Raw genomic sequence first — 72,089 nt, 5'->3', positions numbered from 1 at the left:
CGTGGATGAGATTACTTGTGATGTTGTCACAATGGATGCATGTCATATGATCCTAGGCAGACCGTGGAAATATGATGTGGACATTACCTACAAAGGCAGGGACAATGTGTATATATTCATGAGGGGAGAGCAGAAGGTGGTATTAGGTCCTCTAAAGGAAGATTTTTCTGCAGCACAACAGAAGACACACGGTAAGCCTATACTCCTAGTTGATGGGGGAACATTTATAACAGAAATCAACGGGGCCAGTGAAGTTTTTGCTATAGTAGCGGGTGGTGAAATTGGAGCTGATCCTACCAACATTCCAAAGGTATTGCAACCTTTACTAACAGACTTCCAAGCCATTATACCCACAGACTTACCAGAGGGGTTGCCACCTATGCACGACATTCAACATCACATTGATTTAATCCCCGGGGCTAGCCTACCAAATCAACCACACTATCGGATGAGTCCGAAAGAAGGCCTTGTCCTATAGGAGCAGGTGGAAGAACTGATAAAAAAGGGGTTAGTTCAGGAGAGTATGAGTCCTTGTGCGGTACCCGCCTTGTTAGTACCAAAGAAAGATGGCAGTTGGCGTATGTGCATCGATAGCCGAGCTATTAACAAAATCACCATTAAATATCGATTTCCCATTCCTCGATTAGAGGACATGCTAGACATGCTGGCTGGTTCCAAAATCTTCTCAAAAATTGATTTACGGAGTGGGTATCATCAGATTTGAATCAGACCTGGGGATGAATGGAAAACAGCCTTCAAAACAAAGGACGGATTATATGAGTGGTTGGTAATGCCGTTTGGGCTATCCAATGCTCCAAGTACTTTCATGCAGGTAATGAATCAGGTACTCAAGCCATTTACTGGTCACTTCGTTGTAGTATACTTCGATGACATATTGATTTACAGTCGGTGTGAATCTGATCACCTGGATCACTTGCGAAAGGTACTTACGGTTTTGCAGCAGAATAAATTATATGTTAATTTACCGAAGTGCAGATTCATGACTAGCAGTTTATTATTTCTAGGATTTATTGTAAGTGCTGATGGGATTAAAGTCGATGAAGAAAAAATCCGAGCCATTCGGGATTGGCCTACCCTGAAAAATGTCAGCGACGTCCGTAGCTTTCACGGGTTAGCCACATTTTACCGACGATTCGTCAGAGATTTTAGCAGAATTGTCGCACCGATCACTGAATGTATGAAAAAAGGAAAATTCCATTGGGGAACCGAGGCAGAGCACAACTTTACACTAATTAAAGAGAAATTATCTTCTGCCCCAATCTTAGCACTACCAGATTTTGATAAACTATTTGAGGTAGATTGCGATGCTTCGATCATTGGCGTGGGTGCTGTTCTATCTCAAGAAGGAAGACCCATTGCATTCTATAATGAGAAACTTAGTGAGGCTCGCCAAAAGTGGTCCACCTACGAACTTGAGTTTTATGCTGTATTCCGAGCCTTGAAAGTTTGGGAACATTACTTAGTGCAACGAGAGTTTATTCTATTTAGTGATCACCAAGCACTAAAATTCCTTAACAGTCAAAGCAACGTGAACCGAATGCATGCTCGTTGGGTTGCCTTCATCCAGTGATTCACCTTCACATTGAAACACAAGTCAGGGCAGCTGAACAAAGTGGCTGATGCATTAAGCCGGAAAGTGTCCCTGCTCATCACTATGCGGGCTGAAGTCAAAGGTTTCTACTGCCTTAAAGAATTATATGTAGAAGATAAGGATTTCAGAAATATCTGGAGCAGGTGTCAGGAGGGGCGATCTCAGGAGGGAATACATATTCACGAGGGCTACTTATTTTGGGGCAACCAATTATGTGTTCCCAGAAGCTCATTGAGGGAACAAATAATCCATAAGCTACACGGGAGTGGCTTGGGAGGCCACCTAGGACGAGATAAAACTGTGGCTCTTGCAGAGGAACGATACTACTGGCCCCAACTGAAGCGCGACGTTGGCAACCATGTCAAGCGATGTCCAACATGCCAAGCAGCTAAGGGCCAAGCACAGAATACAAGTCTCTACCTGCCCTTACCTATACCAGCAGCTCCTTGGGAGGACCTGTCAATGGATTTCATCCTAGGACTTCCACGAACACAGCGGGGTGCCGACTCAGTCTTTGTGGTGGTGGATAGGTATTCCAAAATGGCCCACTTTATTGCTTGCAAGAAAACTTCTGATGCCGTGCATGTGGCCAACTTATTCTTCAAAGAAGTTGTTCGTCTACATGGGGTCCCTAAATCTATCACCTCAGACAGGGACACTAAATTTCTTAGCCATTTTTGGAGAACATTGTGGCGGCGGTTTGACACAACACTTAACTTCAGTAGCACCAACCACCCGCAAACCGATGGACAAACAGAGGTTGTGAACCGCACTCTAAGTAACTTGATCCGCTGCCTATCTGGAGAGAAGCCTAAACAATGGGACCTCACATTGGCTCAAGCCGAATTTGCCTACAATAGTATGCAGAACAAGTCCACTGGGAAGACACCATTTCAGGTGGTCTACTGTCAGCCCCCAAGTCATGCATTAGACTTAGTACCACTACCAAAGCTTCCAGGAATGAGTATTGCAGCAGAACATATGGCTGATCGGGTTAAAGCCATTCAAGAAGAGGTGCGTCAGAAACTGGAAGAGTCCAATGCCAAATACAAAGCAGCTGCAGACCGGAAACGACGACTTAAAGTATTCACGGAAGGAGACCTGGTAATGGTATATCTACGCAAAGGCCGGTTGCCAGTGAGAACATTTAACAAATTAAGCGACAAGAAGTATGGCCCCTATCAGATCCTACAGAAAATAAATGACAATGCATATCGAGTAGACCTTCCTGCAGATATGGCAATATCTTCTACATTCAATGTTGCTGACTTGTTCGAGTATCATCCACCTGATGAGTCACCCTTCAACTCAACTAACTCGAGGGCGAGTTCTTTTCAAGCAGAGGAGACTGATGCAGGACAATTGGTTGCTGTTACGGAACAACAAAAGGATGCATACAAAGAGGTTGCGATGGACTGAATTACATGCTGGCTGGAATTACTACCCTACACAAATTGCCAGCTGCACTTTCCTTATTTATCACAGATTCTTAGTTAGGGCCTTAGTGCCTCTTTTTTTATTTCTGTTAAATTGCCTAGGACGTGAATTGTGGACATAAGTCCTGACGTATGGGAACTTCCCTGTTATCTTTAGTTTTATTTAAATTCCATAAGTTATTATTTGATTAGGATTAGGAATGGTAAGCTTATAAATACAAGCAACCATTCACTTAGGGAGGTACTTTTGATTTTGAATAACAGAACAGTTTTCTCCCAAAACAATTATCTTTACTCGTGGATTCGAGTGTTCTTACTTTTGTTCGTGGATTCGAATACAATCAGAAAGAAAGGGACGGTGATCCTTCTCTTACAAACTTCCGCTACGTCACAATGCATACACGAAAGCATAGTAGTCATGCGTATTTTCTAGTCAAACTTAATACAAATAATTGTATGAAACTTATATTAATTTTTTTTCTTAGGGTACGGATGTCATAGAGGGTCTTGCACTGGATGTCAGAGCATCAGAAGCTAAATCACTTAGCGCAGGATCATTTGCAAAAATGAAATATTTAAATTTACTCCAAATTAACGGAGCATATCTTACCGGATCTTTCAAACTGCTTTCTAAAGAGTTGATGTGGATTTGTTGGCTTTAATGTCCTTTGAAATATATATTCTACTGTTTTTTATAATCTTTATATTTATATTTTTAAATATAAGTACAGATAGCATCATTTGAATCTTTTGATTGAAAGTAAAAGGCTTCATCTCGTAACATCCTCTCTAGAAGGTTTTATTTGGTCAATCTTCAAAAACTTAGGGATTAAAAAAAAAAAAAAAAAACTTCTTACTTGATTCAATTTGGAAACCTCAAGGAGAAAATTTAAACAAGTATAACCTCACGGGGAGAAGTTGAACTCTCCCCAAACTCAGGGGTTAATTAAAATTAACCTTTAAATTTCTATCCATGCCCAGTTGCCCACGAAAGAGAAGAGGTACATCCACGTGAAGCTCATTTTGGGTTTGGGTTAGTTGAAAATATCTAGTGGGTGGGCCTTTTTTTCTGTTTTTCTGTTTTTGTTTTTTGTTTTTATGCACATGAAAGAATACATGAAATAATAAATTTAAATCCAACCAATCCAATAGAGATATAATATTGTATACGATCAACATTGTCGCACCCGACATCGTGGCGGCCCATGAAAAAAAATAATTCTTTTCAACATTTGTGGAAAAAGAACAGATTTCTAGCATTCGGTTCTTTTAGGGGAAAATGTCTCGTTTGAGGAGTCGCCACCTAGTATTATGGTCACTAGGAACCCTAACTGGTCAACAGAGATTCTATGACTCGGGATTGGTTACGTAAAAGGGAAGATATTATCACCCCTTAAACGTTCTGCCTAAGGCAGACTGCATTGTTGGTTTTGTCTTAAATTGCTAAATATTTATTAATTTGTGCCGTGATGATTTGTTTATAATATTCCTGACTCTGGCGCCAGTGAATATTCGAGCTCGAATAATTCCAACTCTGGTGTTGGTAAAAATTTGTAGCTACGACAAAAATTAGATCAATATATTTTTTTATTCTCTACTCTAGCATCAGTGAACAAATAAATAAAAATAAATGTATTTTTATGCATGCACATATTTTTTTATTTTTCTAGCTAAATAAAATAAAATACAACGAATAAAAATAATATAAATTTAAACCAGTATTTTTATTCCTGACTCTGGCGTCAGTGAATAAACCAATAAATTTACATTATTTTTACTCATGCACACACATATTTTTTTCTATTTTTTCTATTTTTTTATTTTTTTTTATGTTTTTTATTTATTTATTTTTTTGGGGTCCAACTTGAAAATGCCAAGATTTTCCTAGTATATTATATTGCTACAAGAGAACATGATATTCACATGCATGGCTAAATCTGGAAACGTGCTTTTCTAATGGAGTCGAAAAAACACTAAAAACAACAAAAACAAATCACCGGGTATATGTAAGAAAGAAAACCTTAGCAGAAGCTTCAGGAATCTATTTCAGATCTTCACGAGTTTGACCACGGCTACTGCTTTTCCTCACACTGAATGGGACTGAGTTTCTCTGTTTTACTTGGAACAAAAGCCTCCTCGCCAGAACCTCCAAATGAGCAGCTCTCTAGCATTTTATCTTCTCCCATTGATTTGTTGTCGGGTCGACCACTGCTTATGGAGTTGGAATATCTATTTGTTAAATCGTGTAGCTGCTGCTCGTGCTCCAGCAATGATTGGTTTGCTGAACTTTTTTTTCTTCTTCGTTCTTGTGATTCTGCGAACGGTTGCCTTCCCTTGTTAATGTGTTTTCGTTCTTCTCTGTCCCCTCTGTCTTCTGCCTGTCCCTTCTCCTGTTTTTTCGTGTTCTCACCTCTCTCCTCTGGTCTGCTGCACTGCTGTTACTGAGATGCTGCGTTGATGGAGCAAATTCTCCACTGCACTGCTACTTCTGGTGCAAAAGAGATGGAAGGACGGTGGTTGACAAAGGAGACCTGTTGGGACTTAACATATACACCTCCGGTGACGCAGGAAGCCTGCTGCAAGAAGACTGGATTGTGAGCACCAACCTGACAGGAATCTATAGGTACCAAAGAACATGGTGCAGAGAACGTTGCGTTCATTACTCCAACATGTTGTCCAGACCCATCCGGAGATTCAGAGGAGCCTGAGAGCAACGAGGGCTTGATCACTCTTTGTGACTGCTCTTCCCCTGGTTTTTCGTCTTTTGGTTATAAACTCTTCCCCTCACACCAGTCTTAGGTAGATAGAGGGGAGATCTTCGGGGAAGGCCTGGTGGCCCTCTCCTTTCTTTTTGTCCCCTGGGTTCTGCCCTTTTCTCTTCCTCTCTGGTTCTTTTTTCCCGTCTCTCTTTTTTATCTTTTTTGTTCCTCCGTTCTGCGCTTCCTGTCTCTCTCCCCCTAACGTTCCTTCTTCTCTGGTTTTTATCCCCCCTTGGCATGCCATTGGTCGATTGTGCCTCTGTTTTAATGCAGGAGTAAAGGCAGCCGTTGTCATTATTTTTTCGGGTGAAGAAGATGAACAGTGTTGATGATTTTTGCGTTTTGGTCCTTGATGTTTTGAAAGTTTGCAGTCCAGTCCTTGGGTAAATTGCAATTGAACCCCTGCATCTCAGCGCTATTTACACATTGGTCCTTGGATTTTAATCTGTTGCAATCGTGCCCCAATTAAATCCAAACTTTGCTATTTCTTCAATTAAGTCCCTAATTTCATTAATTTCATTAAATCCAAAGTCCAATTAAGTCTAAAAATTTATCAATTCTCCAGTTAAACCCTTAATTGGATTAAATAAATTAATTCCAAGCTTAATTAGATTAATTCCAAAGTTTAATTAAACCCCAAAACTTCCATTCATATTGCCCTTAACCCAAACTTTGATTCATTCTTCATTTATTTCATTTTACTTGTTTTTTTTTTCATCATCATTATTTTTTTCATCAATTTTTTTATCCTTTTCAATAAATAAAATAATAATAAAGATAAAATGGTCAAAAATTGGGTTATGACAAACATGAAAGAATTTTACGAAAAGACATGAAAATATCATATATTATGAGTCTCAGCCAGTCATAATTGTATTGTTGTGTATTATCAATTATCTTTCTTGTATAGGAAATATCAGGTTGGATTTTGCTGATGACAAACTTAATCTTAGAGATTGCATCTGCGGTTTTCGACCAGATGGGTTATGCATTAATTGGCATGGTGTTGGCATTTGTAGCTTTGCTTCTTGCTGCCGTTGAACTCATTCACATGGCTCGAAAGGAAAGAACTAAACGGGAGGGCCTATTGCCACCTTTTCTTCTCCATGCAACTAGAAAGCCTGTTGGCACTATTGTTGAGTATTTTGGATTGGCTGGTGCTGTCTGGCAATGTGTTTATTCGACTGTGGAGTATACGTATACTCGTCAGAAAAAAGATAATCCAATTAAGATGTGTCTTTTACCTTTCATTTTCTTATTATGCGTGGCGATTTCCAAATTATTAGTCGACAAGAGTTCCGTTGTAAATAGTTCTTAGCAATCTTTATGATCTAGATCCTGCACTTGTTAGAACTGTCACCTTGCCCAGTACCTGTCTATGTCATCAACCTATCAAAGGCTTGATCATGTCAGCAGGTTGTTCATAACTCTCGTTCCCATAAGCATTTAATTAAAAACGGTCTAGGTTGTGAATTAAGAGTTTTATTCTTGTTCGTGGGGGATTGGGGAGGAATATAAGTAATGTTGTCGGTCGTTCCACTCCCGAAAAATATTCCGATCGATCGTGCATCCGAACCTCAATATTAGAATACAGAATTAATAAATTTTCTGTGGACTAATTGTTGGATCGGTCACTCCTTCTCATTGAATAGACTATAGTGACGGAGAACAAATGTTTGAAAACTAACCATCCTAAAACATAATTATTTCCCAAGCCTTCATCTTTTCCTTTTCAAGATGCTAGCTAGTTCAAGGGTAGTGCTGTAAGGTTTTTCCGGCAGCTCCCTTGATTTCTGCATTACATATTTGTCATCTGGGAATGCATCAAACCACCGGCCGCAAGGATTTTGCCGGGAGAAGGCGATGAACTACGACGTGAAGTTCAACCTCTATAATAATTGAATCATTTTGTCCAAGACAAAGGGTACTGGGCAAGGTAACTGCAGCAGGGTTATATAGAACTAAAGTTTTTTTGAACTAGAAGGAATTGCTAGTATTGTGTTCTAAGGACTCTTTTTAGTGGGAATGAGTCAAAGATTTTGATTCCTAGATTTTCTTATCGAAGACCCAGACTTGTAATGCAATTAAGACACTATTTTTGAGACAGTGAGCATGAGTTGATGTCGACAATCTAACTATTATTGATATGCGGTTCAGTAACCTCAAATAACTATGGAAGGGAAAAACTGTCATTGACTGATTTAATTGGAAATTATTTGCGAGAAAGCTAAAAAGAATTAGAGTTTTTTAATTTATAAAATTATAATTCTAAATTAAAAAAAAAAAATCAATTATTTTAAAAATTATTTTAAAAAATAAAACATCAACTATTTATATAATAGATAAATAAATCTATTAAAATAAATTGAGAATAACTAGTAAAATCAAGCAAATAATCCAAAAATAACAAGAAAATAAAATATATTTCCTAGATCTGATTTGAGTATTTTTTTATCTTGATTGACTGACTTGTCAAGTCTTTATTCAGTATAAACGAACTTTATTCTAAAAGTCTGTTTGATATTTCTTCACTTATCTATAAAATATTACTTCTACTGTATAGAATAGAAATACAAATTAAAATGATAATATTTTATTCTAAAAGTCTTCGCTAAGGATAAATGTAATTTATTCTAAGAATTTGTTTGATATTTCTTTATTTATTAATGAAATATTACTTCTACTATATAGTTATTGGGTTCCGAGTCGATTCACTGGGTCAATAGGTGAATAGTATATTCTTTGAATTTATTAGAAGAAATGTGTGTAATGTAAATTATAAAAAAATATTTATTTTTCTGATATACATAATAATAATAATAATAAATTAGATGATAGTAACAAGAAAATTAAAAATTAAAATGAAATAATAAAACATTATAAGTTCCAAAAAATCCGCAAAAAAAAATAAAAATTCATGAAAACAATCCTTCCATTTGAAATCCACAGATTGATGTGAAAGCGTAGACTTTGATCCTTCTAGTGGAAACTTTGTTTAGAACTTTTCTTTAGGATCAAAATCATTGTGTCTTAGTTCCCTCATTATTGCATCATGCTTCCCCACAGAATGCCTAAAAAAAAAAACAGAAGACAAATTATTAATCCAAACTCTATAAAATCCCACCAAAAAACCCCATATTGACATGTAAAAGAGTACCTGATACCCCGTTGAAGATTAAGCATTAAATCATAATTCTTGTGCCCTTTCGAAATCGTTTGTCCTTGTTTCTTATTAACCTCACCATCAACAGAACTACAAGGACTTCTACCTGGCTGCAGCTGCTACTGCACATTACCCTCACATCTACCTCCATTATCATCATTACCATCTCTATAAAACATAGAAGCCTCCACATTATCAACAATATCACAAGTAATATCACCAGCCTCCCCATCCAACTCCCAAATACAAATCCGAGAAAAATTCCCATCCATTGGTGACCTCTTCCTCCCTCCCCCAGCCTCAACTACTGGATCCAATGCCATCCCTTTAAAATCCTCTCCACTATCACCAGCCTCCCCATCCAACTCCCAAATTCAAATCCGAGGAAAATTCCCTTCCTCATATTGCAAATTAAACTTCCACGAACCTTTATAAACATCCCCATTGGCGTACCTTACCAAAGCCTTGACAAACCTTGACTTGGAAAGACAAAAACTCATTTGCACAACTTATCCATTATGTAATTTATATTTTCAAGTTACAATTTTTGACGAGCCTCGAGTTTAGTTGAGGTGTATCAATCTGTTGGCTATTTGACGAGCGAGCCTCGGTTACTTGAATCTGAAGGGATGTTGGACGCTAAAGATCCTTTCGCGGAGCATTTGTGATATGAAGTCTCTTGAAACTTTGAATATTTCAGGGTGTTCAGGACTTGAGAAGTTGCCAGATTGCATAGGTTATATGAAATCCTTAACTAAGGTGCTTGTGGATGGAATTGAAAATAAGGAAGTTCTCTCTTCAATTGGACAATTAAAGCATGTCAGAAAGATATTATTGCATGGAAACAGTTTCTATCAGAACTCATCGTCATCTATATTTTGGCATCCACCAATTTCTTATTTGATTTCAGCAAGTGTTTTATATTGAAAACGTTTGATGCCAAAAGCTTTCATGGATTGGAGATTAGTGAAAAGTCTTGAACTTCCTGATGATGGTTTATCTAATCGCACATTTAATTATGTTGATTTTAGAGGTTTGTCCTCTCTAAAAGAATTGGATCTATCACGAAATAAATTCTCTAGCCTGCCTTCTGGGATCGGCTTCCTTCCCAAGCTAGGGACCTTGAGTGTTGTTGGATGCGAAAATCTTGTATCAATCTCACGTCTTCCCTCAAATTTATACTGTTTGAATGCACTTTATTGCAAATCGTTGAAAAGAGTAAGAATACCAAACAAGTCAAAAGAAGAACTACTTATAGATCTAAATGATTGTCCTTTATTAGAAGAGATTCAGGACATTGAAGGTCCCAGTAATATTTTCTGGTCTATTTACGTTGATTTCCCCAGGGATTCATCTAATAATTTCCAGAAAAGCCTTATTGAGGTACTATTTCTGTCTCTCTTGCACAAAAATAAACACGCACATTGATTAATTTTTAAAATCTTAGCATTACTTGAAATCAATATATATTTATACAAGCATTGTGCGCCGATGGTTACCGGTATTGTATTTTCGACATTCCTGATGAGATGCCAAATTGGTTGAGGTACATCATCTGTTCCTATATTTCTCTCGTGATTTAATAAGAGCGTTTACACCTGAGCAATGAAGTAATAACTATTTATTTTCGAAGCTGCAAAAACATAATCTCGATTTACTGCTTTTTGGTAAGAATAAATATTTCATTTTAGTTGTTATTATTATTATTATTTTATTTTATTTAAAACAATAAAAAATATCTTTAATTATTTAATTTTGAAAAATAAATATCATCTTTAATTACTAATATTTATTTATTATATTTAGAGTATGTTTGATTTTATTGTTTATTTTTTATTTTATGATAGTATTTTATTATTATTAAATTTAAAAAATTAAATGTTATCTTTAATAATTAGATCTATCCAATCTCACTTAATTAAATCATTATTTTATTGCTAGAAACTTATGAGTCTTTTAAGCCAAAAGAATTGTAGGAAGAGCTAAAATTAGCAAGGAATATTTAGAGTCTATTTGATTTTATTGTTTATTCTTTGATTTCATGGTAAAAAATTTTAAATTTTGAAAAAACAAAAATTGAAGACTTATATGTTTTGAACTTTTTTGTTATATATATAAAAAAAAAAAAACCAACAGTCACTAACATAATTTCGTAAAATCACTTTAGTTTATTTGAAAAATCTATTGAAAACTGATTTTTTTTTTTTTTACATTTAAAAACAAAAATTGAACAATCTTTTTTATATTTTACTTCAAATATGGTATTTTAAAACAAAAATGAAAACGACGTGAAATTAACCATTTTAATTATAAAGTAAGTTTCTTAATTAAAAGTGAAAGTGAGTTAATTTGTAATAACATGAATTTTTGTTGGTTTTTCATGGAACGCAATAGGTCAGCACTGGATGCAAGAGCCTTAAAAGATAGATCATTGATCATTTACAGAGAGATGCTTGAAGTTAATTACTCTAGATAAGTATTGGGCTTTTCAGATTTCTTTCTGACAACTTATTCATGATGGAATTTATACTTTTTCATTCTTTTTAATCACTTCTCGATATTCTTAACAAAAAGATGAAAACCTTGATCTTAGTTAGAAATAAATTGGTTTTCCGGGAAGATATTATTTGAGTTGGTTCTTCACCTTTTAGTGTTATAGCTGAAGACAAATGATAAAAACTACCAATACATAAAAAAAAAAAAAAAAAGTATTTAATCGTTATGTTTTTATATATTCATCTATGATTTAAATTTTTTCCATCAATTTTATTTTTTTATTTATTTTAATCCTAAAATAACAATAAAAAAAAAAATCAAAAAAACATATCATGAAGTTCAATTCAAAATAAACAAGATGCTTTAAAAAATCTTTTAGTATCGCATCTTTTTTAAAAAAAATATATATAAAACAACAGCGTATTTGATCAACTCGAGTTTTGTGGCCTAACCACACCGTGACAATTATGTAAAAATCAAATTTTAAAAAATCAACCCATAGAAAAAAAATGCATTGAAAAAACAAATTTAAAATAAATTAAATGATTAAAAAAAAGTTCAGTAAAATATATTTTATAAAAACAATATTCAGACAATAATAATAATTACCAAGCTAATATTCATACTACTCCATATGAAGCCTTAAATGGTCAACGTTGTCAATACTAATATACGACTGGAATTGAAATTTGTTGATGGTGATTATGTATTTTTGAGAATCCCTCCTACCATATATTGGGCCTTTTAAAATTTTGAAGAGAATTGATGCAGTTGCTTATGGATTAGCTCTTCCACCCAGCTTTTTCATCTAAACATCCAGTGTTCCATGTATCTCCGTGCTCCATCGCATATATTGGAGCCATAAACAGTAGCATTTCAAGAAGATATGTCATGTGAGATTCAACTGGAGAACCTGAGAAGATGATACGTAATAAATATTGTTATTTCTTCGTTCAATCAAGCCCATTTGTTAGTTATATAATCCATTATTGTTTTATATGTTGGCCCGTTAATTAGGTAGCCCATTTGTTATATACAGAAAGATAGAGGTAAGGACATTGTTAGTCATTTTCTTCCTTAATTCTCTCTTTGTTGTAATGAGTAAATACCTTAAGAAATGTGAATATTTGAAAGATAATGAGTAAATTTCAAAGAATCATATTGAAATTATGGAAAATATGTTTTGGTGTTGATGATGGAAGAATTACAGTTTGGTCCTTGCCTTTGAGAAATTAAGATTTTGTCCCTAAATTCTAAAACAATTATAGTTTAGACTCTGGTTGTAAATAGCAATTTTTAGATATCTTTTTGATAAATATTTGAGAAATATTGATCATCTATTATCAATTTTTATTGTTATCATTTAAATTTAGAATTAATTCTATTATGTATTTAAATGTGTTTAGCTATTTTTTCTCCTTTAATGTAGCTATTTTTTCTCCGGCTAGGATTTGAAACAAATGTGGCTATGTTTTCTCCGTTTAATATAAAAAAAATAGTATTCATGGATTAATTTTCGTATAATTCAAGAAAGCAAGTCCTTAAATCAAATTTTAGAGTGACCATCTTCAATGTGTTAAAAGTAAATGTTAAAGGAGAGAGAGAAATAAAAATAAAAATAAAAATAAAAAGCAAAAGCCAAAGCAAAAGCAAAAGCAAAAGGAAACAACGCCCATCTTTCTTGTGCCCTTTCCCTTCTTTCCATGAAAAAAAGCAAACATTCCATTCCAAATGATTTTCAATCAGTATGAGTGAGAAAGAGAGAGAGGACAAGGGGGTCCTCTCTCTTTCCTTGCTTTTTTTAACGTGTGGACCTAGCAGTTGTTGCCACCAAATTCCAGCTCAATATTTACCAGCACTACACGCTTGAGAAATTTCCTTGCTTTTCTTCCTCTACGTACTGTTACCTTTTACCTTTTATAATTATGATTATTGCATTGCTAATAATCTCCAAGAAAGATGATGAACATTTTTTAGTGAATTCAAAATAACAACAAATAAGGTTTGTTGAGTCTTTTCTTGGAACCTTGTTATGGGATTAAAATAGGGAGAATAATAAAATTCTGTGTGAATTATACAAAATTTATTATTAATCATCATCAATATTTATTTTTGATCATCAATATTGAATAATGGTTTATTTTCTAGTATAAACTGTGTTTGAAATATCAGGTTGATGTTCTTAAGTGTTTTTTTGATGATTTTAAATATACTGATATTAAAATAAAAATAAAAATAAAAAAACTAATTTTTGTTTTCAAAAAGAAATTGACAATCAATTCCTTGCTTTACTCTCCAGCTAGCCTGATACATATGAGTCTCAAGACATATGGCCATTGATAGAAAGGTGTGTTGAAGCAAAATCTTTTTTTTAATTATCTGTAGCGACCTCAATAATTTTGCCAATCTGCACCTACCTTGAAATTACCAATAGGTAAATTCCAGCTCAATAATTGCCAATACGAGCTTGAGAAATTTCCTTGTTTTTTTTTCCCTGTACGTGTTTCCTTTTTTATCTTTTATAATTATAATTATTGCATTGCTAATAAATTACCAATACGTGTGGACCCAGTTGTTGCGACCACCACGAAATTACCACTCCAAATTCCTTCTTCTTTCTCTGTATTTTATTAGAAAAACTGTCATTGACTGATTTAATTGGGAATTATTTGCGAGAAAGCTTAAAGAATTAGAGTCTTTTTAATTTATAAAATTATAATTTTAAATTGTAAAAAAAATTCAATTATTTTTAAAAAATAAAATATCAACTATTTATATAATACCTAAATAAATCTATTAAAATAAATTGAGAACAACTAGTATAATCAAGCAAATAATCCAAAAATAATAAGAAAATAAATATATTTTCCTAGGTTTGATTTGAGTATATTTTTTATATTAATTGACTGACTTGCTAAGTCTTCGTTAAGCATAAATGAACTTTACTCTAAAAGTAAGAGTATGTTTGATATTTCTTTACTTATTAATGAAATGTTACTTTTAATTTATAGTAGATTGATTTATTGAGCCAATCTGAATTTAATAACTATAGTCTATAGTCATACTGCTAATACTTGCACCGAAGCTAATAATATTTTTTTTCTAAAATAAAGATGAATATTTTTTGTTGGCATTAATAATTTAAAATGAGAATTAAAAAGCAGAGGGTTTAAGCAATATTAAAAGAGAAGGTTTTGTGTAAGTATTAGATAATTGAAATCATCACTAGTTCATTTTCTTTTTTTATTACCCCTTCCGCTTGGCATGCCTGAAAAGGAGCCAGAAAAATAACCGTAGGTTTTTCCGGTTTTGGACCTCATAGGTTTGGACCGGTTCCGGTTTAGTTTGGATCCCTTTTTTTAAAACAGTTTGGTTGTTTTCTAAAGGTAAAAACCAAACCGAACAAAAAATGATCACCTCTAGCAGCAACAACACATTAACATACCAACATTATGGTAGAAGGAGGGACGACCTTAGAGCAAGTGGAGAGGTATGTTAAAGGCTTGGGTAAGTTATAGCCCAGGTCAAAACTTTATCAATATTTTATAGCTAGTTTTATGTAAAAAAAAATTATAATTCTTGATTGAGTTATCAAAATAAAAAAAAAATTTACGTGGAGCCTTCTAAATATAATATTTTAACTTGGGTTAAAATTTCATAATAATTTAAGAAATTCAGAAATTTGATGAAAAATCACAATTTGACCAGTTTTATGTTATTGGACATAATTTTCAATTCGACAATTAGATTGAACTGAAATTTTACGAGAGATCTTAAAATATTTTGAATAAAATATGGTTAAAATTTTATGATGAACGAAGCTTGGTAGTGCTAACAAAAAAAAAATTGTCAAATAAAAACAAATTGACTCATTAAGGGTAAAATGATTATTTGCTATTAAAAAATAAAACAAATAAGCTTTTCCTTCATTTTATATGTTGCCGACTGGACAGAAGCAGAATAAGAAAAGAAAGAAAAGAAAAGGCAAGAGAGAAAGAAATGAAAGTAGGGGTCATCATTTTCGGTTCGGTTCGGTTTTTATCAAAAAAAGTAACTAAATCGAATTTTTTTTTGAAAAAAAACCGAAACCGGTTCGAACCGGCCGGTTTTGGTTCGGTTTGGTTTGGTTTTTTAAGGAAAAAAACTAGTTCAAACCAGTTTGGCTCGGTTTTTTTCGGTTTGGCTCGATTTTTTCGGTTTTGACTCGATTTAACTTGGTTTATTTTGGTTTTGGCTCGGTTTTTTCCCGGTTTGACTCGGGTTTTTTCAGTTTGGTTCGGTTTCAGACGTATAAAACCGATATCGAACCGATTGGTTTTTTTAAAATTTTAATTGGTTTTTTTTCACGGTTCGGTTTTCTCGGTTTCTCGATTTTTTTGCTCACCCCTAGATAAAAGTAAGGGAAAAACATTTTAAAAAAAATAAGAAAAGTAAAAGAATAACATTGTAAACTTACAAAGTCCAACTTATAAAACACTAATTTAAGGAAGAATTAAGAGAAGGAAGGAGGAATTGAGAGAGAGAAAAAATTTAATTACTTTGTTTTTCAGTTGACATGAGATTGTTATTTTATCTCGATTGAGAGGTTGTTACAATATCGATTAAGATTCAATTATAGATAAATTATATTTCACAAAATATTAAAAGATGTAACTTCAATAATAAATTTATTTTTACTTTCACTTCAATTTTATGTATTTTTAAATTTATTTTTTAATATTTTGGGTAGTATATTTGAATTAAAACTTTATTATTAGTTCAAAATTTTATATATATGAATTAATAATTAATCTTAAATAAAATTATATATTTATTTAATAGCTCAAGAAAAATTCATTACTCCGTCCTTATATTAGAGTACACTCCCACATGCGTTGTGGCAGCGGTTTGCTCTGTTATTGTGCCCATTTCTCTTATTGTTGAAAGATCCCTTCGCCTCCTTGGAAAAAGATAATATAACTTCATTGACGGGAGATTTCACTTAGAATTTCTAGTAAATTACAAAGGAAATTTCCTATGTTTTTTCATGTACATGTATTGAAAAACTATCATTGATTGACTGACTTACATTGACTGACTTTCTAAGTATTTGCTGCTCGAAATTAGCAACCCTGTTTTTTCAATGCTGCCATTTAGCAAGTCTACACGCTTGAGAAATTTCCTCTACGTACGTGTTACCTTTTGCAAAATCATATAGCCCATTGATAGAAATCATATAGCCCAGTTGTTGCAATACACGCTTGAGAAATTCCAGCTCAATCTTTACCAATACACGCTTGAGAAATTTTCTCTACGTACGTGTTACCTTTTACCTCTTTTATAATTATTATGATTATTGCATTCCTAATAATTTGCAAGAAAGATGATGAACTCTTTTTAGTCAATTCAAAATAACAAAATAAGGTTTGTTGAGGCTTTTCTCGATCAGGGATTAATTAACGAGAATAAGAAAATCCCCTGCAAATTATACAAAATTTATTATTATTCATCTATATTTATTATTAATCATCTATATTGAATAATGGCTTATTTTATAGTATAAACAATGTTTGAAATAAAATTAATAAAAGATATTATACATAATTAATAATGGGATCGTTTATAAAAATGACTAAATTAAAGTTTTTTCAATTATCTTTAAACATATTATAATTTTAATAAATGGGCTGTACATCATGTAAATTATAAAAGAATATTTATTTTTCTGATATATATATATATATATATATATATATATAACAAATTAGATGATACTAACAAGAAAATAGGAATTAGTTTGAATAAATGATACTGGTTATATATTTAGAGAACAAGTTCGAAGAATAGAATGAAGTCAAATATTCTTAGTAAAAAAGAAAAAAAAAACACATAAAGAAATAAAATATGTTTTTAATCAATAAATATAAAAGATGGATGAAAATATTGGAGAGTAAGAAAGAGATAGATATAGAATCTGTTTGTGAAATTTCTAAGAACTTAATTACAATTATATTATAATTTCTTCCCTAAAATTATTCAAAATATAGTATTAGAATTACATAATGCTAGGTTTTAATATATAATTAATTAAAAAGTTTCCCATGAACCAAATAATAAAAATATTGTATAACTCTTTTGAATGAATTATTAACAGAGGGACTGTTTGGGGTCTCTAACTTGGCTGATTTTATTTGAATATATTATTTGATTAGTCCATTTTTAGGTTGACTCAGTATTCCTGCCTTGATTGCCAGGAAATTTCACTAGAAATTTCAAGTAATTTACACAGGAAATTTCCTGGTGATAAACCTGGGATATGATTTTCAACTTTCTTGGCATGCGCGCAGCTGCATCAAGGAAAAAACGTTTCAGATGCGAAAAATAAAGATAAAAATGGAAAATAGAAGCGGAAAAAAAATCCCAAATATCGACAAACATCCCAAATACAGATATCCTTAAATTTAACCCATTCTATTTTACATAAATAAATGATAAGATTAGGTGAAGAATTATTTAATGTTTCCATGGAACTTTGAAAGATTAATAAGGAATAACAATTTTGAGAGATTAAGATTAATTTTCAAATCAGACATAATCAATTGAGAGATTAATACAAACTAAAGATAATACAACTGCATTGACGGGAGATTTCACTTAGAATTTCTAGTAAATTACAAAGGAAATTTCCTATGTTTTTTCATGTACATGTATTGAAAAACTATCATTGATTGACTGACTTGCATTGGGGTCTCTGACTTGGCTGATTTTATTTGAATATATTATTTGATTAGTCCATTTATAGGTTGACTCAGTATTCCTGCCTTGATTGCCAGGAAATTTCACTAGAAATTTCAAGTAATTTACACAGGAAACTTCCTGGTGATAAACCTGGGCCCTCTAAATTACCCAAAAAGGACAATAATTGAGCACAAGTGTTACAGGTCAGGGTTAAACTCAGCTTGTTAGAGCCAGTTCTCAATTTTAGGCACCAGTTCTCAATCGAATTTTAGCAAAATCAAGGATCCAAGAATTGGCCTCTGTAACATGGTTTGTATTCTGAGCCAATCTGGGCTAGGATTTGAAACAAATGTAGCTCTTTTTTTCTCCTTTTATTGTAAAAAAATAATATTCATGGATTAATTTTCGTATAATTTAAGAAAGTAAGTCCTTTAATCAAATTTTAGAGTGATCATCCTCAATGTGTTAAAAGTAAATGTTAATTACCACTAAGAAGGAACGCAAAAAGACATTCCTTTTCTTGTCATAAAGTTTTGAAGAGCTATCAAAACGTGCTATCGTGTATTATTGTCATAAAAATTTTCAAACTTTCAATATAAAAAGAGAAATAAAAATAAAAAGCAAAAGGGAACAACCATTTTGATATTCAATCAGTATGAGTGAGAAAGAAAGGAAGCATCTTTCTTGTGTCCTTTCCCTTCTTTACATGGCTTACCCGATGAAAAAAGCGAACACCCCATTTTGATATTCAATCAGTATGATTGAGAAAGAACGACAGGGCAAGGTTTGTTGAGGCTTTTCTTGGAACCAAATTCCTTCCTCAATATTTACCAGCACTACACGCTTGAGAAATTTCCTTGCTTTTTTCCTCTAGGTAGTGTTACCTTTTACCTTTTATAATTATGATTATTGCATTGCTAATAATCTGCATCAAAGATGATGAACATTTTTTAGTGATTTCAAAATAACAAAAAATAAGGTTTGTTGAGGCTTTTCTTGGAACCTCGCTCTGGGATTAATTAGCGAGAATAAGAAAATGCTGTCCAAATTATACAAAATTTATTATTAATCATCAATATTTATTCTTGATCATCAATATTGAATAATGGCTTATTTTCTAGTATAAACTGTGTTTGAAATATCAGGTTGATGTTCTTTAAGTGTTTTTTTTATATAATTTTAATATATTGATATTAAAAATAAAAATAAAAATAAAAAAAACTGATTTTGTTTTAAAAACAAAATTGACAATCAATTACTTGTTTACTATGTTCTTAAGAACCAAAATAAATAAATAAAGTTTTTTCTTTCTGTTTCCAAATTTGGTAGCCTGAAAACCTCATCGCTGAGTAGGTTTTGTTTTAGTTTAAGCGTGATGGAGATGATACTAAAAATAACAATCACAAAAAAAAAATGTTGTAAATAATGTTTGTTTTATATTTCAAAAATATTTAAAAAAAAAATTAAAAAAACATTATTATTTACTTCAAATTAATATTATTATAGTATTTTTAGATCATTTTAATGTATTGATATTAAAAATAATTTTTTAAAAAATAATTTTTCTTAAACATAAAGTTTATCCTGCAGATCTTCCGCTGATCCCATCTCATTGTTGTATGCATCCATGCAAAAAGCCAATTCAAGAAAGAAGATTTGAAGAATACCACCAGCAGCAGCTGCACATTAACATAACAGCATTATGGCAGAAGGAGGGACGACAGGCATGTTAAAGTCCTGGGTGGGCTACAGCTAGGTCAAGACTTTATCAATATTTTTTAACTAGTTTTATGTAAAAATATTTATAATTCTTGATTAAGTTATCAAAAAAAATTTAAAATTTACTTAGAGCCTTATAATATAATATTTTAGCTTGGGTTAAAATTTCAGAATATTTTAAAAAATTCAGAAATTTGATGAAAATCATAATTTGACCAGTTTTATATTATTGGGCGTAATTTTCAATCCGATCATCAGATTGAGTTGAAATTTTATGAGAAATCTTAAAATATATTGAATAAAGATAGTTAAAATTTTAAGATGAACAGAGCTTAGTAGTACTAAAAAAAACCGTCAAATAAAAAGCAAATCAACTTGAATAAAAGTCTCGAATAGCATGCCCATCAAAAAGTATTTTCTTGCATTATTGTCATAAAGTTTTTCAAACATCCAATATAGAGAGAGAAATGAAAATAAAAGGAGCATAAGGAAACAACCCCCACTCCATCTACTTGAAAATTTCTAGTAATTTATAAAGGAAATTTCTACTGTATATGAATTGAAAAACTATTATTGACTGACTTCTTGCAAAGTATTCGCAAGAAAGCTAAAGAATTAAAGTTTTTTAATTTTTAAAATTATAATTTAAAATTGTAAGAAAAAAAATCAATTGTTTTAAAATTGTTTTCAAAAATAAAACATCAACTATTTATATAATAGCTAAATCTATTAAGATAAATCCAAAATAACTAGTAAAATCAATGACTTTCATTATCAAGCTTGACGAATTTTAAGCTTAATCTATTGTATTATCTTTGATGATCACTTCACATGTATCTCTTGCTTGTATTTGCAAGAGAGAAGATACCTTATGCAATTGCTCCATTGCTAATTGATTGTTCCTTCTGCTCTCTCATTATTAAGCTTAAACTGTTGTATCATCTTATGTTCCACATTAAGGATATATAATTAATTAATCGGACCGACCATTATGTTAAGGATAAGAGATTGTGGGCGCCTCTTTTTTCTTGTTGATAACTCATGATTTATTTATAGCAGTTAAGGATATAATTAATTAATCGGACCCACCATTATGTTCCACGTTAAAGATATAATCCAATGTTTCATAATGATCATCTTGAATTTGGTTTTTTCTGCATTAATGTATAACAGGTAAAATTAAATGATTATTGGATGAATTTACATAAATATTAAGTTTAATAACATAATTAAATTTTTAATAAATCAATTTGATTTAATCATGGGTAAAATTAATTTTTAATTATATTTAAGAATTAATTTTAATCCAATTAAAGGATTTAATTAAATGCAAGGATTTAATTATACTTTAAAAGGGTTAAATTAATTTTATTAGAGATTTAATTCGTGAAAAATTAAGTTTGAAAACTCAATTTAGGTTTAATTAAAAAGATTAATATTTTTAAAAAATAAAAATTAATTTTTATCAAATTAATTAATTAAAATCAGGATGCAAAAATATCACAACACAATTGAAGTTTAGCTTTTATCATTTCAAAAGTTCCAGCCTCATCTTCACTACTTGTAAAATTGGGGCAGATTATGGACTTAACCGAGTAATTACCGCTCGAAATTCCTCGTAATTTATGAAAGGAAATTTCGTTATTCTTTCTCGGTATATTTTTTTCATATTAATTATTTTTTTCATAATTATTTGCTCTGATGAAGATTACCAAATACAAAAAAAAAAAAAAAAAAACAATTGTTTCCAAAATAATAGGATATGAATAATTAACTATAGAAACTAAAGAGTGGATCGGTTATCTTTAACGTTTGCAAATAATTAAAGAGATATAAATTCTGTGATGAGTTATGATTAACGCAGAAGCAAATAAAAGAGGAACAAAAATTATAAGCAAATATTGTTTTCGGTTTCAACTTTAAATCAAACCTATAAAACCTAACCATTACAGCTTCTCTCTCCATCTTCTTCGTCTGCTTTTGTCATGGCATCAACTCATCGAGTACAGGTAGAGATACTTGAGGTCTATCAAGTCATCCTGTCCTTGAACTCACTTGACCCAGCCATCGAGTTATTTTTTTCCGCTCATCTTTTTTTCCTACAAACTCACCAAGACAGCACCGGATTATTTTAACTCAGTGATCCTTCCATGAAGGCCAGGCCACATTGATTGTGTTAAAAAAAAATAATCTAATTCAGCTTAGTATCAACTGCATTATAATTATTTAGGAGGATAGTTGAACCATATTTTTTAAAAAAATTAATTTCTTTTTTTATAATTATACTCCAACAGCAACTACCTCGAAATTACCACTCCAAATTCCAGCTCAATATCGATCAACATGTGGCTAAAATTGATAAAAGACACATAATGATGGTATTGTATATTTTGAACTAAATTGAGGTTTTTTAATTATTACTTTAAAATATATCATGATTTTAATGGGGTTCTGTTTTTTGGCAAGGAAATGGGGGGCGGCGGCTGGCTTAGAGAAGATAAAAGATTGGGTTTTTTTTTAGAGTTTCTTTGGGTTTCCTCAATTTTCTATCTAAAACTACCTCATTACTCTTTTTTTATGCGTTGTGAGAACCTTTATTTATAAGTAAAATATTGTTAGGTTCTTCCTCAATTTTTTTTTTTTAGGAAAAAAAAAGTAATATCAACATTGACTTCATAAAAAAAATCAATGATTTTAAAAATAATATCGAATTGGTTCAAAAAACCTTTGAAAATTTAAATTCTATTAATATAACACTAAAAATACTAAAAACAATACAAATATATCAAGAATATATTTTGTTGGGTTTTCATTGTTTTTTGTTAGTTTTGGATTTTTCAGAAAAATTATAAAAAAGATAGGTCCAAAATTGGATAACAACACTGGGTCTGTTTTATTGAAAACTCGGGCCTGTAGTTGACCCGGAGAAAACCGGTCAACCCACCGAGTAGATCTGGAACTCGGGTGACCTAACAAAACCTAGTAGAAACCTATTTTTTTTTCAAATGTGTTTATCTTTCTACCTAGAGACTTCTATTTTTTTTTAAATGTGTTTTTTCTTCTAGTTAGAGCCCTTTTTTTTTTTTTGTATTTTTTAGTTGGTTACTAACTCATTTCAAAGTTCAGTATATAAATATCAGAAGAATGTTTTATTTTTTTAATGTGGGATTTGAACCCTTTTAGTATATATACTCTATATTTACTAAAAAAAAATTATGGTTTTTTAATATAGAATAAAAAATCTTTTTAATTTAAATACTCCAACTTAAAAGAATAAGATAGTATCTTTTCAATGTGAAATAAAAAAACCTTTTGAAATAATATTTTAAACTTCATTATTTATAACATGTATAACTTATATCCACATGAATTGTTTCTTAATTTTTTCATATGAAATATTAAAATCTAAATATTTTTTTGACTTAAGTCAATCCTTATAACCTGTCTGAGTCGACACCGACTCAAGCTTGATAATTATGAATAAATTTAATGAAAAAAAAATTGGATAAAAATTTGGGCAAAAAATTAAATTATGACATATATCATTAATTATTAACATACTTTAAAAAAAAAAATTATTGATATACTTTTATAACAAACGAAACTTTATATCACTTCATGATACCTGTGTTTTTTAACGCTTTACACTGCTTTAATAAGTTGTTACAGTAATATCACAGAGAGAAGAACGGTTCAGGAAAAAATAATAATGGAGATGAAGCAAAATCTCTTTTTGATTTTTTTCTTTTTTGTGTTTTTGGTACAGTGGTCAACAATAGCTTGGAAGAGTTTGATAGCAGTAAGTTACCTGTTCGACCTCAATAATGTTAACGCGTGGACCCAGTTGTTGTGGAAACTTTGCAAAGGATCTGAATAGAAACAAGTAAATAGAAAAAATATTAATTTTTAAACATAAAAACTAGAAAACCTGATAATATTGAATAAAAAAATAAAATAAAAAATTATTCTTTTCAAGTAAAAAAATATAAAAGTTTAATAATATTGAATAGAAATAAATAAAATTTTTAAACTAAATAAAAATGACAGAAAAAAATATTTATTATCCTAAAATTTTTTATATTAAAATCTTAATTTATCACATGAACTAAGTCTATATGCTAAAACCGGGGAAAAAAAAAACAAATGTAACAAAAAAAAAGTCTACACAACACAATTAATTATATTAAATTAAGCATGCTCGAGATTGTTCAAATTATTAATTAATTATAATTAACTACATGTGTTCGGAGGAAACAAAAGGGAAGGACAAAATTATCTTCCCCACAACGATAGACATAGCCCACTTTCCAAACCAATTCCCTGGTAAATAGAATGATGGTCGACCCATAAATTGCTTTTTTTTCTTTCCAGTCCGTCAAGCAGTTTGGTCTCCCTCACTGGACCACTTGAGCACAAGAATCACACTAGATGTGATTAAAAGAGTACCATAATAATAATAATAATAATAATAATAATAATAAAGAGTTTGAGGGTATTGATTTTATTATTTGTTAGGTAACGATGTAATCTAATACGTTGATGTGGAAAATAGCACAAAGTTGTTTGTCAAAAGAGTAACTGTGTAATCTAATATTCATCTCTCAAATCCCTAATCTAATTGATCATATAAATAATTGTTTTAATTAATAACTATAAGAAACAAACTCCCTCGCTAGTTCATTACTTAAATAAAAACTCATGATATTCGAGCAAAGTAAATAAATTACTTAACCGGGATCACTAGATGAGTTATTTGCCAAGATTAAGTTATATAACGGTTTATAAATCATGCTATCATCTCCATCACCATATATAAAGATAGACAAAATAGGATAAGAAGGGATTAAATTTAGTTTTAGGATATATTTGAGAATATGGTTGAATCATGTTTTTTTAATATATTGTTGGATCATTTTGATATACTAATGTGAAAAATAAATATTAAAAAAATATTATTTTAATATATTTATAATCAAAAAATATTTTATAAAGAAATTTTCACCCTACTTTCAAATAAATTAAAAAATTTCAAATAAATGAATTAATATATCGATGACACTCTCTAGTCAGTTTTGAGAATTTTGAATCCAAACAAGTGAATTTATATGCATGCTTGTACAACTTGATTTTCTCTTTAATTTAATCAACAATAATTTCTCATACTCAATAGAAATTTGGGTTTATCATTAGGGTAAGACAAACCGTATTTTAAAATACTATTATAAATGGATCAAGACAACAGTATCATTCAAATGTTAGTTATAAAATAACTTTTACATATTTTTCAAGTTTAGTACTAGAATAGTAGTGGAATAATTCTTTTAATATTTTAAAATTAAAAAATACTGTGTAGCTGTTTTGTATAAATTGTAAAGTTAAGGAATCTTTTGTGCTTGGTAAAATACGTCACAATAAAGTCAATAAATAATAACACAAGAAAGGAACAAGGTTAATAAATAATAGCATGCTTTAATAGATTGTTACAGTAAAAGCGCAGAGAGAAGAACGGTTCAAGACAGAACAATAATGTTAACGCATGGACCCATTTGTTGCAACCAGCACGAAACTCCGGCTCAATAGTTACCTTTTACCTCTTTTATAATTATGATTATTTGCATTGCTAATAATTTCCAAGAAAGATGATGAACATTTTTTAGTGAATTTAAAAAAAAAAAAAAAGTTTGTTGAGGCTTTTCTTGGAACCTCGCTCTGGGATTAATTAGCGAGAATAAGAAAATCCTTTGTAAATTATACAAATTTCCTTGTTTTTTTTTTCCTGCATGCGTTACATTTTTATCTTTTATAATTATAATTATTGCATTGCTAATAATTTGCATTGCTAATAATTTGCAAGAAATAATTATATCCAGGGAAGAAGTTTGAAGAATAGAATGAAGTTAAATATTCTTAACAAAAGAAAGAAAGAAAATATATTTTTAATAAATATAAAAGATGGATAAAATTAGAGAACAAGAAATAGATATATAATCTCTTTGTAAAAACTTCTAAAAATTTAATTACAATTGAGAATTTCTTCCTTAAAAATATCCAAAAATATCCTATCATATATGAATCAAGACAACAGTAGAATAACTTTTACATATTTTTCAAGTTTACTTAGAATAGTAGTGGAATAATTCTTTTAATATTTAAAATTTTAAAAAAATAATACTGTGTAGCTGTTTTGTATAAATTCTAAAGTTAAGGAGTTTTTTGTGCTTGGTAAAATATGATTTTCAACTTTCGTAGGCGAGCACTAAAGTCCCAACTTCCAATACTAATATATTTTTTTTATTATTTTTTGTGTATTTTTTCTGATTTTTTCATGTCACTTCATGATACCCATGTTTTCAACGTCTTATACTGCTTTAATAAATTGTTACAATAATAGCACAGAGAGAAGAATGAAATTTTGGACCGGAAACTGGCTTAAATGCTAGCCACCAACCCTTTTTTGCTCCATCCATGGTAGAAAATGTGAAAATAATAAAATAATTAAAATTAACTAAATTTACTGAAAATCATTTTTTTATAAAAATGAAGGGTAAAAAACTAAATTATGACATATATAATTAATTATCGACATCCTCTTATAACAAACACGAAACTTCATGTCACTTCATGATACTCATGTTTTCAACGTTTTACACGGTTTTAATAAAATGTTACAATAATAGCACAGAGAGAAGAATGGTTAAAGAGAGAAGAATAATGGAGGGGAATCAAAATCTTTGCTTGAATTTCTGTTGTGTTTTTGGCACATTGATCAACAATAGCTTGGAAGAGTTTGATAGCAGTAACCTGTTCGACCTCAATAATGTTAACGCGTGGACCCAGTTGCTGTGGAAACTTTGCAGAGGAAGAAAAATGATTGCATTGCTAATAATTTGCAAGTGAGAATTCTTTATCTCAATAGAAAAAACTATTATTTTTAAAATAAAAACAACTATATAGAAAAATTATTACTTTTTAGGTAGAAAAACCTCATGATATTGAATAAAAAAATAAAATAGAAAAATTATTCTTTTCAAGTAGAAAAAAATATAAAAGTTTAATAATATTGAATAGAAATAAATAAAATTTCTAAACTAAATAAAAAAAAAATTACATTATAATTTGATATAGTTTTTTTTGAAATAAAAAAATTATCCTAAAAATTTTTTATATTAAAATCTTAATTTGTCACCTGAGTTTACATGCTTAAAACAGAAAAACAACAAGAAAAACAAATGTAACAAGAAAAATTCCACACAACATAATATGATGGGATGGAATCTTATATTTTGAAACTAAATTGAGGTTTTTAAATATCATAATATGATGGGATGGAATCTTTATATTTTGAAACTAATATATGTTACATCCTTTGAATTTATTAGAAAGAAGCCACTAATAAGCCTTTTCAATTGGATATTTTATTTAAATGAAAAGGAATATTTATTTTAATATGAAAAAAATATAAAAGTTTAATAATATTGAATAAAAATAAATACAATTTCTAAACTAAATAAAAAATAACAGAGAAAAATATTTATTATCCTAAAAATTTTTATATTAAAATCTTAATTTGTCACATGAACTGAATTTACATGCTAAAACTAGAAAAACAATAAAAAACAAAAAACAATGTAACAAGAAAAATTCCACACAACATAATATGATGGGATCGTATATTTTAAAACTAAATTGAGGTTTTTAAATTACCTTTAAACATAACATGATTTTAATAGATGTATGGTACATCCTTTGAATTTATTAGAAAGAATGTGTAGTGTAAAAGTATGAACCACTTGCCATTAACTAGCTTTTTCAATTGGATCTTTCATTTAAATGAAAAGGAATATTTTTTTTTTATATATCTAGTAATAATAAATTAGAGGATAGTAACAAGAAAATACGAATTAGATCGAATAAATGTACCAATTTCCATTATGATATGTCTAGCCAAAGAATAGAATGAATTAAAATATTCTTAATAAAAAAAAATAGAAAACACAAAAATAAAATAAAAAATGTCCGTAATAAATATAAAAGATTGTGATTGACCGGCTTTACACTGTATATAATTTGAAAAATTGTGATTGACCGGCTTACTTGCAAAGTATTTCCAAGAAAGTTAAGGAATTAGAGTTTTTTAATATTTAAATTATAATTTTAAATTCTAAGAAAAAAATCAATTGTTTTTAAAATTGTCTTCAAAAAATAAAACATCAACTATTTATATAATAGCTAAATGAATCTATTAAAATAAATAAATAATGACTAGTAAAATCAAGTGAATAATCCAAAAATAAAAAGAAAATAGAGATATTTCCTAAATATGATTTTAGTTTGTTTTTTATTTTAATTGACGGGTTTGCTAAGTATTTGCTAGCATAAATAGCATAAATGAACTTTATGTAGAATGTTTGATATTTTTTTAAAAAAAACTTATAGATATTATATGGGTTGGCAACCCATTTTTTATTAAATTTTAAATTTTATTTGTTTAAAATTTTATTTTAAATTTTAAACTTTGCAAAGGATCTCGAGGGAAAAAAAATGATTGCATTGCTAATAATTTGCAAGAGAGAATTCTTTAACTGAATAGAAAAAAATATTATTTTTAAAATAACAACAAGTAAATTTAAAAATTAGTATCTTTAAATAAAAAAACTAGAAATTCCTGATAATATTGAATAAAAAAATAAAATAAAAAAATTATTCTTTTTAAGTAGAAAAAATTATAAAAGTTTAATAAAACTGAATAGAAATAAATAAAATTTCCAAACTAAATAATGAGGTGTATATTTTGAAACTACATGATTTTGTTTTTTTAATTATATCCTTTAACGTTATTCATTTTTTTTATAAAAAAAAAACTTGTTAGTTTGCAAGTCCACTGCATCAAATTTGCAAAATCATATGGCCCGTTGAAGCAAAATTTGTTTTATTGATCATCAATATTGAATAATAGCTTATTTTACTTTTGTATAAACTATGTCTGAAATAAAATTGATAAAAGACATGATATACAATTAATGATAGGATCGTCTATAAAAATGGGAAATTTCCTGGTAATAAAGTCCCAACTTTCGTAGGCGAGCACTAAAGTCCCAACCTTCAAGAATTTCTCTTCTTTTACTTTTGTATCTTCTCATTTTCTTGGCATGCGCGCAGCTGCTTCATAGAAAAAACGTTTCAGATGTGGAAAATAAAGATAAATATGGAAAATAGAAGCCGCAAAAAAAAATCCCAAATAAAGATATCTTTTCGTCCCTTGGTATAGTGTGAATACCATGTGGATATTACTTTAGAATATCAATTCAACCGTACTCCAAAGAACACTCGTACTCCAATATCAGCAACCACCACAAAAGTTACCACTCTAAATTCCAGCTCAATAATTTATTCTTTGACAATTATTGCATTGCTAATAATTTTCAAGGAAACATACTTTTAACCGATACTCAATCGATCTGCACCTACCATAAAATTACCAATAAGAGTCTGTTTGATATTTTTCCAACTTTTTACTATCTTACTTCAAAGTTTCAATAATTGTTTTTTCATTACATATTCTTTCCAACGTGTAATAATTTGGAACCACTCGCAATAAATAAAGCCAGCAAAGGCAGATGTGTTTGTCTATATATACATGAACTGCTGATTCGATTTGAACACCCCATTTCTCCGATTCAATAACTTCAGTTGCAAAACTTCTCTCTCCGATTGCTGCAATTTCATAGCTAACTCTTTGTTATACAGAGGTATAGCTAACTCTTCTTTGCTTCTTTCTTGTTTTAATTTCATGTCTTTACCATTAACAATAATGTGAAAGCTTTGCTTGTTCCATGTTTAACTGCAGTTGCTATTGTCTTATGCTCTCTCATTCTTAAGCTTAAATTGCTGTTTTATCCTCGATGATCACTTCACATGTATCAGCAATTGCTAATTGATTGTTCCTTAAATTCTGCAGCTGAAATGACAGAGCCAGAGTCTTCTCGTTCTAGACCAGAAGGGGCCTATGATGTCTTCCTGAGTTTTAGAGGAGAAGATACTCGCAAGACATTTGTAGATCATCTATATACTGCCTTAATCCAAACAGGAATCCACACTTTTCGAGATGATGATGAACTTCCTAGAGGAGAAGAAATCTCCGAGCATCTTCTCAAGGCAATTCGAGAATCAAAGATATCCATAGTTGTCTTCTCAAAAGGATATGCTTCTTCTAGATGGTGTCTCAATGAACTTGTAGAGATTCTGAAGTGCAAAAGGAAGAAAACCGGTCAGATTGTTCTTCCTATATTCTATCACATTGATCCTTCAGATGTGAGAAAACAGACTGGCAGTTTTGCAGAGCCATTTGATAAGCATGAAGAGCGTTTTGAACAGAAGTTGGTGAAGGAGTGGAGAAAAGCTCTTGAGGATGCCGGAAAGCTATCTGGATGGAGTCTCAATGATATGGCAAACAGGTATTCCTTTTCTCTCTAAGATTCACTTGCAGACGTTTATGGAGTAATTTTACATTACATTTTTCAATGTGAAGTAATAAAATATTTCTTTTTAGCATACTTAATTGACTTGCTATCGATGACTTGCCTTTTTTCTGTGAGCAGGGATGATGCAAAATTTATCCAAGGGATTATCAACGATGTGTTGAATAAATTAGATCCCAAGTACTTATATGTTCCTGAGCACCTCGTAGGTATGGATCAGCTTGCTCGCAATATTTTTTACTTTCTAAGTACTGCAACAGATGATGTACGCATTGTGGGCATACATGGGATGCCAGGAATAGGAAAGACAACTATAGCAAAAGTTGTATTTAATCAACTCTGCTATAGATTCGAGGGCAGCTGTTTTCTTTCGAATATCAATGAAACATCAAAACAGTTTAATGGTCTTGTTCCTTTACAAAAACAACTTCTTCACGATATTTTAAAACAGGATGTTGCAAACATCAATTGTGATGATAGAGGAAAGGTTCTGATCAAAGAGCGACTTTGTTGCAAAAGAGTTCTTGTTGTTGCTGACGATGTGGCTCATCTGGACCAGCTAAAAGCTTTGATGGGAGAGCGAAGCTGGTTTGGTCCTGGAAGTAGAGTAATTATTACAACAAGAGATTCAAATGTTCTTCGTGAAGCAGATCAAACATATCAGATCGAAGAATTGAAACCAGACGAGTCGCTTCAGCTTTTCAGCTGGCATGCCTTTAAGGACTCCAAGCCAGCAAAAGATTATATTAAGCTTTCGAAGGATGCAGTTGATTACTGTGGAGGACTTCCTTTAGCTCTTAAGGTTATGGGTGCTTGTCTGTTTGGGAAAAACAGAGGTAGATGGGAAAGTGAAATTGACAAATTGAAAAGAATTCCAAACCACGATATTCAAGGAAAGCTTAGAATAAGTTATGACTCACTGCACGGTGAAGAACTAAAAAATGCATTCCTTGACATCGCTTGCTTCTTTATTGATAGAAAGAAAGAGTACGTCGCAAAAGTGCTAGGGGCCCGTTGCGGTTACAATCCAGAAGTTGATTTGCAAACTCTCCATGAAAGGTCTCTGATTAAAGTATTGGGAGAGACGGTAACCATGCATGATCTATTACGAGACATGGGAAGGGAGGTCGTTCGTGAATCGTCTCCAAAAGAACCTGGAAACAGGACAAGAATTTGGAATCAAGAGGATGCATGGAATGTACTTGAGCAGCACAAGGTACGCAAGAGCTCAATGTTGTATTTTCTAGTCAAACTTATTACAAATAATTGTATGAAAGTTGTATTGATTTTATTTTTTTAGGGTACGGAAGTTGTAGAGGGTCTTGCACTGGATGTCAGAGCATCGGAAGATAAATCACTTAGCACAGCATCATTTGCAGAAATGAAATTCTTAAATTTACTCCAAATCAACGGAGCACATCTCACCAGATCCTTCAAACTGCTTTCTAAAGAGTTGATGTGGATTTGTTGGCATGAATGTCCTTTGAAATATTTTCCATCTGATTTTACCTTGGACAATCTAGCTATTCTTGATATGCAGTACAATAACCTTAAAGAACTATGGAAGGGAAAAAAGGTACAAAACATGATACAATTCCCAAAAATTTTCCAGTATGTATATTTACATGTTATGACTTTCTATGATTAATTTTCATTATTTTTCTCTCTATTATAACAGATTCTCGATAAGCTTAAAATCCTTAATCTCAGTCATTCTCAGCACCTTATTAAAACACCAGACTTGCATAGTTCAAGTCTAGAGAAACTAATTCTGAAAGGTTGCTCGAGTTTAGTTGAGGTGCATCAATCAATTGAAAATTTGACGGGCCTCGTTTTCTTGAATCTGGAGGGATGTTGGAGGCTGAAGAATCTCCCTGAAAGCATTGGCAATGTAAAGTCTCTTAAAACTTTGAATATTTCTGGGTGTTCACAACTTGAAAAATTGCCGGAACACATGGGTGATATAGAATCCTTAACTAAGTTGTTATCTGATGGGATTGAAAATGAGCAATTTCTCTCTTCAATTGGACAATTAAAGCATGTCAGAAGGTTATCATTGTGTGGATGCCGTTCGGCTCCACCAAGTTCTTCTTTGATTTCAGCAGGTGTTTTGAATTGGAAACGTTGGCTGCCAACACCTTTCATTGAATGGATATCAATGAAACATCTTAACCTTTCTAATAGTGGTTTGTCTGATCGCACAACTAACTGTGTTGATTTCAGTGGTTTGTCTGCTTTATGGAATTTGAATCTAGATGGAAACAAATTCTCTAGCCTTCCTTCTGGGCTCGGCTTCCTTCCCAAGCTAAGGTATTTGTATGTCCAGAAATGCAAATATCTTGTATCAATCCCAGATCTTCCCTCAAGTTTACACATGTTGTTTGCATCTCATTGCAAATCATTGAAAAGAGTAAGAATACCAAAAGAGCCAAAAAAAAACCTACTTATAAAGCTAGATGAAACTTATTCGTTAGAAGAGTTTCAGGGCATTGAAGATCTAAGTAATTGTTTCTGGTATATTTATGTTGGTGACCGCAGTCATTCACCAAGTAAATTACTGAAGAGCGTTGTTGAGGTACTATTTCTTTCCGTCTCTTTTTCGCACAAAAAGAAACACACACAATTGGCACATACATTGATTAATATCTAAATTCTCAGCATTCCTTGAAATCAATATGTATATAGGCAATTATTATTATTATTATTATTTAAAAAAAACAAATATCATCTTTAATAATATTTTTTATTTTTCTTATTTAATCTAAAAAATTAAATATTATCTTTAATAATATTTTTTATTAAATATTTAAAGTCTGATTGGTTTTATTTTTTATTTCTTGATTTTATGATAATATATTTATACAGGTAATGTGCAACGGTCGTCACGGGTATTTTATTCGTATTCGCCCCATTCCTAGTGAGATGCCAAATTGGATGAGCTACAGGGGAGAAGGATGCTCATTGTCATTCCATTTACCTCCAGTCTTCCAAGGCTTAGTTCTTTGGTTTGATAAGGGTGATAAGAACACTTTCGATACAATTATTATAAGAAATAATAGCAATGGTATTTGCTTGTTTAAATGTACGCGATGGTATTATCATCCAAAAACTGGATTTATAAGATACATAAGTAGAAGTAAAATGGCAATGAAAGATTACTGTGCAGATGACGAATTGGAACTATCCATTTATTCACGTATTATCATCCAATGGGAGAATGCAATGCTCAACGATGATTCATACCAACCCGCAGACATTAAAGAATGTGGGGTCCATGTGATCGCAGGGAAGTCGGATTCATTTGAAGAGTTGGCAGTGAGAACAGATACTGTGATGCCTTCACCACCGCTGTATCATCTGCTTCCTCATCCCCATTGTGGTTCGATTACAGCGTCTACACCTAAGCAATGGAGTGACTTTTTATTTGCGAAGCTGCAAAACCATAACCTCAGTTCAACGCTTCATGGTAAGAATACATATTTCATTTAGTTATTTTTATTATATTCTATTTAATTTATGAGATTAAATATTATCTTTAATTATTTCATTATTATTATTTAATATACAAATTAAATATCATCTTTAATAAAAAAAAAACAATACTAAATATTTAAGGCTTTTTGGTAAGAATACATATTTCTATTTTATTCTATTTAATTTAAGAGATTAAATATCATCTTTAATTATTACATTTTTCTTATTTAATCTTAAAAAATTAACTATTATCTTTAACAATATTTTTTATTAAATATTTAGAGTCTCCTTGGTTTTTTTTTTTCTTGATTTTATGATAATATTTTTCTTATTTAATATAAAAAATAAATATTATCTTTAATAATTAGATCTATCGAATATCACTTAAAAATAAATTATAACTTTAATAATTAATTTTTGAAAAACAAAAAGCCAGCAATCACTAACATATTCTATTAAAATCACTTTAGTTTATTTAGAAAATATTGAAAACTGATTTTTGTTTTTTTACATTAAAATAAAAAATTGAATAATGTTTTTATATTTTATTTCAAACTCGATATTTTAAAAACAAAAATGAAAAAGATGTGATATTAACCTTTTTTTTTTATTATAAAGTAAGTTTTTTAATTAAAAGTGATGGGAATTTGTTCCTAATAACAAAATGCATGTACACAACTAACTTTCTTTTCAAATTTGAAAGTTCTAATAATTTGATGGTATTTATGGGTACTAAGGACCTGGACGCAGGAGTTTTTAGCACAAGATCATTTTACAGAGAGATGCTTGAACTTACTCCAAATCAGTACGGTATTTTTGTATTACAAGTTGAATTTGAAGATCATTTTCTAAACTTAGAAGTTTATTGAATTCTCTTTGAAATCTTTTCCATCCGCTTTCAAATTGGATGAACTAGTTGTTGTTATCCATGATGTAATTTATACATTTGATGAATATTGTTTTATTTTTTTTTTCTCACTTCTTCTATGTATTTCCAAAAGATGAAAATCTTTGATCTTAGTTAGAAATAAATTGGTTTTCTAGGAAGAAATTATTAGTTGAGATATACTATTTGAGTTGATTCTTCATTGTTTAATGTTATGATATATTTAAGATAATTGATGAAAACTAATAATACATAGGAAATTTCTGAAAGCATCATTAATTAGTCTAATAAGTAAAGTGTTGTTAGTGTTGACTATAAGATCTTGCTATGTATTATTGCATGGTTTTTATATTTTTTTTGCATTTTTTCTTTTCTATATACAACTTTTGTTTTTTCTTGCAAGTTTATCATTAGCTTCATGGCACCAACACTAATTAATAATAAATCTTGGGACTATTTAAAAAAACATAAACATCGTTAAAAACACCAAACTTGAATTCTCATACCTAAAGAAATCCTATGACAATAATCTAATTTAGAAAATAATTCATTTATCCTTGTAGTCTAAGAAAATAGTATTTAATTCTTATGTTTTCATATTCATCAATGATTTAATGTGCTAATTAAAATTGACAATTAAGTTTACTCACATATTGTTTTGAGTTCAAATAGATGTTTAAAAGGGGAGTTTTTTCATGAATGCAACCTTTCATGTATTCCATATGAATGATGGGAGATTTTAATGTTTTGTGAATGCTTTCATTTATATATAGATGATTTTGCTAAGAATTGGTTGGTAAAAAACTTAATTTTGTTATATAAAAACCGAAGAGAGAACAATAAATAGCTAAGAATTTATGTGAAAAGAAAAATAATTTATGTGTGCGTATAAGCTAATTGAAATGAAGATTAAAGTAAAAAAGACAAAAAGAGAGAGGCTCGTAAAGATTTTATGTGCTTTCTTGTTTTGTTTTTTTTAATTGGATTACCTTTGTCTATCGTTTTTAAGTAAAATTCTAGTATATAGCACTAAATTAAGAATTAAGGGTCTAATTAAATGAAATACAACTTTAAAGACTACATCAACTACATTTCATATGCTCAACTCTTAGCAAATTATCTCAATAATCTTAATGTGAGGAGTGATTTCTTTTCTATTATTTTTTTTTCTTTGGATCAAAAGGGTCTTATTGAATTATTATTTGTTAGGTAACTAAGATTTGTTGATGTGGAAAAATAGCACAAAGATTGACATGGCCATGGGTGAGAATCAAAAGCAGCAGCAACCCATTAGGATCATCACCATCCTATCGCTTTGTCGTACTGTTTATCTTCTTGGCACTGTTCAAAGGAACGTAAAAAGACATTCCAAGCGTGAAAGTGTATTATTGCAATAAAGTTTTTTAAACTTCCAATATGGAGATTGAAATAAAGAGCAAGAGCAAAAGGAAACATCTTTCTGGTTCCCTTCCCCTTCTTTACATGGCTTCCTAAATGAAAACGCAAACACCCTATTTGATTTTCAATCAGTATCAGAGTGAGAAAGAGAGAGGCCAAGGGGCAAACCATATTTTTCAAAATTTCGAATAGCATGCCATAAAAAAGAATTTTGTTCAATCCTAATCCCACATTGTCTGTAGAAGTATTTACTTTTGACTATACACTTTGTTATTTTCCAATCCCTCCCTAGTTTTGCATCCATTTCTCTACTTTCTATGCTCTTGGCTTGCTAAAAACTAAAGAAAACACATTGCTCTAGTTGCCTGCCTTCACTCTTCAAATTGCTCAACAAATCCCTTGAGACCTTCTCCATAGTTAACAAATCACATAATGGCTACTCTAAAAATTTTAGCCATAAACATTGAACACCTTGAGCAATCAACGTCCCTTCCTTCACAATATGCATCGCCCATAAAACTTTCTTTTGGGATGTCGCCGGGAGTTTAATCTCTGAGTGGAAAAATTATGTATAGATTTCCATTCTTTCTTTCCATCCATTACTTATCCTCTATGAAGATTCTATGTATGAAATCTCGGAATCTTTTCGAGTATAACTTGGGATCAACAACTGAGATAGACGTGGGATCCACTTGTAACGGGATCCACTTGTAACGACTAGTATGCATGCTCTAGCTTTTTGTTGATATCATAATCCTGGAGGATGTCAATGATACCAAAGTGAAGAACTACATCGAAGATCTCATTACCATTATGTGAAGGTGTTGAATTGTTACTTCCACCCCCATGCACTGATCCATTTCAGTAGTCCTCGTTACACGCTCGGCTCTTGCAGGCACATTTGCCCCCATTCGGATGATTTCATATGAGTAACAAAACGAAGAACAATAACCAAAATTCAAAGTAACAAAACGAAGAACAAAATGTGATAACAATGACAATGATCACTCAACCACAGCCGAATCTTACGCTTTGAAGACACTTTTCATCATTAATTTTCCTTTTCACATTGATTTTCAATGTTCTGGGCAAATAGAATAGCATTGATTTACAACCATGGTTTTAAGGCATCATTATTGGCAAAAACATTGTAGGACAGAGCAGACTTAAAGATCAATGCTTCAGTTGTCAATCACATTAATAATTTATATTTGATCATCTAAAAAAGCCTAGAATAAGACCAGGTAAAAGTGTGTTTCTATCTAAGAAAGCAAGAAGGTTTCCACAAACTACCCCCAATTTCACCACTACAACCTAAGTCACTTTGAGTCCTTCCAACAAATAGGAATTGAATTCAAAGGAATAAATCATTAATTAAATGCAGGGCTCCAATGTGGGAAAGGGAAAATGATTCATTATTAAAAAAGAAAAGCCCAAACACAAATTATAGCTTCACTTTTTGTGAATTATATCTCAAATTTCATTGGCTGGATGATTTATTGATATTTTAAGAAAGCAGTCTTCATTGCTTTTCAAAACCATACTATGGGTCCATAGGCAACTAAAGTTAAACATGTGGCACATGCCTATTAGAAAAGAAGATGCCACACCACTTCAGGGCCTAACATTTAGACTTTTGATAGCAACGAAAGCTAAATTTAAAAACAGGACCATTTAAGAAGCCGGCAAACAACAACAGGTCAAAGATCCAATTTCCAAAAATAGACTATGTATCATGCATTTTAACATCTCTAAGCATAATCTTTGCGATAATCATCTATACTTGACGATTCATATCTTTCATCACAATTCTCTATCACCACTTCACATGCACACATTCCCAAAAAAGAGATAGAATGGAAAAATGTCTTTGCTTGTCGTAAAAAATACAAGGGCTAAAACCTAACATAAGGAAAATAGATTTGGGAAAAGGAAAGCAGAAACAAAGCAAGGCACTAACAATTAGGAGGGGCAAAAACATGAATTCAGAAAAGGAAAATACATACCGGCCTTCCATGACCCAATCCATGTTGGGCAGCAAATGATAACCCCGCATCGATGTTTCCTCGTGATGTGAATTTCTTTTTTCTGATACCGAAACACAAAACCAAATTACCTCAAGGTCGATTGTTGTAAATTTTTAAGGTAGCAGAATTACAGGATAAAAGAAATGTACCAAAATGCTTGTCATTTGGCGACATCATCTCCTCACTAGAGTAATCATCACGGAAGTGAAGACCAATTAGAAGACTATAATCCATAATTCTCTCTGCTTCTAAGAATTCACAGTCCCTATAAATTTCACTGAGAAAGAAAGAACAGAAGACAAACACATGTTAACCTCTCAAGATTAGTGCCTCACCAAAGAACAAGATAAAGGATGCAAAACTTGGAACAAAATGAAAAAAATGCAATGCTGTGGAATCTACCTAATGAGTTCATTAAACCATGACCGTTCCAGGAGAAATACAAAGTTTAGATCGAGGTCCTTAAGTGTGGTTGTTTCATCAATTTCACCCTCAAGCTTGTCAGTTGTGCGTCCATGAGAAGAGCCTTTTAAGTCAAAGCGTTTATGGATACGGTACTCGGAACAAAACAGGTTTCCCATTACAACAAAACGAGTCTGGAATTACATTGCATTGTGAACAGTAATTAGAATATGATTACATTATGTAGAAAGAACATCTCAATGAAAACTACACCATCATGATTATACCTTTTGACCTCCCACTGGTTTAACACAATGTACACCAAAGAACTTCATTACCAAGGAGTTCTTGTACTGGCAAACATGTTGGTAGTAACTTGGAAGCATCTTAATAAGAACCTGAATATGGTTCACAATAGGTTGTGAAAATCTATCCACATGATAAAAATTAAAAATAAGTGTCTAAGACTTAAATTGGTATATAGAACCAAATTACTCGCCTTAAGTATTGCTAATTGAGTAATAATCACTTTCATACATTTGCTGCTTTGTAACATGTTGAATTGAGAATTTAGGGTAGCTAAATTACTAACCTTGACTTTAGATTTTTTTCACGGTTTTGATCATGAAACGATCATCTTGAGTTAGATAAAAGAAGCTTCCACTCTTCCTAAGGGAAGAAAATTCTCTAAGTGCATCACTTCCACAAATCGCTAGCAAGTAATTCACTGGATCTATTGCAAGCAATTCCCTCAGATGTCTAAATACCAAACAAACCAACCACCACCATAACATAGGAAATCAGAGACAAATTCAATATCTCCTTTCTTGGACATTCAACAAAAGATTAAAAATGAAGTAATAAAGCATTATATGTTCCAAAAATCCGCAAAAAAAAATAAAAATTTCTGAAAACAATACCTGAATACCATGGGACAGTAATCCTTCCATCTAAAATCCACAGATTGATGTGGAGGTGTAGACTTTGATCCTTCCGGTGGAAACATTGTCCAGAACTTTTCTTTAGGATCAAAATCATTGTCTTAGTTCCCTCATTATTGCATCATGCTTCCCCATAGAATGCCTACCAAAAAAAAGGAGAAAAATTATTAATCCAAACTCTATAAAACCCCACCAAAAAACCCCCATATTGACTAGTAAGAAAGTACCTGATACCCAGTTGAAGATTAAGCATCAAATTATAATTCTTGTGCCCTTTCAAAATCGTTTGCCCTTGTTTCTTATTAACCTCACCATCAATAGAACTACAAGAACTTCTACCTGGCTGCAGCAGCTGCTGCTGCACATTACCCTCACATCCACCTCCATCATCATCATTACCATCTCTATAAAACATAGAAGCCTCCACATTATCAACAATATCACAAGTAATATCACCAGCCTCCTCATTCAACTCCCAAATACAAATTCGAGGAAAATTCCCATCCACCGATGACCTCTTCCTCCCTCCCCCAACCCCAACTACTGGATCCAATGCCACCCCTTTAAAATCCTCTCCACCACCACCAAGAACTCTCCCATTCACATTCCCACTACCAAATGTAAACATTCCTTTCGCTTTAGGCACCCTATTTTCCCAGTACCCTTCATACCTCTTCCCATTAGCCCAAACCAATACCCCTTTCCCATATATCACCCTATGTTTCCACTCACCAACATACTTATTCCCATTACACCACCTATACTTCCCTTCCCCATCCTACAAATTAAACTTCCACAAACCTTGATAAACATCCCCATTGGCATACCTTTTCTCACCAAAGCCATGCTTTTTATCACTCACCCAATTTCCACTATAAACTTCACCATCTACACCAATAGAAGTACCGTAACCATTCATTCTCCCTAACTTAAACTAACCTTCATAAGTAGCTCCTGATTGCCAAGAAAACTTTCCACGTCCATTAGCCTTCCCTCTCCTCCACTCTCCTTCATACATACACCCATCACACCACAAATACTTCCCCTTCCCATATGGCACACCATCCACCAACCCCCTAGTATAAATATCCCCATTGGGCAGCACCTTCTCCACCAAGGAATAGCCGGTGTCAATACGAGAAGTGATGGTGGTGGTCATCGCGTCACGCGTGGGAGTCATGTGTCGGTAGTTGGGATGGGATCGGGTTCTTGTGGTCACTATATGGCACAGTGAGGGGACTAGTAGAGACACATCTTTGCTATTTTTGGCTTTGATTTTGGGGTTTTCTAATAGTGTGGCCAGAAGAGTCTCTTGCATTTTGCTTTTTATACCGGTAAATGCACCGGCGGAAACATTTCTGGCAACTGTGCTATATTCTTAAACAGTTTTCTTGCTCTTTTGTGAGTCAAAAAACAAAAAAATGTAGCTTTCCTGTTGCTTTGAAGAATGGGTGAGAGAAATGGCAGAAAAAAATAGTGAAAGGGAAGAGAAAAAGCGAAAGACCAAAGACAAAGAGAGAGAGAGAGAGAGAGAGGGAATGAGCCGTCTTTTGTTGTTGTTTTTGGTGTCTGTCTAGGGAAGGTTGTCAGCAGGCTTTGTTGCAGAGAGGGATCATTTTTTTGTGTTTTAAGAAATATAGTGACTAAAATGGGCTTAGGCTTTGGGTATTTTTAGTAAAACCTACACGGTTAAGGTCGGGTAATAAAACAATATTATTTTAATAAAAAAAATCAATAAATTGAGAGTTGGTTAAATAACCCGTGAGCCATTCCAGATTTTATAACAGTGATTTTAGGTGTGTGAGGTATTGTTGAGGAATTTAGGTTTTAGTTGGGGGTATTTTAGGGATATTTGGGAGAAAGGGATGAAATAATTAAGGTAGGAAGAACATTTTTTGATTTATGTAAATTGATTAATTTAAAGATGGTTTGATTAATAATGTAGAGTTTAATTGACTAAAAACAAAGAATTAAAGAGATCATGAACAAATCATTCTTTATTATTTAATAGATTTGTCAAAGTTTCTATTTTTATTTTAAAACTTGTTTCAATTGGCTTTTTTTTTTTTAATATTTTCGATATTTTTTATAAAAAAATAAAGTAATTGTTATTGTATATATTTAAATTAAACTAGAGATGAAAATTAACAATCAAATTAAAGTTTATATGATTTTAGTGATTTGTATATTAAAAAAAATAGATTAAAAATGAAAAAAAAAAAAACATATAAAAATAGAAATAAGTATATGTGAGTAGTTTAGTTTAATAGATGGAGTGCACAATGGTAGGTGTTCCAAGGTTTTTTGTTTTTGTATATTCTCTTTTTTTTTCAGTTTTTTTGATACTAAATCAAATATATTATTACTAGATATAAAATAATTTATTCATTACTTAATTAATATATTCATAAAAACATTTATTTTTTTACCAATTTAAGATTTTTGTTATTTAAAATTTAAGATGATAATGTAGAATAATTTTGCTTGGACCGACAACATCTCCAGCATATACACAATAATATTTTTAATTTTTTTAGTAAGGCAGTGCATCTTAGTTGTACAAGACAATGCATGGTTTATCCAAGCAAAAACATTTTCTTAGACTTTTCTTAAATTCTTCAAACCCTAAACATGATTTTCATCTCAAATTATTTTTTAATGAAGTTGATTAGAATTTGATCAACTTCACCGGGGAAGAAAAAAAAACTATTATTATGCTCCCAATCTCTCCCTCAACTATAATTATAAAACTCGATTTGATCATCAATTTAAAAATAAAATTCAATTTTAAAAATCTTATTAATCTAAATTAATCAGAATTGATTTTATTTTTTTAAAAAATACAAAAAATAGTTAATAAATTAAGAATTAAGTTTTATTCTTTATAACTTGGGTTTTTGACCAAATTAAGGTATATTATTTTTTATATATTTTTAATTTATCCTCTGAAGGTTTGAACATTGCTCTGTTTTTTTTTTTTTCATTTTATTTCTCAAAGCTATAGTGGTATATAAATTTCTCTAGCTGGTGTTAAATTCTCTGTCCAGACTTTAAACAAAGACATGTGGGAAGAAGACAAGTGAAGTGTCAGCCACAAATTACCATATATACAGAAACTGTCACAATTAATAAGGTATACAGAACCATTATAAAAGCTAATTTTTAATGGCAGTTTCGTTAGTGGATGTCCATACAAGAAAGGGCATCAATTAGAATAGGTGTCTTAGTTATAGGTATATGCCCTAACTTTTCTTCAAGTATAAATTTACACCATTGTCATTGTAAATATTTTATTTAAAAATGTTTATGGATGGCAATAGATAATAACTTGGCACAAGAACTATGTCACAACTTAAAAATAAGTCTATCCAAGTCAATTTTAAATATTATGAATAACAAAGTTATTAAATCTATTTTAATTTATAATTTAGCTCAAAACCCGATACAATTTTAATTTTAAGAAAAAAATAAGTTTGAGAGAAGAAATTTATTGATTAAATAAGGATAATAATTTTACCAAATCCAATTGATACCAACTAGAATGGGTATGGATTTTTTAGACCTGATCAGGTTTAAGTAAAATCCAAATATAAAAAGTGAAGTGTTGGGTTGGGTATGGATATTTATTTACTCAATAGAACCCGAAACAAATAAATAAGCTTAAAATTTAAGAAAATTACATGTATACCAAGCCAATTATATATTAAATAATTGTAAATTATAGCATTCGAGCTTTGAGTCTAGATTATAAATACTTGATAGGTACTCCGCACACTAAAATTTTTACACCATGGCCATTTTTTCACCGAGTTCTTCATTCATTAACTTACCTCCGCACACTAAAATTCAAAATCATGTCAGGTTCATCTCATCTCCCAACACCTTCCTAATAAAAATTAAGTAAAGGTGTCTTACCTTCCAACGCTCCCATCTATTCCAATCCACGAAATCAGTTAACAATCCAGTCCTGAACCGAGTAAATGCAGCGTCACCTTTCTTGATATCACCCTTAATGCGCTCCACAAACTCACCAACCTTCACATTACCCCCTTCTACATCAAACCCAGTTTCCTTCTTGACGGACTCACCGAGTTTCAACAAAAACCGCTCCGTCCCCAGGCGAACAGAGCGAGTCAGAATCGACCAAGAAAACCAGTCAGACCCATTTGCATTGGCAGAGGAATAGATTCTAAAGATGGGTTTTTTGCGCGAAATTCGCGGTCTTTGATTTGTGGGTAATTGAAAGAGAATTGGGGGGTTTTGAGATGTTTGGGTTAGAAGAATTGGAGAGTGGAGAAGTGGTTTTTCTGCGCAGATGTTGTTTTAATCGACCAAGAAAACTGAAGAGTGTGATTCAATCTTCTTGCTTTTCAATTATTTTTGTTTTTGTACAGAGATGCAGAGAGAGGAAAGATATGTTTTAACGGAGCTAAAAATAGAAAAATGTTTTCCTTTTCCTTTTGACAAGGAAAGGAAAACACTTTCCTGGGGAAAAAGTAAAAGTTTTAGCTGATTGGAATTAGTTTTTTCTTGATTTATTTTTTGATAGTCACTAAATATAGAAAAGTGAGGAATTCATTTTCCTTAAAACAAACAAGGCATAAAAAAAGCAAAATCCAACTCTAATATGATCTATAAAGTGATCAACCAAACTTAGCACCTGGAAACTAAGCGCACATTTGACTAAAAAAATAACTTTTATTTCTTCAAGTTATTAAGAGTTCTTTTTTTTTTTCCTTCTAATCATTTTATAAAACATTTTATAAAATTCCTAAAACTAAGTTTTTGAGATTTGAAATTAACATGAAATCATTTTAACAACATATATTATCAAATACTTTTACGAGCATAACTACAACCACAACTACAAACCTAGGCCCTAAGCCTTTTTTTTCTTCAGGTTCGCATTCAAACGAATAAATTCATCGAAAATTTCCGTCTCTGTCTCAAAATTCAAATCCAAAATGATAACATAAAAATTAAACTCTCATCCTAGATGAGCTAAATATTTCGATCCAGACTCAGACAAGAACTAGATGTATTTCTAGGGTATGCATAACCATCATTACATTGTTGTTGTATACTGTAAATGTCAGTTGATTCTTGCAGTACTTCTGGAAACAATTTTTTTTTTTTTTTCCTTTGAAACAAATTTATTTTTCTCTTTGAATATATTCAGGAAAGAGGAAATAAAGAATGGTGTAAATCAAAAGAAAAGAAAGGTGCAGATTATGCTGCTAGTCAAAATTTTGATCAGTGGATACTTGGCCAAAGATATCAGGACATGATTCCCAGTTGCCCCTGTCCTTGGCTTCCCAGTAACCACCAATATAGCTATAAGTTTCACCACCTTTCTCCTTCACAAACCACCGAGGCTTCCAGCCTCTCTCTTGCATCTTCCGTGCCTGTGATTGTTGAAAAGAATTCTTATTATCCTCTAATTTACTACATTTCATAAACAGTAGTCGGTAGAAGTGTATTGCAAGTGCGTGTACAAATGCATTGGTGTAAATACAGCAAGATCACTCCTCGATGTATGTACGTACCTGTCGTTGCCTCTGCTCTAGTCGTAACTTCTCTTCATTGGCCTTTGTATACTCTCCATTTTCTAAGCATCTCTGATCAGGTCTCAGCCTGGAGTCTGTTGATGGCAGTTTCTCCTGCGTATAAATTTAATGTCAGCAGCTACGAATGGAAACCTTGTTCTCTACTGCAGAGGACCAGTGAGACATGGCATTTCTTGTAAAGAAAGATATTTATCATATTCAAATCTTTCACCAACCTTAAGCTCCGGTGTGAGCTCATTCAGAGTTATAGCAAAGCGTGTTAGATTATATCTGGTCAGATGCTTTGATGGTTTACTCCGCTTCCAGAGCAAATGGGGCTCTGATCCGTTTGCATTCCTTGAACCACCATTAATTTTATAGTGCATGCTATCATCCCATTTGCCAAATAAACTTGCAACTGTTTTACCATTCTTATCTTGAACACCACCTAGTACCTAGAGAACAAAGAGTATTGCTGCAATTAATGGTAATGCCTAATCATGATTCATTCACAAAATGAGATAATGCAATGAGAACCTGATATGAGGGAAAACATCTACAGACAAATATTGATAGTCTTATGGGTGACAAGCTAATGGTCAAATGATTTTACTTTTTAAATCACTTTCACCCCAAAATCTCCAGCCTCGACCCTCACAATGGCAGGCAACAACCATTGGGTGATGACTAACCTGTTTCAAGATGAGCCACATTGATATGTTAAAAATCAGTAGTGGCATTTGCTACTTACTGACAATGTGTAAATGTGTGCAAATACGCTTTCAATTACATAATATTTTTCTTTTCAGAAGCAACCATAAAAAGGCATGTCATATTAGACGTGTATAAATAAAGAATAACGATTGCTTATGGTGCTTCTAGCAGTGACAGAGACACCTTCTCAGAGATAAAGCGGCCTCATATGTTTCCCCTAGTAATGGATTGAATGGCTTGCAATGTCTTCCATCAGTAGAGGCATATCCTGATACTGCAAACGCTGCCACATTGAGTGCTCTCATAAGGCTATTACCCTACAAAAAATAAGCCAAGATCGTGAGCACATTTATTAAGAGAACAGTGTAGGGTGAGAGGGCGATTTGTCCAAAATTCTTCCAAGAAAACTAAAATACTGCACACTTGGCACTGAGAGCACTAGGATTTAGGACCACACTTCCACATACAAGCACAGAGACCATGCAGCAGCAACAGTCTGATTAATACTAGTTCACAACAGAGCATTTAAAGTATAACTTCCATGTCCATAGCTTCTTAAGAAATCATGTGATGGCTGTAATAAAACAATAATAGGCGCAAGCAACAAGTCTCTTTGGTGGACACACTAGTTTCAAGTAGGCAAAATCATAACTTTGCTTTTGCAAGACAAGTAAAACTAGCATGATTTCAAAAATAGTAAATGCTAGTGGCAGGCATACCCCAAAAAGTTTGTAACCAGCAACGGTACTTTGACTAAATGACAAGTATGTGGTTTTTTCTAAATCAACTATCAGAAAAGAATAAGAAAGGATGAACCTACCATTTTATCAAATTCATTGGCTCGATCTAGAAGGAACGAGTATTCCAAATCCTCAAAACATTTCTGTAAAGAAGAGATGGGCTCATTGAAATAAACTGGAAGACAAACTCTAGTAAGATCCTTCCCGATATCATCTTTAATCATTGACCAAAGACTGACCCCCTTCTCCTTCTCAACTGGGTCAGGCAATTTCTTTCGCCTCATAACACAAGGGTAGTTAGATCCAACAAATTTGATACAGGAATCCATGCCATCTTCAATATCAAGCGGGCCTTCGTCTTCATCAGAATCATATGGTGTTTTCTGAAATTCAGATTCAGCACTTTTAAACGAACTTGATGAAAGAAAATCTTGAGTATCAAGGAATTCATCATCATCATCTGTTTCCTCCTCTGCAGCATCATGTCTGTCATGATCATCATCGGAGCCACTTGCACTTCCCTCTACATAAATTCCACACAAAGAGGGTCGAAAGATAAAGTTAAAATGGATGACACAGTTCAAAAGGAAAACAGAGAAAGAGGCTAAATATTGAAGACACAAGCAAGAGACAGAGCGCGAGAGGCCAGGTGTTGGTTTTCAATTATCCATGAGAAATCAATTAGAAATAGGTATGCATATAAATGAGTTTGATTTAAATAGCTACTAGTATAGCAATCAACTTGGGAGTTTTGAAGCAGAGAAACTTCAGACAAGGCTAAAGTAACAGGCCACAGGAATTCATCATAAAAGCAGATAGATGTGCCTCATTTAACCCATTCACAGACAGCTCATCATTCGCATACAAGGCGCCATGCAAGGCAGCTGAAAGTATTTCATAGCATCCATTTTCAGAACAAAGGAACTTCTAACTAAGCAAAACTATAATTCAACCAAACAAAAGTTAACTATAGAATCCATGGCTGGTCCTCCAAACATTTCTTCTTACATATAATCAGCTGCTAAAACAAATAAACATGCACTAGTCTTGCATTCAAATTTCAATCTAACATGAAGGATTATGTTAGTAGATGCTAGATGCTGTTTGTTTTTAAATTAATATTTTTTAGATATTTTTAGATCAATTTAATACGTTAATTTTAAAAAATATTTAAAAATAATTTGATGGTCTTTAAATAAAGTTTTTTTTTTAGAAAATCATGACCTGGTATCGAAAAAAACAATTATGGTTGATTTAGCCTCATCTTCTCTGCTTGTAAAATTGGGGCAGATTATGGACTTAACCGAGCAATTACCGCTCGAAATTCCTAGCAATTTACAAAGGAATTTTCCTTGTTCTTTCTCTGTACATTATTAGAAAAACTGTCATTGACTGATTTAATTGCAAAGTCTTTGCAAGAAAGCTAAGAGAATTAGAGTTTTTTTAAAATAAAAAATATATAGAGAGAAATAAAAAAAAAAAGGAGAAAAAAGAAACAACCCCGTCTTTCTTGTTCCCTTTCCCTTCTTTACATGGCGTACTCGATGAAAATAGCAAGCACCCCATTTGAATATATAATTAAAAAAAGAAAGAAAGAGAGGAAAATTCCTTCCTCAATACTTAACACTACACGCTTGAGAAATTCCTTGCTTTTTTTCTGCCTCTACGTACGTGTTTACCTTTTACCTTTTATAATTATGATTATTGCATTGCTAATAATTTCCTTGCATTTCTTTAATATATAATTAAAGAAAGAAAGATGTTGAACACTTTTTTAGTGAATTCAAAATAACAAAATAAGGTTGTTGAGGCTTTTCTTGGAACCTCGCTCAAGGATTAATTAACAAGAATAAAAAAATTCCCTACAAATTATACAAAATTTATTATTAATTATTGATATTTATTACTGATCATCAATATTGAATAATGGTTTATTTTTCTAACATAAATAAAATTGATAAAAGACATGATTACACAATTAATGATGAGATCGGTTATAAAAATGACTAAATTGAGGTTTTTCAATTAACGTTTAAACGTATCATGGTTTTAATAGGTGGACAGTACATCCTATTATGTAAATTATATAAAAAAAATATTTTATTTTTCTGATTATATAGCAATAACAAATTAAATAATAGCAACAAGTAAATAGGAATTAGTTTGAATAAATTAGTTCCAGAATATCAATTCAACCGTACTCCAAAGAACACTCATACTCCACTATCAGCAACCACCACGAAAGTTACCACTCTAAATTCCAGCTCAGTAATTTATTCTTTGACAATTATTACTTTTAAAAAAAAAAAATTGATTGCTGCTCAATATTTACCAATACGCGCTTGAAAAATTTCCTTGCTTTTTTTTCCTTGCAGAAATTTGAAAAAAAGAAGATAAAAAAGAACTATGCTTTAGTTTTTCGCTTTTATTCACCTATATTGCTGTAGATAGCTTTTGCTGGGTTGATCTCTTTGGTTTATCTCTATCATTCTGGGCAAAAGATGATTTTCAAGCAGTTATAGCTCGTTATGGCTGTTTGATTGGAATTGATAATGCTAAAAGCACTTTTACAAATTTGACAGCAGCAAGGGAAGGGTGTTATTCTGCAGAACTCGGAAGGGTGTTGTTTCATTGTAGGGAAAGCACTTATTTCTTTAATGTATGTTTCCGGAGATTATTGTGGTGGGAAATGTTTTGGCAGCTAATGCAATTCACAATGACCTTGGTCCTTGAGATCTTTACCTATTTTGGTTGTAGTCACCAAACTTCATTTTGTTTCAATTACATCCTTGCAAGTTCTATTAACACGGTTCTATTTGTTGTTATCCACTTTGATTTTCATGTTATTGCATATATCATATATCTTTAAATATTCCTACATTGAATTAGAAATCAATTTTTTTAACCCTCCCAATCCAGTTGCTATTAAGATTAGTTCTCCACCTGCATGTTCTTCCTTCTCAAGCGTGGCATCGGTCTTTAGGTAAACTTACTTGGTCCCTGTTATTTATAAAGCTTCTAATTTAGTTCAAGTCAATAAAAGCTTAGCAGTTTGATACAGAAGCTCATGGCCAAGTAAGAGATGTTTATTTTGGATGTAATAAATATTCATCTCCCAAATCCCTAATCCAGTAGATCATATAAATAATTGTTACCTTTTATAAATATGATTATTGCATTGCTAATAATTTTCAAGAAAGATGATGAACATTTTTTAGTGAATTAAGTTCCATTTATAGAAAATCCTGTACAAATTATACAAAAATCCTGCTTTAAGTTCTTGGAACCTCGCTTTGGGATTAATTAGCGAGAATAAGAAAATTCTCTTGTGAATTATACAAAATTTATTAGTAATCATCGATATAATATTTATTATAGGTCATCAATATGAAATAATAACTTATTTTTTAACATAAACTATTGAATGAGATTTGTATATAAAAATAATTAAATTGAGATTTTTCAATTATCTTTAAACATATCATGGTTTTAATCGGTGAACGGTTCATCATATAAATTATAAAAAAATATTTATTATATATTTATTATATAATATAGTAATAACAAATTAAATGATAGTAACGTTATTATAAAGAATATGTTATACTCGCTATTCCTATCACATTATTATAAAGAATAAAAGCAACGGAAGAATATTGTCTGAATATAAACGAATAGCAGCGACTGTGGTCCACTTGGGAATTGGGACTATGCATATATTTCAGTGCATCGTATTCGGTTCCTTCCTGGTGAGATGCCAAATTGGTTGAGCAGTGGAGAATAAAAGCAACGGTTGGGATTCATTTGAACTCGTACACCTTAAAGAATGTATAATTATACTCCGTCGGCAACTACCTTGAAATTACCACTCCAAATTCCAGCTCAATACCAATACGCGCTTGAGAAATTTCCTTGCTTTTAATTTTTCCTGCATGTGTTACATTTTTATCTTTTATAAATATAATTATTGCATTGCTAATAATTACAAGAAAGCATATTCTTTCTCTGAAAAGGGCTTGAGAAAACCCTAAGCATAGTATATAATCAAAGTTTGTTTATTAAATCATCAAAATATCAAAGTCTGTTTCCAAAGACTATTACTACAGTTTATATATAGAAAACAACCAAATATAAAAATTATTTTTTTAAAATAGAAAAAAACAGAAGAGCTTGATAATATTTAATAAAAAATAAAATAGAAAAATTATTCCTTTTTAAGTAGAAAAAAAAATTATAAAGATTTTAATAATACAGAATAAGAAAAATTAAAATATTCTTTCTCTGAAAAGGGCTTAAGAAAACCCTAAGCATTGTAGATAATCTCTTATAGGAATCTCTTTACTAAATCATCAAAATATCATAGTATATTCCAAATACTATTACGTACTCCATTTTATATATATATATAGAGAGAGAAACAACTAAGTAGGTAAAGCTTCTGTTTCTTTGTTCTTGTTCCTTTATATATATACATTCTCAATTTCATAAAAAAAAATTAATTAGTCCTTGAAATCTTAAAAAATAGTATTCAATCCTTATGTTATTATATTCATTTCTAATTTAATTTTTTTCGTCCATTCATCTTTTTATTTATTTAATAGCTTAAGTAATTTTTAGATAAAAGCTAAATAGTTTTACTATTAAAGGCATTTTTTTGAAATAAAATAATATTATTAAATTAAGCATGCTCAACATTGTTCAAATTATTAATTACTTATAATTAACTTGAGGTTTAGAAGAAACAAAAGGGAAGGACAAAATTATCTTCCCACAACCATAGACCTAACCCCTTTCCAGACCAATCCCCTGGTAAATGGAATGATGGTCCCATAAATAGCTTTTTTTGTTTCCAGCCTGCCAAGCAGTTTGGTCTCCCTCATTAGACCACCTTAGCACGAGAATCACAATTTAAAAGTAGTTTGAAGTATCATTAAACCTGATAAAAATGAATAACTGATAATAATATAATTGGGATTTAAAAAAGAATTCATAAAAAAAATTGTTTAAAAAAACCCAAAAATTAAACAACCGATAATATAGTTAAAATGATAAAAAAAAGTGTTTAAAAAGCAATTTGAAACTAATTAATCTTTTTTTTAAAAAAAAAAACAAAAAGAAACATGCTATGAAAACCAATTCATGAAAAAGTAATTGGATATTAATTTAGACTAAAAGGATGAGATAATAAAAACAAAAGGAGAGTTTGAGGGTATTCATTTTATTGTTCAAAGGAACGCAAAAATGCATTCCAAGTATGAAGTGTTTTATTGTTATAAAGTTTTTCGAACTTACAATACATAGAGAGAGAGAAAGAAAAAGAAAAAAGAGCAAAAGGAAACAGCCCCCATCTTTCATGTTCCCTTTCCCTTCTTTACACGGCCTACTCCATGAAAAAGCAAACACCCCATTAGATTTTCATTCAGTATGAGAGTGAGAATGAGAGAGAGGTAATTTTGACTATACATAGAACTCCAATTATCCTGCTGTTAATTTCTTAATGACGCGTATCAGGTGTTTGATAAAATTCCTCACCTGGAAAAAAAAAATAACAAACTAATACTCCATTTATACGTTTGAGAAATTTCCTTGCTTTTTTTTCCTCTACGTGTTCCCTTTTACCTTTTATAATTATGATTATTGCATTGCTAATAATCTTGGAACCTCGTTCTGGGATTAATTAGCTAGAATAAGAAAATCTTGGGCAAATTATACAAAATTTATTATTAATAATCAATATTTATTCTTCATCATCAATATTGAATAATGGCTTATTTTCTAGTATAAAAATAAATAAATTGAGGTTTTTCAATTACCTTTAAACATATCATAGTTTTGGACGGTACATCTTTTGAATTTATTAAAAAAAACATGTAAATTATAAAAAAAAAAATTTCTCTGATATACATAATAATAATAAGTTAGATGATAGTAACTAGAAAATAGGAATTAGTTTGATAAGTTGAACTCCATGATCAGTGGAGATATATCAAGTTTTTTTATATAATATTATAGTTTTATTGATGAAGTGAGAGGAGTTTAAATTTTATAAAATTTTACACTTATACTATACTATAGGAATGCGGTTATGTGAAAAAAAAAAAAAACAAAAAAAAGGTTTAGTGATAACTGCTTTAGCCCAAGAGTCTTTCATGGTTGCCACAGGCTAATTATTTAATCTCATGCTCATTGCCTGCAGCTAAGCTTCGGCAGCCACCAAGTTGCCATTAAGGTAAGTTCTCCACCTGCACGTTCTTCCTTTTCAAGCTAAGAGCAGGCATCTTTGGCTACATTTACTTAGTCCCTGTTATTTATAAAGCTTATAATTTAGTTCAAGCCAATAAAAGCTTAGCAATAATTTGATATAAAAGCTTATGGCTATAAAATTAATCAAAAAACATGTAAACTGACCCGAATATGCATGTTAATTAAAAAAAAGGACGCATTATCATTCAAAAGTTAGTAATACAATAACCAGCTTTATTTATTTTTCAAGTTTCAAAGAATAGTAGTGGAATAATATTTTTGTAATTGGTAAAATACCTCATGCTAAAGCTAACAAATAATTAATAACACAAGAAAGGACGGAAGTTAACTACAAGAAATATTTTTTTGAAAAACGGAGCCACAATACGAGGAAATCTCTTCACTTATCAATGAAATATTACTTCTCCTGTAAATGAATAGAAATAATTTAATTGATTACTGATTACTTGGAAGAAGAAAGCGTATCCCTTCTCTTTTAAAAGTAGTTTGAAGTATCATTAAACTATCATTCGGCCCTTGCCGCCCACGAAATCCCTTTATCCTGCTGTTAATTTTTTTAAGACGCGTATCAGGTGTTTGATAAAATTCCTCAACTGGGAAAATTTAAGTTGACTGGAATTGAAAGGAATTGGTTTTCCTTTGACTTATTTTCCTGATAGTCACCAAACATGGGAAAGTTAGGAAAATGAATTCCGGAAATTTATTTTCCTTGAAACAAACAAAGCATTAGTCTTTTCTGAGTGGAAAGTGGTGTGAAAGTGGGAAGTACTGTGAGAGCTTTATGCCACTTTCTATCCTAGACGTAATGGCTTCGGCAAAAAAAAAAAACAAATAAAAGTTAGTGTTCGCACTGCTTTAGCCCAAGAGTCTTTCATGGTTGCCTTCATTGCTTTTCAAAACCAATCTCTGAATCAAAATCTTTGTTACTTCGACTTCAGTAATGTTAGCGCGTGGACCCAGTTTTTTTATTACCCTTAGCATGATACACAGAAAAGAAGAACGGTTCAAGAGAGAACAATAATGGAGGGGAATCAAAATCTTTGTTTGATTTTATGTTGTGTTTTTGGTACAATGATCAACAATAGCTTGGAAGAGCTTGATAGCAATAACCTTTTCGACCTCAATAATTAATGTTAACGCGTGGATCCAGTTGTTGTGGAAACTTTGCAAAGGATCTGCAGGAAGAAAAATGAAAAGCTTTTCAAACCTACAATATAGAGAGAGAGAGAAATAAATAAAAAGCTTTTTCAAAACCAATCTCATGCCAAATTGGTTTGTCTGTCCAGTAAAGTATTGTCATTGACTGATTTAATTGCAAAGTATTTGCAAGAAAGCTATATCAATTACAATGTTTTAATTTCTAAAATTATAATTTTAAATTGTAAAAAAAAATTCAATTATTTTTTAAAATTGTTTGTTGAAAATTTTTGCTTCAGGAGCTGTCAAGATTAAGTTAAGTTAATCTTTTATTTTCAGTAACAATAAATAGCTAAATAAATCTATTAAAATAAATTAAAAATAACAAGTAAAATTAAGCAAATAATCCAAAAATAACAAGAAACTAGGTCTGATTTGAGTATGTTTTTTTTTATCTTGATTGATACTTGCTAAGTATTAGCTAAGCACTTGCTAAGTATTTGCTAAGCATAAATAGCATTAACGAACTTCAGAGTCTGTTTGATATTTTTCTAACTTTTACTATTTTACATATTCCCGCAATAAATAAAGCCAGCAAAGGCAGATGTGTTTGTCTATATATACATAAACTGCTGATTCGATTTGAACACCCCATTTCTCCGATTCAATAACTTCAGTTGCAAAACTTCTCTCTCCGATTGCTGCAATTTCATAGCTAACTCTTTGTTATACAGAGGTATAGCTAACTCTTCTTTGCTTCTTTCTTGTTTTAATTTCATGTCTTTACCAATAACAAAAATGTGAAAGCTTTGTTTGTTTTATGTTTAACTTCAGTTGCTCTTGTCTTATGCTTTCTCATTATTAAGCTTAAATTGATAACTGATTGTTCCTTCAATTCTGCAGCTGAAATGGCAGAGCCAGAGTCTTCTCGTTCTATACCAGAAGGGGACTATGATGTCTTCTTGAGCTTTAGAGGAGAAGATACTCGCAAGACGTTTACTGGTCATCTATATGCTGCCTTAGATGATGCAGGAATCCGCACTTTTCTAGATGATAATGAACTTCCTAGAGGAGAAGAAATCTCCGAGCATCTTCTCAAGGCAATTCGAGAATCAAAGATATCCATAGTTGTCTTCTCAAAAGGATATGCTTCTTCTAGATGGTGTCTCAATGAACTTGTAGAGATTCTAAAGTGCAAAAGGAAGAAAACCGGTCAGATTGTTCTTCCTATATTCTATGACATTGATCCTTCAGATGTGAGAAAACAGACTGGCAGTTTTGCAGAGGCATTTGATAAGCATGAAGAGTGTTTTGAAGAGAAGTTGGTGAAGGAGTGGAGAAAAGCTCTTGAGGATGCCGGAAACCTATCTGGATGGAATCTCAATGATATGGCAAATGGGTATGTCTTTTTTCCAAATTTATGGAGTCAATATACTTTACACTTTTTCAATGTGAACAATAAAAATGCTTAATTGACTCGCTATCAATGTCTGGCTTTTGTCTATGAGCAGGCATGAAGCAAAATCTATCAAAGGGATTATCAAGGATGTGGTGAATAAATTAGAACCCAAGTACTTATATGTTCCTGAGCACCTGGTAGGTATGGATCTTGCTCACGATATTTATGACTTTCTAAGTACTGCAACAGATGATGTACGCATTGTGGGCATACATGGGATGTCAGGAATAGGAAAGACGACTCTAGCAAAAGTTGTATTTAATCAACTCTGCAATGGATTCGAGGGAAGCTGTTTTCTTTCGGATATCAATGAAACATCAAAACAATTCAATGGTCTGGCTGGTTTACAAAAGCAACTTCTTCGTGATATTTTAAAACAAGATGTTGCAAACTTCGATTGTGTCGATAGAGGAAAGGTTCTGATCAAAGAGCGAATTCGTCGCAAAAGAGTTCTTGTTGTTGCTGATGATGTGGCTCATCCGGAACAGCTGAATGCATTGATGGGAGAGCGAAGTTGGTTTGGTCCCGGAAGTAGAGTAACTATTACAACAAGAGATTCAAATCTTCTTCGTGAAGCAGATCAAACATATCAGATCGAAGAATTGAAACCAGACGAGTCCCTTCAGCTTTTCAGCATCCATGCCTTTAAGGACTTCAAGCCAGCAGAAGATTATATTGAGCTTTCGAAGAAAGCCATTGGTTACTGTGGAGGACTTCCTTTAGCTCTTGAGGTTATAGGAACTCTTCTGTACCGGAAAGAAAAAGATAGATGGGTAAGTGAAATTGACAACTTGAGCATAATTCCAAACCAAGATATTCAAGGAAAGCTTCTAATAAGTTATCACGCACTTGATGGTGAACAACGAAGAGCATTCCTTGATATTGCATGCTTCTTTGTTGGTATAGAGAAAGAATACGTCGCAAAAGTGCTAGGAGCCCGTTGCCGTCTCAATCCAGAAGTTGTTTTGGAAACTCTCCGTGAAAGGTCTCTGATTCAATTTCATAGGTGTATAATTAAAGATGAAAGGCAGTTATTTGGAAGGACGGTAACCATGCATGATCTATTACGAGAGATGGGAAGGGAGGTTGTTTGTAAAGAGTCTCTAAAACAACCTGGAAAGAGGACCAGAATTTGGAATAAAGACGATGCATGGACTGTACTTGAGCAGCACAAGGTAAGTAAGAGCTCAATGCATACACGAAAGCATAGTCATGCGTATTTTCTAGTCAAACTTATTACAAATAATTGTATGAAAGTTGTATTGTTTTTTTTTAGGGTACGAATGTTGTAGAGGGTCTTGCATTGGATGTCAGAGCATCAGAAGCTAAATCACTTAGCGCAGGATCATTAGCAGAAATGAAATGCTTAAATTTACTCCAAATCAATGGAGTACATCTCACCGGATCCTTCAAACTGCTTTCTAAAGAGTTGATGTGGATTTGTTGGCATGAATGTCCTTTGAAATATTTGCCATCTGATTTTACCTTGGACAATCTAGTTGTTCTTGATATGCAGTACAGTAATCTCAAAGAACTATGGAAGGGAAAAAAGGTGAGAAACATGCTGCAATCCCCAAAATTTCTCCAGTATGTAATTTATATTTACATGTTACGACTTCTTATGATTAATTTTCATTATTTTGCGCTCTATGATACAGGATCTCAACAAGCTGAAAATCCTTAATCTCAGTCATTCTCAGAACCTTGTTAAAACACCACACTTGCACAGTTCAAGTCTAGAGAAATTAATTCTGAAAGGTTGCTCGAGTTTAGTTGAGGTGCATCAATCAATTGGAAATTTGACGAGCCTTGTTTTCTTGAATCTAGAGGGATGTTGGAGGCTGAAGAATCTCCCTGAAAGCATTGGTAATGTAAAGTTTCTTGAAACTTTGAATATTTCCAGGTGTTCACAACTTGAGAAATTGCCAGAACGCATGGATGATATGGAATCCCTAACTGAGCTGCTAGCCGATGGGATTGAAAATGAGCAGTTTCTCTCTTCAATTGGACAATTAAAGCATGTCAGAACATTATCATTGTGTGGAGACACTTCGACTCCACCAAGTTCTTCTTTGATTTCAGCAGGTGTTTTGAATTGGAAACGTTGGCCGCTAACATCTTTCATTGAATGGATATTAGTGAAATGTCTTGAGCTTCCTCATGGTGGTTTGTCTGATCGCGCAGCTAAGTGTGTTGATCTCAGTGGTTTGTCCACTCTAGAATTTTTGGATCTAACAAGAAACAAACTCTGTAGTGTGCCTTCTCGGATCGGCTTCCTTCCCAAGCTAGAGATCTTAGCAGTCAGTGATTGCGACAATCTTGTATCAATCCCAGATCTTCCCTCAAGTTTATACAGTTTGGATGCATCTCATTGCAAATCATTGGAAAGAGTAAGAATACCAATCCAGTTAAAAGAACTACATATATATCTATATGGAAGTCATTCGTTAGAAGAGATTCAGGGCATCGAAGGTCTAAGTAATAGTATCTGCAGTTTAGAAGTTGATATCAGCAAGTATTCACCAATTAAATTACAGAAGAGTGTTGTTGAGGTACTATTTCTTTCAGTCTCTTTTGCACAAAAAGAAACACACAATTAGCACATACATTGATTAATGTCTAAAGTCTCAGCATTCCTTGAAATCAATATGTATACAAGCAATAATCATTATTATTATTATTTTATTTTAAAAATAAATATCATATTTAATAATATATATTATTTTTCTTATTGAATCTAAAAAATTAAATATTATGTTTAATAATATTTTTTATTAAATATTTAAAGTGTGATTGGTTTTATTTTTTATTTCTTGATTTTATGATAATATATTTATACAGGCAATGTGCAGTGGTACTGGTCACGGGTATCGTATTAACCGCATTGGTGGTGAGATGCCAGATTGGATGAGCTACAGGGGAGAAGGATGCTCATTGTCATTCCATATACCTCCAATCTTCCAAGGCTTAGCTCTTTGGTTTGTCTATCGACCAATTGAGACGGATTTTCAATTTAAAAATTTCTTCAACAGTACTGACATTATTATTATTATAAGAAATAAAAGCAACGGTATTCAATTGTTTGAATGTAAACGAACAGCAGAAACTGGGGGATTGATAAGATACATAAGTATAAGTGAAATGGCAATGGAAGATTACTGTGCAGATGATGAATTGGAACTATACATTTCTTCAGAGCCAAGAGAGTATGGACTGCGCTACGGTCATTCATTCAAACCCGTACACATTAAAGAATGTGGGGTCCATGTGATCGCAGGAAAGTTAGATTCATTTGAAGAGTCGGAAGTGGGAAGAGATATAGTGATGCCATCACCACCTCCATATCATCTGCTTCCTCATCCCACTTGTGGTTCAATTACAGCGTCTACACCTAAGCAATGGAGTGACTATTTATTTCCGAAGCTGCATAAATATAGCCTCGATGTTTTAAGGCTTCATGGTAAGAACACATATTTCATTTAGTTGTTTTTATTATATTCTATTTAATTTATGAGATTATTTCATTATTATTATTTAATCTAAAAAATTAAATATCATCTTTAATAAAAACAATTATTAAATATTTAAGGCTTTTTGGTAAGAATACATATTTTCTTTAGTTATTTCTATTTTATTCTATTTAATTTAAGAGATTAAATATTATCTTTAATTATTTTATTTTTCTTATTTAATCTAAAACATTAAATATTATCTTTAACAAAAATGAAAACGATGTTGATATTAACCTTTTTTTTATTATTATAAAGTAAGTTTCTTAATTAAAAGTGAAATGGGATTTGTTTGTAATAACAAAATGCATATACAATCATTGCACGTTTAACTTTCTTTTCCAAACTTGAAAGTTATATTGAATTGATTGTTTTTTAGGGAACAAAATACTTGAAAGGATGTGAGAGCACAAAGATCATTTTACAGAGAGATTGCTTGAAGTTACTCCAAATTAGTATGGTACTTATGTTTGATGAGTTGATATGTATTTGAAGATCATTTGACAAACTTGTTCCATTGAATGCTCTTTGAAATCTTTTCCATCCTATTTGAAATTGGACAACTTAGTTGTTTTTATCCATGATGTAATTTATATTTTCAAGTTACAACTTTTGATGAATATTGTTTCATTTTTTTTCTCACTTCTTTGATGTATTCTCCAAAAGATGATAATCATTGATCTTAGTTAGAAAAAATTGGTTTTCTAGGAAGAGATTATTGGTTGAGATAGCATTTTAGTTGGTTCTTCATCGTTTAATGTTAAGATTTAAAATAATTGATGAAAACTATCTATACATAGAAATTTTTTGAAAGCATCTTTAATTAGTCTAATAAGTAAAGTCTTGTTAATTTTGGCTATAAGATCTTGCTATGCATTATTGCATGGTTTTTAGTACTTTTTTACTTTCTTTTCTTATATATACAACTTTTGTTTTTCTAGCTAGTTTGTCATTAGTTTTATGGCACTAACACTAATTAATAATAAATTGGACTATTATTAAATAAAAAGAAAACATAAACATTCTTTAAAAACACCAACTTGCATAATTCAGCTTAAGGCATCAACATCGTACGTGTTGCCTCCTCAGTCTTACCACTATACATTACAAACGAAACTTAAAACAAATCTTTCATACCTCTTCTGTCGATTTACTGTTCATGTCACTGTTTTCTCATAGCCAATGTTTTTTCTTTGGTCCTTGGGATCTTATCTATTTTCATTTCGGTCACCAAAACTTTATTTTTTTTCAATTACATCCTCGCAAGCTCTATTAACATGTTGTTATCTACTTCGATTTTCTTGTTCTCGCATGTATCATATCTCTTTAAATATTCCTACAGCTGAATTAGAAAATCAATTATTTTAACTGTCCTACCCAGTTACTATTTAAGGTTAGTTCTCCACCTGCATGTTCTTCCTTCTCAAGTGTGGCATCAAATCTTTAGCTTACACTTACTCCCGGTCCCTGTTATTTATAGAGCTTCTAATTTAGTTCAAGCCAATAAAAGCTTAGTTCATGGCCAAGTAAAGGATTGTTTATTTTGATGTAATAAATATTCATATTGGAACATAATATTCATCCCTTAAATCCCTAGTCCAGTTGATCAATATAAAAAATTATTTTAATTAATAACTATACGGAACAAAATCCCTTACTTGGTTGATTACTTAAATAATAACTCATGATTGTTGAGCAAAGTAAATAAATTACTTAACCATGATTACGAACGAGTTATTTGTCTAGATTGAGTTGTATAACAGTTTATAAATCATGCTATCATCTCCATATATAGAACTCAACAAAATAGGATAAGACAAGATTAAATTTAGTTTTTAGGATGCTTTTGGGAATTGAATTACATTTCTTAAATTTTTTTTGAATATTTTTGATGTGCTTATATTAAAAATAAATTTTAAAAATATTTTTTATATACACTTTTAATTAAAAAATATTTTGAGAAGTAATTTTAACCACTCTTAAATAAATTAAAGTTTTCCCAATGTATGGATTTTGATGTCCATGACACTCCTCTAGTTAAATTTTGAGAATTTTAAACGCCAAACATGTAAATTTTTATTTTATACATGCTTGTACAGCTTGATTTTATCTTTAATTTAATCAACAATAATTTTCTCATCTTCAATAAAAATTTGAGTTTATCGATTTCCCAGTAAGACAAACCTTGTATTTTATAAATACTGTTGCCAAAAGATCCCCTTAATATATGACCAAGACAACAGTATCACTCCCCATGTTAAGTAATAGAATAAGTTTTACATAATTTTCAAGTATTAGTAGAATAGCAGTGGATTAATTTTTTTTAATATTCAAAATATATATATAAAAAAATACTGTGTATCTGTTGGTATAAATGATTACTGCTTTTGAAAAAAAATTAAAATTTTTATTTTTTTATTTACTTTAAATTAATATATTTTTAGTGTTTTCAAATCATTTTGATGTACTGATGTTAAAAATAAAAATTTTTAAAAAATAAAAAAATAACATTATTATATATTTTTAATACAAAAAATTATTTAAAAAATAACCACAATTATCAACCAAGCTCTTAAAGAGTAGTAAAAGTATTATATCTGTTATGACTATTTATTATGGCTATGCATGACATGGCCAGGGCAGCCTCTAAAATGATCCAATCAGTCAAATATGCCAAAGCGGTAGGCCTCGCTGAAGAGAAATTTGTTGCCCAAACCTTGACTAACCTAGCATGTCTACGAGGAGACTTTGACTCCAAAACTAGCAAGTAAATTTCCTCGTCTTTTGTTTTAATTTTTCTCAAGATGAAGAAATGGTTGGATTAATTTTCATTCACGAAAATCAAATTTCTCTTAATGGATCTTAAGAAAATTTATATGATGACCTTTTCTTGTCCAAATCAAGCCTCGAGAAAGCATGTGCAATTTATATAAGAAGCAAATTCTATTTCTTCACTTGTATTTGCCTTTTAGAATTTTCTGTACAAATTTCTTGCCAGGAGTTGGAGATAATTCAATGAACTTACCCAAATTTTGAGTTCCCCTCCTGTTCTGCGGTGGTATCATTGGATACTTTGTAAAACAAAGGCTCTTAGCTGAAACCAAAGAACACTCTCTGGCACATTCCATTCACTATACCAGTAAATAGACAGATAGAAATGAAAATGTTGATGGAAAATATTTTATTAATAATTTCAGATAAAAATAACAAGAAAAATTTCAAATCTCTTAAAATTCTGACCACAATAGCAACAAAATAGAAAAAAATAAAACGGATCAGATTGCTTTTTGATGCATTACTGTTTCATTCTTTTTCTCACTTCTTCGACGTATTTTCAAGAAGATGCAAAATTCTTGATCTTAGTTAGAAACAAATTGTTTTTTCAAGAAGAGATTATTAGTTGGGATATTGCATTTGAGTTGATTCTTCACCATTTAATATTATAATTTAAGATAATTGATGAAAAACTATTGATATACAGGAAAGTTCATAAAGCATCTTTAATTGATTTGATAAGGAAAGTCTTGTTTGTTTTGGCTATAAGATTTTTCTATGTATTATTGCATGCTTTTTACTGCTTTTTGGCCTTTCATTCGAAGGAATAGAAAACTAATAAGAACACTTTTTATTCACCATGGATGCTTTGATAAAATCCAAAGGATTGATGGTCTGGTGTTTGTGGTGCTGGTAAATGTAAGAACGGACCGAGAGATGAAATAGGAAAACCCCATGTCTATTAGTTGGCAGCAATTATCATTAGGCCCTTCCCGCCCACGAAATCCCTTTATCCTGTTGTTAATTTTTTAATGAAGCGTATCAAGTGTTTGATAAAATTCCTTAACTGGAAAAAAAAAAAAAAAAAAAACCTTGTTTACACTTTACAGTGCTTTAGAATAAGTTTGGTTTTTAAAATATTTTTTTAAAAATACATCTAATTAATTTTTTGATGATTTAAAAATAATAAAAATTATTTTTAAAATAAAAATATATTTTTTAAATACTTTTTACACCGCAAAAACAACTACTTTTCAAGTCTTCCTACCCATCGTTAAATCAAACCTATAAAACCTAACCATTACAGTTTCTCTCCATCGTCTTCCTCTGCTTTTGTCATGGCATCAACTCATTGAGTACAGGTAAAGATACTTGATGTCTGTCAAGTCACCCCGTCCTTGAACTCACTTGACCCAGCCACCGAGTTATCTTTTCCGCTCACCTTTTTTCATATCCTGTTCTTGAAAGTCGCTCCAGCTGAACACGCTTATTCCTCTACAAACTCACCGAGGCAACACCAGATTATTTTAACTCAGTAATCCTTCTAGGTAAGCCCAGGCCACATTGATTCAGTTAAAAATAAATCTAATTCAGCTTAAATATCAGCAACATATTGCATCCACAGTCTTAATACATTATAATTACTTAGGAGGACAGTTGAACCATGCTTCTAAAAATTTTATTTTTTTTTATAATTATACCACTTCATCAGCAACTACCTCGAAATTACCACTTCAAATTCCAGCTCGATATCGATCAACACGTGGCTAAAGAATTTGCTGGCTGCTCAATATTTACCAATACGCGCTTGAGAAATTTCCTTGCTTTTTTTTTTTTTCCGCATGTGTTACATTTTTATCTTTTATGATTATAATTATTCCATTGTTAATAATTTGCAAGAAAGAATATTCTTTCTCTGAAAAGGGATTGAATAAAAAATAAAATAGAAATTTAATCAACAACAATTTCACATCTCCATTAAAAATTTTAGGTTTATCATTAACACAAACCTGTGTATTAAAATACTATTGTCAAAAAACTCTATAATATATGAATCAAGACAATAGTAGAATAACTTTTACATATTTTTCAAGTTTTGTAAAATAGTACTGGAATAATTTTTAATAAATTAAAAATTAAAAAATACTGTTGGTGACAAAATGACAACCACGTTGAAAGTGGTTGTAAACAACTTGATATCCATTGAATCTGCTCCGGTGACCTACTTTTCAGATGTGGAAAAGGAGAATAAGAGCTTGACTATAAGTGGTCATTAGTAATAGAATAACTTCTACATATTTTTCAAGTTTAGTAGAATAGTTGCCTCTTTTATAATTATGATTATTGCATTGCTAAGAATTTGCAAGAAAGATGATGAACTTTTTTTAGTGAATTCAGAATAACAAAATAAGGTTTGTTGAGGCTTTTCTTGGAACCTCACTTTGTGTAAATTATACAAAATTTATTATTAATCATGGATATTTATTATTGATCATCAATATTGAATAATGGCTTACTTTCTAGGAATGTTATGAGAAGCAACAGAGTTAAGAGCTTTTTTGAAAATATAAATTCGTAACCTCTGATCAATGGAGTCGTGGGTAAGACTTGGCTATATGGCCTATTTGATCAGGAAATTGGCATTTCGGTTGATAATGCATTTGAGTGTACCGATTGGTTGAGGGATTTTAGATGGGACACTGGGAAATTCCATTAACATAGTCAAGGAGGTTGTATCCTAGAAGGAGGGCTTCAAATTGTGCAGAATTGATACAAAATTGATGCAGTCTTCCTTAATGCTTTCAACCTTTTACACTGATTGAGTCATCTAGAAAACAATAAAACATTCAGCAACCACCATGAAATTACCACTCTAAATTCTAATAATTTGTAAGAAAGAATATTGTTTCTCTAAAAACCCTAAGCATAGTAGATAATCTCTTATAGAAATCTCTTTATTAAATCATCAAAATATCAAAGTCTGTTTCCGGAGACTATGACTACAGTTTATATATAGAAACAACTAAATAGAAAAATTATTGTTTTTAAAATAGAAAAACAAGAAGAGCTTGAAAATATTTAATAAAAAAATAAAATAGAAAAATTATTCCTTTTTAAGTAGAAACAAAATTATAAAGATTTAATAATACTGAATAAGAAATATTAAAATTTCTAATCTAAATTAAAAAAAATAACTGAGAAAATATTTATTATCCCAATAGTTCTTATATTAAAATCTCATTTATCATATGTTACATCTATCAAAAAATAAAAAATAATTTGTGACGTGAACTAAAGCTATAAGTGAAAACTAGAAATAACAAATGTATGAAAAAAAAAAAAATCAGCTGTGATTAACAGATTAACGATGGAAAGATGATGAATATTTTTTTGTAAATTAATTTCAATTTAAAATAACTTCAAAGAAGTTAATTAGGATTTCTTCCTTGAAATTATTAAAAATATAGTATTAGAATTATATAATGTTAGGTTTTAAAATATTATTATAGAATAGGATTCTAATATAGGATGTTGTAATCATTACAATTACTCATATATCTATCAGAATAAGATTCTAATATATGATGTTATAATCATTACAGTTACTGTAGTCTTTTACTGCCTCTATATAAATAGGAAGGTTAGCTAAGACACAACCCAACACATTCCATTATTCTCAACTAATATCATTTTTAATATTGTTAAAGAGTCTCTCTTGAACCAAATAATAAAGATATTATATAACTCTTTTGTATGAATTGTAAATCTATGGATAGTTTTGGGTTTTCCGATCAGAACTTTGGACTAAAATTAATAACAAAATAAGAACCAAAGATAACGGTATGTAAATCTAGGGACCAAAAATAATACAACTGTATTGACTGTAGATTTCACTTATAATTTCTAGTAAATTACAAAGGAAATTTCTTGTGCTTTTTAGCGTGCATAAATTGAAAAACTATCGTTAATTGACTGACTTGCTAAGTATTTGTTGCTCGAAATTTCCTAGCAATTTAGGGAGGAAATTTCCTTGTGATCTCTCTTGTACATTATTGGAAAAGCTATTATTGACTGATTAACTTGCAAAAGTATTTGCAAGAAAGCTAAAGACTATTAGATTCTATAAAACAAGATATATACAATTTAATTTGAGAGTGTAATAGATTTTATATTTTAAAATATTTTTGAAATATATTAAAACCCATTTGATTTTGACAGTATCAGATTAGACAATTGCATGGAAATGGTCTTCTTAGTTTACCGTGTGAAAAATCAATATTATTGTCCGGGAGGGAAGTAAGGTTTTTTTTTTTTAGAAAAAAAAATTATTTAAAAATATATTTAAAATAATTTTTAAAATCAAAATGATTTTAAAATACTTAAAATATATATATAAGACTAAAAATTAACCTAAATGTTTTTTGAAAAATAGTTCAACCAAAGTGATCAATATCGATTACTTTTTATGTAAGATTATCTTTTATCTTTGACAATTATTGCATTGCTAATAATTTGCAAGAAAACATACTTTCTTAATTTCTTTTTATTTTTTTATCATGTTAGTAGATGCTAGGTGCTGTTTGTTTTTGTGTTTTAAAAATATTTTAAAAAAAAATTGAGATTTTTTTCTTTTTTTATTTATTTTAAATTAATATTTTTAAATATTTTTAGATCAATTTAATGTGTTTATTTTAAAAATATATAAAAATAATTTGACGAGCAATTACCGCTTTGAAATTCCTAGCAATTTACGAAGGAATTTTCCTTGTTCTTTCTCTATATGTTATTAGAAAAACTGTCATTGACTGATTTAATTGCAAAGACTTTGCAAGAAAGCTAAAAAAAATTAGAGTTTTTTAAAAAATAATAATAAAAAAAGGAGCAAAAAGGAAGCAACCCCCATCTTTCTTGTTCCCTTTCCCTTCTTTTACATGGCGTCCTCGATTAAAATAGCAAACACCCCATTTGAAAATATAATTAAAGAAAGAAAGAGAGGGAAATTCCTTCCTCAATACTTACCACTACACGCTTGAGAAATTCCTTGCTATTTTTTTCCTCTACGTACGTGTTACCTTTTACCTTTTATAATTATGATTATTGCATTGCTAATAATTTCCTTGCATTTCTTTAATATATAATTAAAGAAAGAAAGATGTTGAACACTTTTTTAGTGAATTCAAAATAACAAAATAAGGTTGTTGAGGCTTTTCTTGGAACCTCGCTCAAGGATTAATTAACAAGAATAAAAAAATTCCCTACAAATTATACAAAATTTATTATTAATTATTGATATTTATTACTGATCATCAATATTGAATAATGGTTTATTTTCTAACATAAATAAAATTGATAAAAGACATGATTACACAATTAATGATGAGATCGGTTATAAAAATGACTAAATTGAGGTTTTTCAATTAACGTTTAAACGTATCATGTCAAAGAACCATCTCAACTCAATTATGAGTTATATTATTATAATCTCATCATCTCCATTTATTTGATAAAATTAAGTACAAGGTAAAGTGGGTCTGTGTAAGTTTCAAGCCCAAAGAGCTTTCATTTGAGAGGATGTGTTAGAGAATAATATAAATCATATCTTGGGACCTCACCTAACAGCTTAAGCTTTTGGGTTGAATTGGTTCTTTGACATGGTATCAGAGCCTTGATGACCAAGCGGTCACGAGTTTGAATCTCACCATCCCTATTTATTTGATAAAAATTAAGCACAAGGTAATGTGGACCTGTGCAATTTCAAGCCGAAAGGGCTTTCACTTGAGGGGGTGTGTTAGATAATAATATAAATCATATCTTAAGACCTCACCTAACAGCTTAAGCTATTGGGTTAAGATGGTTCTTTGACGTAAACAACTAAATTGAGAAATTATCTTTTATTTTCTTGTTCTTTAGCTTCCGTTTCGGTTTTGGCCTCTGATTCTTTGGCTTTAGGTACAACCTAAGTAGGTAAAGCTTCTGTTTCTTTGTTCTTGTTACTTTGGTGTGTATCACGTGTTTGTTGCATTTACTGAATATGATAGTGGGAACTTATTTATCAAGAATTAAAGCAGTTGCTTATGGATAATTAGCTCTTCCATCCAGCATTAATTCTATTATCAATTATAGTTTAGTCACTGGTTGTAGATAAATTTTTTAAAGATATTATCAAGTTTTATTTTTATCATTGAAATTTATAATTAATTCTATTATGTATTTAAATGTGTTTAGTTACCTTGTAAACCGTATGGTAGAGTCCCTCAAATATTCTGGCCACAGCAAATTGTACGGGGCTTGCAACTACTATATTTTATGCCAAGCAGTATTTTGTCTTTGAACCCTTGGCCCTCTAAATTACCCAAAAAGGACAATAATTGAGCACAAGTGGTACAGGTCAGGGTTAAAAGGACAATAATTGAGCACAGGATATTTTATGCTTGCAGTATTTTCTCAATTTTAGGCACCAGTTCTCAATCGAATTTTAGCAAAATCTGGGCTAGGATTTTAGCAAAAATTCTAAAATATTTATTATCCTAAAAATTCTTATATTAAAATCTTAATTTATCACATGAACTGAGTCTATATGCTAAAACCAGAAAAAAAAAACAAATGTAACAAAAAAAATTCTACACAACACAATTAATTATAGGATCGTATATTTTGAGACTAAATTGAGGTTTTTGAATTATCTTTAAACATAACATGATTTTAATAGGTGCACCTTATATCCTTTGAATTTATTAGAAGTAACGTGTAATGTAAAGTAAGAACCGCTTACCATTAACTAGCCGTGTAAAGTAAGCATAGACCAGTGTGGAAATTATGGATGAAATTCTTGGATTGGTGGGGTATTAGTGGTTGCCTTCCCTGCTGTGTGGATGATCTTTTACATCAATGGCCCAACCTAGTGTTCGAAAAATTCCAGCGTAAGGCTTGGTCTATGCTTTCTTGTTGTGTTAGCTGGAGTATATGGCTTATGAGGAACAAGGTAATCTTCAATGATGGAACTGCGACCTTCAAAGATATTTTCTCCTTAATTCTTTATCGCCTCTCAAATTGGCTCAAGTCTGCAGATAAGTTCTTCATGGCTACTGGCACTTCTTTAATTATGGGTCCTGAAGGTATTATAGATTGGTCTAACACCAAATAAAGGCTTTTAGCATGGCGTATCAGCTTCATCATTCCTAATGTCCTTTTTCGGTTATGTATCTGTTGACTTTCTTTTCCTTTCTTTTTGTGTTTGCTTTTTGTTATTGTGAATTTTTTTTTTTCATGTATCTTGTTTTTGGCTACCTTCTGGTTAGCCCTTTCAATATATCGACTTATTCCAAAAAAAAAAAGCCTTTTCAATTGGATTTTTTATTTAAATGAAAAGGAAAATTTATTTTATTATGAAAAAAATATTTATTTTCTGATATATCTAATAATAATAAATTAGAGATAGTAACAAGAAAATAGAAAGTAGATTAAATAAATGGTATCAGTTCTTATTATGATACATCTAGTGAAAAAGAATAGAATGAATTAAAATATTCTTAATAAAAAAACATAAGAAAAATATTCTTAATAAATATAAAAGATGGGTGAAATTAGATAACACGAAACTACCGATAAGTAAATTTCAATATGTAATTGTGTAGGTTTCGATTAAAAGGGCTTTAATTTAGAAAGTATATTTAAAAATAATATAAATTATATTCTAGAATTTATTTTAATAGTTTAAATTTTTAGATGAATTAATAAGTCTTTACAAGTAAAAGATATAGTTTTACAATAAAATGTATTTTTTGAAATGAAATTATATTAAATTAAGCGTGCTCGAGATTGTTCAAATTATTAATTAATTATAATTAACTTTGTGTCTTTAGAGGAAACAAAGGGGAAGGACAAAATTATCTTCCCCACAACTATAGACCTAGCCCACTTTCCAAACCAATCCCCTGGTAAATAGAATGATGGTCGACCCATAAATTGCTTTTTTTCTTTCCAGTCCGCCAAGCAGTTTGGTCTCCCTACTATAAAATTTAAAAGTAGTTCGAAGTATCATTAAAGCCTATAAAAATGAAACTGATAATAATATAGTTGGGATTTTTAAAAAATGATATAAAACCATATAAAAAGAAATTTGAAACCAAGTAATCTTAAAAAACCCAAAATAAAACATGCCATGAAAACATATTTAAAATCAACAAAAGACTTGAAAAAAAATTAATTCAACCATTTCTTCTTAAAAAAAAAAACAGTAATTGGGTATTACTTTATGGTCAAAAAGTACAATAATGCAAGGAAAAGAAAAAGAGTTTTAGGATATTGATTTTATTATTTGTTAGGTAACTATATAATCTAATACGTTGATGTGGAAAATAGCACTAAGTTTTTTTGTCAAAAGAGTAACTGTGTAATCTAATATTCATCTCTCAAATCCCTAATCTCATTGATCATATAAATAATTGTTTTAATTAATAACTATAAGAAACAAACTCCCTCGCTAGTTCATTACTTAAATAAAAACTCATGGTATTCGAGCAAGGTAAATAAATTACTTAACCGGGATCACTAGATGAGTTATTTGCCAAGATTAAGTTATATAACGGTTTATAAATCATGCTATCATCTCCATCACCATATATAAATATAGACAAAATAGGATAAGAAGGGATTAAATTTGGTTTTAGGATATATTTGAGAATATGGTTGAACCATGTTTTTTTAATATATTTTTGGATCATTCTGAAATACTAATGTGAAAAATAAATATTAAAAAAATATTATTTTAATATATTTTATAATTAAAAAATATTTTATAAAGCAATTTTCACCATACTTTCAAACAAGTGAATTTATACCATATTTTAAAAAATATTAATATATCGATGACACTCTCTAGTCAGTTTTGAGATTTTTGAATCCAAACAAGTGAATTTATATGCATGCTTGTACAACTTAATTTTCTCTTTAATTTAATCAACAATAATTTCTCATACTCAATAGAAATTTGGGTTTATCATTAGGGTAAGACAAACCGTATTTTAAAATACTATTATATATGGATTAAGACAACAGTATCATTCAAATGTTAGTTATAAAATAAATTTTACATATTTTTAGTACTAGAATAGTAGTGGAATAATTCTTTTAATATTTAAAAATTAAAAAAATACTGTGTAGCTGTTTTGCATAAATTGTAAAGTTAAGGAATCTTTTGTGCTTGGTAAAATGCGTCACAATAAAGTCAATAAATAATAACAAAAGAAAGGAACATAGTTAATAAATAATAGCATGCTTTAGTAAATTGTTACAATAAAAGCGCAGAAAGAAGAACGCTTCAAGACAGAAGAATAATTTTAACGCACAGTTGAGGGTCTATCTCAGTGGTCAATTACAAGGCTTGCCTTGCGAACGTCTCGAGTTCGACCCTTTCTGTGTATGTTTGTCACCCCCGCGATGTCTTACATGCTCACTGAGATTGTAGGATGTTCAGTGGACCACGAGAATTAGCTGTGGTACTCGCAAGCTGGCCCGAACACCTAGTATTATAAAAAATAATAATAATTTTAACGCGTGGACCCATTTGTTGCAACCAGCACGAAACTCCGGCTCAATAGTTACCTTTTACATCTTTTATAATTATGATTATTACATTGCTAATAATTTCCAAGAAAGATGGTGAACATTTTTTAGTGAATTCAAAATTAAAAAAAAATTAAGGTTTGTTGAGGCTTTTCTTGGAACCTCGCTCTGGGATTAATTAGCGAGAATAAAAAAATCCTGTGTAAATTATACAAATTTCCTTGCTTTTTTTTTTCTCCTGCATGCGTTATATTTTTATCTTTTATAATTATAATTATTACATTGCTAATAATTTACAAGAAAGAATATTGTTTCTCTGAAAAGGGCTCAAGAAAACCCTAAGCATTGTATATAATCTCTTAGAGGAATCTCTTTATTAAAGTCGTTTTTTAAAATAAAATAATATTAAATTAAGCTCGACATTGTTCAAAATATTAATTAATTATAATTAACTTGAGGTCTCGAGAAGAAACAAAAGGGAAAGACAAAATTATCTTTGCCACAACCATAAATTGTTTTTTTCTTTCCAGCCTGTCAAGTAGTTTGCTCTTTTTTTACTGGACCCCTTAGCATGGGAATTACAAGAGATGATTTAAAAGTAGTTTGAAATATCATTAAACCGGACAAAAATAAACAATATAGTTAAGATCCACTTCCGAGTGCATTCTAGATGTTTAGAATGCTTTAGTCCTTTCCGAGTGGACAAAAATAAACAATATAGTTTGAAGAAGTCTAAAGCTCTGTTTGTTTGCAGAAAAGTGAATTTCTTTTGGAAAGTGAATTTCGGGGAAAGTAAATTCCTGGAAAGTGAATTCCGAGAAAGTATTTTTCGATGTTTGGTAGTGTTATGAAAAATGAATTGGAAAACATTTT

At 30.9% G+C, this 72,089-nt stretch overlaps 6 protein-coding genes and 1 pseudogene across 7 annotated transcripts in view; 5 read left to right on the top strand and 2 right to left on the bottom strand.

Moving 5' to 3' along the window:
* Positions 1–3,031, top strand: part of LOC140955158 (uncharacterized) — a 5,552-nt gene extending 2,521 nt beyond the window's left edge. Inside the window, exons 3-6 of the mRNA XM_073406961.1 lie at positions 1–310; positions 833–943; positions 1,316–1,465; positions 1,616–3,031. The exon at positions 1–310 is cut by the window's left edge and continues 1,424 nt beyond it. Of these exons, the coding sequence (XP_073263062.1) occupies positions 1–310; positions 833–943; positions 1,316–1,465; positions 1,616–3,031 (1,987 nt within the window). The remainder of the gene's footprint in view (positions 311–832; positions 944–1,315; positions 1,466–1,615) is intronic.
* The window catches only part of LOC118051971 (disease resistance protein Roq1-like), a 12,782-nt gene extending 5,725 nt beyond the window's left edge, over positions 1–7,057 (top strand). Inside the window, exon 6 of the mRNA XM_035062778.2 lies at positions 6,718–7,057. The gene's annotated coding sequence lies outside the window, so the exon portion shown is untranslated. The remainder of the gene's footprint in view (positions 1–6,717) is intronic.
* A 22,808-nt stretch (positions 7,058–29,865) lies between these two features.
* Positions 29,866–30,375, top strand: LOC118051974 (toll/interleukin-1 receptor-like protein). The gene has a single exon (XM_035062781.2). It carries the CDS (start codon positions 29,866–29,868, stop codon positions 30,373–30,375), a length of 510 nt encoding a protein of 169 aa, XP_034918672.1.
* On the top strand, positions 30,366–58,873 carry LOC118051963 (disease resistance protein RUN1-like). Of its 2 annotated transcripts, XM_073406916.1 has the most exons (6): positions 54,516–54,645; positions 54,813–55,308; positions 55,421–56,543; positions 56,645–56,920; positions 57,027–57,920; positions 58,210–58,873. In XM_073406916.1, the coding sequence occupies exons 2-6, from the start codon at positions 54,818–54,820 to the stop codon at positions 58,849–58,851; spliced, it is 3,426 nt and encodes a 1,141-aa protein (XP_073263017.1). In that variant the 5' UTR covers positions 54,516–54,645; positions 54,813–54,817; the 3' UTR covers positions 58,852–58,873. The 2 variants fall into 2 exon arrangements, with proteins under 2 accessions (XP_073263018.1, XP_073263017.1); XM_073406917.1 differs by lacking the exons at positions 54,516–54,645; positions 54,813–55,308; positions 55,421–56,543 and adding an exon at positions 30,366–31,596 and having other exon boundaries at positions 58,210–58,872.
* On the top strand, positions 32,056–35,142 carry LOC118051970 (disease resistance-like protein CSA1; the record flags this gene model as incomplete). Its single annotated transcript, XM_035062775.2, has 3 exons — positions 32,056–32,955; positions 33,246–33,846; positions 34,592–35,142. Coding segments are annotated over 3 exons (1,524 nt in total), but the record flags the coding sequence as incomplete, so codon positions are not given.
* Positions 36,683–40,667, bottom strand: LOC118051981 (phosphatidylinositol 4-phosphate 5-kinase 1-like; annotated as a pseudogene).
* On the bottom strand, positions 44,482–47,416 carry LOC118051967 (oxysterol-binding protein-related protein 1C). The gene is made up of 7 exons (XM_035062771.2): positions 47,374–47,416; positions 47,235–47,285; positions 46,589–47,031; positions 45,952–46,085; positions 45,291–45,746; positions 45,055–45,168; positions 44,482–44,913 (listed from the first exon to the last, which is right to left on the bottom strand). The coding sequence occupies exons 1-5, from the start codon at positions 47,414–47,416 to the stop codon at positions 45,671–45,673; spliced, it is 747 nt and encodes a 248-aa protein (XP_034918662.2). The 3' UTR covers positions 44,482–44,913; positions 45,055–45,168; positions 45,291–45,670.
* Positions 58,874–72,089: the final 13,216 nt, after the last annotated feature.

The sequence above is a fragment of the Populus alba genome, chromosome 19, assembly GCF_005239225.2.
Source record: "Populus alba chromosome 19, ASM523922v2, whole genome shotgun sequence".
NCBI lineage: Eukaryota > Viridiplantae > Streptophyta > Magnoliopsida > Malpighiales > Salicaceae > Populus > Populus alba.
The sequence above is the reverse complement of the archived record's forward strand: the minus strand, read 5'-3'. Positions and strand labels throughout refer to the sequence as shown.

Bases quoted from the DNA above. Each gene is read 5' to 3' on its own strand.
- LOC118051974 (XM_035062781.2), top strand. From the start codon at position 29,866: ATGACAGAGCCAGAGTCTTCTCGTTCTAGACCAGAAGGGGCCTATGAT.
- LOC118051963 (XM_073406916.1), top strand. From the start codon at position 54,818: ATGGCAGAGCCAGAGTCTTCTCGTTCTATACCAGAAGGGGACTATGAT. The intron at 55,309-55,420 runs GTATGTCTTTTT...GTCTATGAGCAG, and splicing joins CTCAATGATATGGCAAATGG to GCATGAAGCAAAATCTATCA. The intron at 56,921-57,026 runs GTGAGAAACATG...TCTATGATACAG, and splicing joins AACTATGGAAGGGAAAAAAG to GATCTCAACAAGCTGAAAAT.
- LOC118051967 (XM_035062771.2), bottom strand. From the start codon at position 47,416: ATGGATGCTATGAAATACTTTCAGCTGCCTTGCATGGCGCCTT. The intron at 47,286-47,373 runs GTATGCGAATGA...CTGTTACTTTAG, and splicing joins GCTGCCTTGCATGGCGCCTT to CCTTGTCTGAAGTTTCTCTG. The intron at 47,032-47,234 runs GTAGCTATTTAA...GAATTTATGTAG, and splicing joins CCAAGTTGATTGCTATACTA to AGGGAAGTGCAAGTGGCTCC.